The sequence below is a fragment of the Myxocyprinus asiaticus genome, chromosome 4 (assembly GCF_019703515.2).
Source record: "Myxocyprinus asiaticus isolate MX2 ecotype Aquarium Trade chromosome 4, UBuf_Myxa_2, whole genome shotgun sequence".
NCBI classification, from domain to species: Eukaryota; Metazoa; Chordata; class Actinopteri; order Cypriniformes; family Catostomidae; genus Myxocyprinus; species Myxocyprinus asiaticus.
The window spans coordinates 22,563,494-22,630,444 of NC_059347.1; the positions used below are offsets into that span (position 1 = coordinate 22,563,494).

The 66,951-nt window shown below is 38.2% G+C and overlaps 2 protein-coding genes and 1 pseudogene across 8 annotated transcripts in view; 1 reads left to right on the plus strand and 2 right to left on the minus strand.

Annotated features, from left to right (window-relative positions):
• The window catches only part of LOC127440097 (3-hydroxy-3-methylglutaryl-coenzyme A reductase-like), a 9,353-nt gene extending 6,686 nt beyond the window's left edge, over positions 1-2,667 (plus strand). For both annotated transcript variants that reach the window (XM_051696484.1, XM_051696485.1), the window contains 5 exons: positions 1-140; positions 322-462; positions 666-824; positions 958-1,112; positions 1,547-2,667. The exon at positions 1-140 is cut by the window's left edge and continues 31 nt beyond it. In XM_051696484.1, the coding sequence (XP_051552444.1) occupies positions 1-140; positions 322-462; positions 666-824; positions 958-1,112; positions 1,547-1,601 (650 nt within the window). In that variant the 3' untranslated portion in view covers positions 1,602-2,667. The remainder of the gene's footprint in view (positions 141-321; positions 463-665; positions 825-957; positions 1,113-1,546) is intronic.
• A 2,891-nt stretch (positions 2,668-5,558) lies between these two features.
• Positions 5,559-52,109, minus strand: LOC127439697 (ceramide transfer protein). Of its 6 annotated transcripts, none has more exons than XM_051695952.1 (18): positions 51,631-52,108; positions 50,059-50,193; positions 44,665-44,781; positions 34,498-34,605; positions 26,545-26,683; positions 25,964-26,065; positions 23,855-24,012; positions 16,538-16,630; positions 16,353-16,439; positions 15,759-15,842; positions 15,394-15,471; positions 14,763-14,858; positions 11,688-11,820; positions 11,348-11,418; positions 11,106-11,234; positions 10,823-10,952; positions 6,760-6,897; positions 5,559-6,210 (listed from the first exon to the last, which is right to left on the minus strand). In XM_051695952.1, the coding sequence occupies exons 1-17, from the start codon at positions 51,682-51,684 to the stop codon at positions 6,770-6,772; spliced, it is 1,842 nt and encodes a 613-aa protein (XP_051551912.1). In that variant the 5' UTR covers positions 51,685-52,108; the 3' UTR covers positions 5,559-6,210; positions 6,760-6,769. The 6 variants fall into 6 exon arrangements, with proteins under 6 accessions (XP_051551912.1, XP_051551911.1, XP_051551910.1 ...); XM_051695951.1 differs by having other exon boundaries at positions 25,964-26,044; positions 51,626-52,108; XM_051695950.1 differs by having other exon boundaries at positions 51,626-52,108.
• A 1,707-nt stretch (positions 52,110-53,816) lies between these two features.
• Positions 53,817-58,613, minus strand: LOC127439719 (arylsulfatase K-like; annotated as a pseudogene).
• Between the last annotated feature and the right edge of the window lie 8,338 nt (positions 58,614-66,951).

Consider the following 66,951-nt stretch of genomic DNA (forward strand, 5'->3'; position numbering starts at 1 on the left):
AGGAATTTCCAGAGCTCCAAGTCTTGGCTGTTAGTGGAAACTATTGTACTGACAAGAAACCAGCCGCCATCAACTGGATTGAGGGCAGGGGCAAGTCTGTGGTGTGTGAAACCACCATACCAGCCAAAGTTGTCAAAGAGGTAAATAATCTCTCATTCTATGCTATAGTATATATTGTCCACAGTAGTTGCATGGTGGAATGGTTTTCATAAGAATATTAACCGTTTCTTTAGCTAAACAAAGTTTAAATATCGTAATTGCAATGATGACACATTTGGCGATGAGTCATGGAAAGTCTGACAAAAGTTTCTTTGTGAGCAGGTTTTAAAGACGACAACTGAGGCTCTGGTAGATGTAAACATCAGTAAGAACTTGGTTGGATCTGCTATGGCCGGAAGCATCGGGGGTTATAATGCTCACGCCGCCAACATCGTAACTGCTATCTATATTGCATGTGGACAGGTGATAGATGTTAATAATACATTATGATTTCCATAAAGGATTATGAGATGTTGTTGTATGGATCACATACTGAACAGATGAGATGTTAGAATTTCATGCAATGGAAGAAATTTATAACAAGCTGGTACATTTCAAAAAGCAATTGTGCAAACTGAATTGATGTTTAAAATGTAATTTTAACAGAATATTTTTCACCTTGACAGGACCCAGCTCAGACAGTGGGCAGCTCCAATTGTATGACTTTGATGGAAGCCTCAGGCCCCACAGGAGAGGATCTCTATATCAGCTGTACTATGCCCTCCATTGAGCTGGGCACTGTGGGAGGGGGCACTAACCTTTCTCCCCAGCAAGCTTGTTTACAGGTATTTACATTGCATTGTCAAAATTGTACAAAAATTGCTTTAAAAGATTTAAATGCTTTATGAATGTTTTTTAGTCTGCTTTTTGGATATACAGTTTTGCCATTTTGTTTTATTCTCTCTTTTTGTCTGTCAGATGTTAGGTGTGCTGGGTGCCTGCCAGGAGTGCCCGGGTGAGAATGCCCGACAGCTTGCCAAGGTGGTGTGTGCTACTGTGCTTGCAGGGGAGCTGTCACTCATGTCTGCACTTGCTGCTGGACATCTTGTTAAAAGTCACATGACGCACAACAGGTAAGAATTGCATGACCTGGGCTGTATTACAGACACATCCCAACTCTAGAATCCTGTCGTATCTGTTAGTAACCATGGAAATTTCAGTTAGGATCTTATTTATCTTTAGTTCACCCAAAAATGAAAATTCTGTCATCATTTATTCACCTTCATGTTGTTGCAAACCCATATGACTGACTTTCTTTCATGGAACACAACAGGAGATGTTAAGCTCAATGGTCTCAGTCACCGTTCACTTTCATTGCATGGAAAAAAAGATGTAATGAAAGTGAATGGTGACTGAGACCAGAGGGGTAAACAATGACTCCATTTTCATTTTTGGGTGGACTATCTCTTTAACAGGTAATAAGTAAAAAAAAAAGTTTCTGTAAAAAGATAAACAAAAATATAATCTGCATTCACCTGTATAACTGTTTTTTATCGCTTGTTTATAGATCAAAAGTGAATTTGCAAGAAGCTCCTGGAACATGCACTAAGCAAGCATCTTGAGACTGTTTGAAGATTCAGAAGCACCATAAAGAAAGAGGATCTCACCTTCAAGGGGCAAATTATTATTAATTTAGATTATTTTCCAGGACAGCAAAGAAATAGAGAATTATGACTGTTCATGGTTCCCCTGTTCTGCTAAAGAAGAACTTCAGGCATGTTTACGGTGAAACTGTTGACAATAAAAGACTGGAGCCAAGACCAGCTCTGTTCAAAAGTCAAAAGCCAGTATTTCTAAATCATTTTTGGAGTATCATTCCTGTTTTTTTTTTGTGTTTTTTTTAAAGCCAAATATTGCACAAAAAAAAAAAAAAAAAAAAGCAAACCTGGTCTTAGAACTACTGCAATACTTGCATCTGACATAACATTGTATATCATAAAATCAATGCATTTCTTTCCACTTTTAAGGCCTGCTGGATGTGTTAAAGCAAAGTTATATATTTTTCACCTCTGATTATTTAATGATGATGGCAAAGGAGAGTATTTTTGCATGCCAACTTGCTGGAAACAGCAACAAGAAACAGGGAAAATGTAGTCTAAATTGCACTTATAAAAATAAATGGTTTAGGACAGTACCAATACAGAGAGGAGTTTACAGTACTATGATTCACTAGTTGGTACACAAGTAGAATATTACAGAACAACTACAAAATTGCCAAACGCAGCCCTCTGCAGTCATCCCCAAGGTTCTTGTGTCAGAATAAACAATAATATTTTCCCATGACACAAGAATGAATTGACAGTGACTTATGTAACATGTCTGAAAGGACAAAATATATTTCATAAAGGTGCTACGATCTACCACGTCATGTTTTAGTACACTGTTCATTTAGATATTTCTTTTGTGTTGAAAGACCTGAGTTTAGGCAACAGTACACAACTTCATGCATTGTTCAGTTTTGCTGTTCATGTCATGGAAAAGAACTGAATGCCTGTTTTTGTTTAGCCATAAGGAAATTGAAAGGACGCTAGCTATATTTATCAAAGGCACAATTCAAATTATTAGATACAAAATGAACAGCAAGTTTTGTACTATATATTTTTTTATAATAAAAACATTTGTGATGCATTGTTTTGTGTCTGTATTGGTCATATACTTTCATTCCTGTTTTACAACTTGGGTAATTTTAGTGTATTAAATTGAGAAAATGTAATTATAAACATTAAGTTAAATTTTAAAAAATAAAACCCTAAAAAAATAAAATAAATAATAATAAAAAATAAATTAAAAAAATCCTGAAGCAATGCACTTTCTTGATAAAAAAAAGGTATTTTTTTGAGCCATTGTATGCATTTTTACTACTTATTTTAGTGTGTTATTAAAAATGTGTTCCACTCTAAGGAATAAGAGATCACAAATCCATAAGCCACCTAGGGACACTGACTAAGAACCAAACAAGACATAAAATTAATCATTGAATCATTTTACAATTTGACATCTTTACTCATCAAAGAATGTGCTTCTATTCTAGCACATTCCAATAACATTTTTATTTTATTGAATATTCAAATATCACAAATGTGCTTGAACATAGCTCTGTTTTGAGACCTGTAGGTGGTGAGATGTTTGAGGAGTTCTCCTGAGGCAACGTCATAAGGCTCTTGCCTCACCAGAGTGTGTGCTGGCCAATCAGCTCGCCCTGCATCACATCTCACCAGGACACTCACTGCTGATTGGCTTAACCTCAGAAAGGCCCCAGACAGACCTGCAGGGATGAAACAGGCTTTACACACATACTGGTTAATCTCTAATCCTAACTGTGTTAGTCCTCCCCTCAGCCTTATCTTTCATTGTTACCCTATCTCGTGCACATGGTGTCATATCAGCCCATGGGTTTGTCAGTCAGCAGTATGATCGAAAGCGCTCCAGCTAGATACACTGTACATTTATTGTGTATTTTGTACTTAGAATAAAACCCACCATTAGTGAGAAATAAAAAATATAGGCAAGTAGAAGAAAGTGGAAAAAATGTAGGTTTTGCCCTTGTTTCACAAAATTTGGTTTCATTAATAAGGCAGCTGTACTACATACATGTAAAAAAAAAAAAAAAATTATAATAAATAAATAATAAATTACAAAACAAATTATTCAAAAATCTTTCAACATTTGTAGGTCAATCTCTAATTCAAGTCAATAATTACATATTATTTCTGCCACTCTTGTTCTTACATTCATGACTAAAGTCTTTTACATTCCAATTTAGACTCAATAAAAGTGCTCCAGCAATATTGCTGCAGCAAATCTGGGGTGGAAGGCAGGTGAGGGACCCCGTTTGATACCCAGCAAACACATTCAGTCGGAATTTCTAAATGTAAGTATTTATATAGAAAGGCTACTATAAAAGACTGTTAAGTGCAAGCAATGCAATAAACATCAAGCCAACACAACATGACAGCGAGATGTAGAATATTAAAATAATTATTTCAAACATTAAAATGATTTTGTATGCGTTTCATCTGAAAAAATTATGACTTGAAAAGCCTTTATCAAGTCTAGTACGGACCATATATATTTCTGTATAATGTGAGTTAGACAACAGTAGGTGACACTAATGAAACTATTAAACAATGTGAAATGTTGAAACAGTGATAACTTTGTATTGATGCTTAGATGGAGTAAAGGCAGTAATACTGCACAACAAATGTATGGGTGGCAGAGACCAACAGGTAATAATGCTGAGATAAACAAATTAATTGAGGAAAAGTGGAATGACGTTGAAACTGCTGCTGTTCAAACTCCGAGCATTTGTTCAACACAGTGCAACCAGTTTTTTTATTTTTTTTTATTCTGGAAAATAATAATAATAAAATAATAATAATAATAATTATATATATATATATATATATATATATATATATATATATATATATATATATGTATAGATAGATAGATAGATAGATATAGATATATGGATATATATATACATACATACATACTGCATTTATGTGTGTGTGTGTTCTGGCTATTTTATGGTGGTTTTGGAGCAGTGGATTCTTCCTTGCTGAGCAGCCCTTCAGGTTATGTCGATATAGGTCGATATCGTTTTACTGTGGATATAGATACTTGTCTACCCGTTTCCTCCAGCATCTTCACAAGGTCCTTTGCTGTTGTTCTGGGATTGATTTGCACTTTTCACATCAAACTATGTTTATCTCTATGAGACAGAATGCGTCTCCTTCCTGAGCGGTATGATGGCTGTGTGGTCCCATGGTGTTTATACTTGCGTACTTTTGTTTGTACAGATAAATGTGGCACCTTCAGGCGTTTGGAAATTGCTCCCAAGGATGAACCAGACTTGTGGAGGTCCACAATTTTTTTTCTGAGGTTTCTTTTGATTTTCCCATGATGTCAAGCAAAGAGGCACTGAGTTTGAAGGTAGGCCTTAAAATACATCCACAGGTACACCTCCTATCAGAAGCTAATTGATTAATTACCTAAAGGCTTGACATCATTTTCTGGAATTGTCCAAGCTGCTTAAAGGCACAGTTAACTTAGTGTATGTAAACTTCTGACCCACTGGAATTGTGATATAGTCAATTAAATGTGAATCAATCTGTCTGTAAACAGTTGTTGGAAAAATTACTCATGTCATGCACAAAGTAGATGTCCTAAACGACTTGCCAAAACTATAGTTTGCTAATATTGAATCTGTGGAGTGATTAAAAAAATTTGTTTTAATGACTTCAACCTAAGTGTATGTAAACTTCTGACTTCAACTGTATATATATATGAAATATATACACCGATCAGCCACAACATTAAAACCACCTGCCTAATATTGTGCAGGTCCCCCTCGTGCTGCCTAAACAGCGCCAACCCGCATCTCAAAATATGTATATAATGATATATATAATGATACTGTACAAGGGACTGCCCATGGGCCTATCAAAATACCCTCTACTTTTCCATATTATTAATGTATTATACAGGCCCCAGTTCCCATTATTGATACACTTTGCTAAAAGTCAATTTTTTTTAATTACAATAATCAAAATGTGTAATGGCATCACATGTAAATAATGTTAAACATTCAGACACTAACTGTACAAAAAGCTCTTAAGACAGAAGTTTGACATCCTCTTGATCATCAGACAGGAAAAAGTCTTCCTAAGACAAAAAGACTATTAGACAAGGCCAGTAAGAAACCACACGTACAGCCGAGAAGACACTGTGATTAGATCAAGGCAAAGTTTATAGTATATATATATATATATATATATATATATATATATATATATATATATATATATATATATTTCCATCAATACCATAGCCATACCTAAATCAGGTTCAGCTTTGATAAAATATTTACAAAAATGCAAAACACTTTCACAAAACCTGAGACATAGCTCATTAAAGAAAAATAGTTAAAGCCTTTTAAAGATGAACAAACTGTGTTGGACTGGTGGCTTGGTGTGCTCCATAAAGGGGTGCATCTCTGCACTTTTTTTACTTTTGTTTATTCTGTATGAATAATGTGCACTGATTGAAAAAAAGTTTCTTGTTAATAGTGTCGAAGAGCAGTTGGGCAGAGCAGCTCCCTCTGGTTTAATTAATGTTTCAATATGCCAAATAAGGTGTTTCTTCAGGAGAGGACTATCAAAAGGCAGCCTGGGAATGCAGATTAAACAGAGTAAAGGAAGAGAAAACAAAAGATCACTTATAAAATGTACAATGCTTTATGATTTACAGATTGAAAATAAGTTTTATTTTTAAAGGTGCACTCAGCTATTTTTCCTCTTCAAAAAAATTTTTTTTTACTTCTAAAGAAATGAATAGTAATTTTGAAACATATGTAAAAAATCATGACCACACACATGGGATGAAGACTCCAGTCATGTCAGTAACTTTATATAGCTGTTTTATTCTAAATGGAGATGGTCCTCTCATGGAGGCTGCCATGTTGAAATCACATGACCGTCCACACACTACTGCCCTGTTATTGGACACTTTCACTAATGGATCAAATTAATGAAGGCTGAATAGTGAATTTCTTCAATAGCAACCTGATGAAATGAAAACGTTTGTGTTTGAATGATGGTGCATACATGTCGCTAGGGGTCAGTGTAAGTCCCAGACAACTACTATGTTGACCAGCACAACGTTAACAAAAAATGACTGAGTGCACCTTGTCTGGTGTCTGGTCAAGCCAAGAGTCACCTGGTGTGTTTCAGAAGAGAATAGCCTCGCTGCTGGTCTTCTCTTGAACATATGTGGTGAAGCGTTTAAGGAATTTGGGGTATTCTCTCTTGGCAACGGCTCGCAAGACTGATGCAGGGGCCCAACCGCCAGGGTTTACTTAGAACCAAATAAACACAGCATTAATGTGACATTTAAATAAGTGATTGAAAAAAAAAAAAACAGGTTTCAACTACAAACTATAATGCAATGCTAGAGTTCTGCTACCTACCCCAAAGTCAATGAAACCCTACAAATTTTGGACCCTAGGTTTTATAGTTACTATTTTATTTAATAGTTGCCTAACAAAAACGGCAATAATAATTCAACGAATAGGGAGAAAAAATTCATAGATATGATTTAAATATGAAGGCAAGTGTAGAAATAAATGGCATGTACACATTACAAAACTCTTTTGTTTTTATATATATATATATATATATACAGGTGCATCTCAAATTAGAATGTCGTGGAAAAGTTCATTTATTTCAGTAATTCAACTCAAATTGTGAAACTCGTGTATTAAATAAATTCAATGCACACAGACTGAAGTAGTTTAAGTCTTTGGTTCTTTTAATTGTGATGATTTTGGCTCACATTTAAATTAGAATATGGTGACATGCCAATCAGCTAATCAACTCAAAACACCTGCAAAGATATCCTGAGCCTTCAAAATGGTCTCTCAGTTTGGTTCACTAGGCTACACAATCATGGGGAAGACTGCTGATCTGACAGTTGTCCAGAGAACAATCACTGACACCCTTCACAAGGAGGGTAAGCCACAAACATTCATTGCCAAAGAAGCTGGCTGTTCACAGAGTGCTGTATCCAAGCATGTTAACAGAAAGTTGAGTGGAAGGAAAAAGTGTGGAAGAAAAAGATGCACAACCAACCAAGAGAACCGCAGCCTTATGAGGATTGTCAAGCAAAATCGATTCAAGAATTTGGGTGAACTTCACAAGGAATGGACTGAGGCTGGGGTCAAGGCATCAAGAGCCACCACACACAGACGTGTCAAGGAATTTGGCTACAGTTGTCGTATTCCTCTTGTTAAGCCACTCCTGAACCACAGACAACGTCAGAGGCGTCTTACCTGGGCTAAGGAGAAGAAGAACTGGACTGTTGCCCAGTGGTCCAAAGTCCTCTTTTCAGATGAGAGCAAGTTTTGTATTTCATTTGGAAACCAAGGTCCTAGAGTCTGGAGGAAGGGTGGAGAAGCTCATAGCCCAAGTTGCTTGAAGTCCAGTGTTAAGTTTCCACAGTCTGTGATGATTTGGGGTGCAATGTCATCTGCTGGTGTTGGTCCATTGTGTTTTTTGAAAACCAAAATCACTGCACCCGTTTACCAAGAAATTTTGGAGCACTTCATGCTTCCTTCTGCTGACCAGCTTTTTAAAGATGCTGATTTCATTTTCCAGCAGGATTTGGCACCTGCCCACACTGCCAAAAGCACCAAAAGTTGGTTAAATGACCATGGTGTTGGTGTGCTTGACTGGCCAGCAAACTCACCAGACCTGAACCCCATAGAGAATCTATGGGGTATTGTCAAGAGGAAATTGAGAAACAAGAGACCAAAAAATGCAGATGAGCTGAAGGCCACTGTCAAAGAAACCTGGGCTTCCATACCACCTCAGCAGTGCCACAAACTGATCACCTCCATGCCACGCCGAATTGAGGCAGTAATTAAAGCAAAAGGAGCCCCTACCAAGTATTGAGTACATATACAGTAAATGAACATACTTTCCAGAAGGCCAACAATTCACTAAAAATGTTTTTTTTATTGGTCTTATGATGTATTCTAATTTGTTGAGATAGTGAATTGGTGGGTTTTTGTTAAATGTGAGCCAAAATCATCACAATTAAAAGAACCAAAGACTTAAACTACTTCAGTCTGTGTGCATTGAATTTATTTAATACACGAGTTTCACAATTTGAGTTGAATTACTGAAATAAATGAACTTTTCCACGACATTCTAATTTATTGAGATTCACCTGTGTATATATATATATATTTGCAACGTGAATGATCATTTCATAACTGTCAATCTGTAGAAGTAGCAGGTGTTTAGAATAAATGTTAGGACAAAAACTTCATGCTCATAATTTTGAATGAATACATAGCATTCAGTCAGGCGGTCAAATACAGTCTAGACACACAAATATTTCAACGTTTCAGAAGCTCAAATCAGATCCAAAATTCTGCCTTTGCAGATAGTTACAAATCCACACAGCTGCCGTGCGACACTGTCGTTTGTCAAACTGTCATTTGTCGGAAGTGAAAAGGCGGCTTCAGTCCAGTAAGATGAAAGAAAATTATCTGCAAAAATGTAATGAGTACTTTTCAAGTTTAAAATAAAATAAAATTGTAAGGAGTAAAAAATACTATTTCTTCTTTGGAAATGTAATTAAGTAAAAGTACAAGTATTCCGTTTAAATTGCACTCGAGTAAAGTACAAATCCCCAAAAATAATACTAAAGTATAATACTTAAGTATTTTTACTGAATTACTTTACACCCCTGCATACACATGGACATAGCTTTTCAGAGCAGTGAGAATCTACAAGCGTCTGGGTCCACTCGCTTGGAGAGGAAATAAAAGGAGAGCAAGCATTTTCATGTTGGGGTCAGGTTCGGTCTTAGGGTCTTGCTCACGGGGCAGGTTCAGGCTGTGCAGACCTCTATGTCAGTGTTTCCCAACCACTGTGCCGTGTAAGATTGTCAGGTGTGCTGTGGAAAATTATCAGATTCCACAAAATCAATCAGAGCTCAGGACTGAGACTAATTTTTCAACCATTTTTCCAAACAGTTCGATTAAACTGCAAGAGGTCGCATTGATGCGAATACAAAGTTGGCTGACTCTCTGACTGTGCTCTGTCGTTTTTTGTACCGTATGAGAAATATCAAACGGCAAATGTTCCAAATGCGAAAGGAAACAGCTTTACCCGGATCAGTCAGCGCTGCTCAATGGACAGATCAGCGCAGAGATGTGCATTTACACGTGGACCGGTCTCGAGCGCTCAGCCGCGCAGATCATCATAAACAGAGCTGCGAGAAGCACGGGCTGGGTCACGAATTCAGCATTGATTATTTGTTTAAAACCTCTATGAAAGCCCATAATGTGTCAATGATAAACTAGTTAAAAATTGTATTAAATGGCCCCAACATTCTAAACAGCATTGAAAAGGAATAAAGTAGAAATCTGCACAGTGAACAGACAGAAATTGTAAGGTATCAATCCACACATCACAGATATTAAAAAAAACATTTACCATGAACTTATTTCAATATAGTAGTGAGAGAATACAATTTAATTTCTGGATGTGTTTTTCGTATGAAAAATATCATAATTTGTTTTATGGTTACTGCTAATCATGGTTTTACTTTTACTTTTGGTTAATATGATCTTATTGCAAATGCCACAGTTAAAACTTTGGATACAGTGGAACTTTCCTTCTGTGTAAAATCTTTTCTAATGTCCTCTGATTGTAGAAAAAGGCTTTGTTTGTCTTCAGATGACTGTATTTTAATCATCAAGATCCTGATAAAAAGAAAGAAATCGTGAAAGAAAACAAATTTTCTTTCAGTTGGACCGGTGCGACCAACTCAGTTGCTGGTGCGACCATTTGTAGAATTTAACACCGGTGCTACCACTCTTAAATGTTAGTCTGGAGCCATGTAAATAAACAGATAAATAAAAAATTATTTGCTGTGGCATTGCAAGAATTAATTTGCAAGAACAAATCTAAAAATAAAAAAGATGCAAATCTGTTGTTTTATTCATTACCCAATTAGCACTCTTGCCACCGGTGATCTCATTACCGTACCTACGTGACTTGTGTTTTTTGCATAGCCGAATTTCAAACATTACGAGTAAACGCAACTAAAATGGACAGAAAACATGGAAGTTCTTGAAAAGCAAAACTATCAACGTTGGTTATGTGGGACGTTGGGATAGAGGTGTGCCATGGGATTTGTTTAATTGTAAAAAGTGTGCGGTGGCAAAAACAATTTTAGGAAACACTGCTCTATGTACTGACACACTTACCATTGGCTACATATGTGATTTTACAGAGGATGTTGTCTCGGGTGATCTCTTTGTCGCCCTCTGGTGGACTGATTAGTGTTTGACAGATCATGGCCACATTGATTTTGGCACGAATGCATCTAGTAGAGGGCTGGTGAAAACGTGATGAAAAAAAAAAAACATTAGTACAGTGTGTGTTTATATTTTACAGCACTGGTCTCTGTACTTTTAGTAATATAATTAGCATATTTGATTTCAAATTGCATCAAGTGGGAAAAGACACTGTTGCAGTCCAGGTACTTACTGGGTAGCTGTCATGATCCACTGAGAAGTTGCACACCAGCCAGGTGTCTGGATCGTTCTCATTGGTCGAGAGAAATTTATGAATAACTGATACATAAAGCACATCCCGCTGAGAGGCCGGCCAAACCCTCTACAAGTGAGAAACAAAAGAACCAAATCTAAAATTCTTTCAATGCAGTTGTAAAAAAAAAGACCACATTTAAGAAAATATTTCCTTCTTGATTAAAAAGTGCACGGTTTTACCTTATGTGTCTGATGGATGATAACTGCTTTATCAGAGAGCACCTCCACTACTTTAAAGCTTTCAACAGTTGCTGCAAAACAATGAAAAGACCATCATTAAAGAGATGCACTCAGATGAACGCATCTCTGCATGTTTTGCATTAACCACCTTTTAACATAAAGACACATAGTTTCTTATGATTTAAATACAGTACATACAGGGTGTGATATTACAATGAGTACTATTAAGTATTACTGCTTAAAAATTGTGGCACATTCTTTTAATTTTAGATGATCACATCAGAAAGAGTCCAATTTTGATTGGAACAAAAGGCTGAGGCATGTGGTAAAGTGAACATACTCTCCCAGTCATTCCGAAAAGTTGTGTCCCAAAAGTAGTGGCAGACCTCGTGACCTGTGACCCCTCTGACAGCATGAGTGGCTTTGAGAGGATCAAGCACAATGCCGTTCTCCTCAGCCTCTCTCCTATACACCTGCAAAACCAAAGCTCCAGTCTTAAGAGAAACTAATGTGTGCATTTTCGGAAGCTGACTGTGTCTCAGTGGTCACAGAACAGCAAATCTCAAACACAAACAAGGTCTGGAATGACAGCAACGTCCTGTTGAAAACAGAGACATTTCACCTGTGTTGCTTGGGTTAAAAGGGATCGTATATGCTTTTGTTGTATGGAAAAGACCAGCTAAGTCATTCTTCTAAATAGCATGTGAATGTGTGATGCTGTTGGGATAAATTATGCAGTATATACTATACACTTATGTATAGACTCAGCCATGTAGTGTGTGCGTATCATCCATAAATGGAACACTTAACAGTTTTTTACTAAACAGAAGCATTCGCCCTTTATCAGCTGATGGAAGTGACGTTTCAACGCACATGATGTCTGTTTTGACAGTTGAAGTAGTACATCATCCGGATACTCGCAGTACACTTCTTACTGATGCCTTTTAAGTTTTAACATACTACTTGCACTAAATGCCATAAAATAGTCAAGTGTGTGGTTTAGGATGCACCTTAAAGGGTTAGTTCACCCAAAAATACAATTCTCTCATGATTTACTTACCTTTAAGCCTTTCCAGATGTGTATGACTTTCCTTCTTCAGCAGAACCGAAATGGAGGTTTTTATAAGCAGATTTCAACTCAGTTTGTCCATAAAATGCAAGTAAACAGTTGCCATCAGGCTGCTGGCTGTTTAATGGTCCAAAAGACCTTAATGTCTTCTGAACCGAATCGATATGTTTGCGTAAAAAATAAATCGATAATTTAAACTTTATTAACTTTTAAAAATCACTTTCTGCCAGCAGTAGTCGCATCAGGTTACCGTCGCGTGAAGCGCAATGGTGCGTTCGCACGAGAAGTCGGAAGTGCGCACTTTGTTTACAACAGAGGAATGAACGTCATGCGAGAGTTAGTTCATTTCAAACAGCAATCCAGCGCTGGCTGGAAGCAACAATTTAAAGTTAAAAATGTTTTTTTATCAATTTGTTTCTTACACAAACCTATTGATTTGCTTCAGAAGACAATTAATCAACCGGAGTCGTGTGGATTACTTTTATGCTGCCTATATATGTCTTTTGGACCGTCAAACAGCCAGCAGCCTGATGGCTCCCATTTACTTGCATTGTATGGACAAACAGAGATTAAGCGGGCTTATAAAAATCTTCATTTCGGTTCTGCTGAAGAAGGAGAGACATACAAATCTGGGATAGCTTAATGGCAAGTAAATCATGAGAGAATTTTCATTTTTGGGTGAACTAACCCTTTAGGAGCACTTTTAGATGCGCACTCGGGTTCGTTTGACGTCAAAGTTCGGTTCGTTTGGATGATGTGAATGCTGTTTTCGAACTCAGGTGCACACTAGCACCAGTACGTTTTGTTGCTGATATGACCGCATTCACCCCAAATCGCGGAAGTGAACCACTGTTGATTGTGTTTAAATTGTGCCTTTGCATGCACCAGCAATTATCATGGTATAATGCATTTTTCATACCTGCTTGTCTGTCAAATAAATCGCCTTAAAAGAACAGCTGACATTCTTCATGTCACATTCAATGCATCTGCGAAAGACAAACGCTAGTGTCGTTTTGTGCATGGAAAGTTTTGGTGCTTAATCCAAAGAGACAAACTTTAATACTTAAAGGGACGGTTCACCCAAAAATGGAAATTCTCTCATCATTTACTCACCCTCAAGACATCCCAGATGTGTATGACTTTCTTCTGCAAAACATAAACGAAGGTAGGTCCTTCGAAGGAGCTCTGTAGGTCCATACAATGCAAGCGAATGGTGATCAGACACTTGTAGCTCCAAAAATCACATAAAGGAAAGATAGAAGTAATCCATAAGACTCTGGTGGTTTAATCCATATCTTTAGAAGCAATATATTAGGTGTGGGTGTGAAAAAGATCCAAATTTGAGTTTTTTACTCTAAACCTCTACGTTCACTTTCACATCTGAAAGATAAAGCGGAGATTTAGAGTAAAAAAGGACTTAAATATTGTTCTGTTTCTCACCCTCACCTATTATATTGCTTCTGAAGATATGGATTAAACCACCAGAGTCTTATGGATTACTTCTATCTTTCCTTTATGTGATTTTTGGAGCTACAAGTGTCTGATCACCGTTCACTTACATTGTATGGACCTACAGAGCTCCTTCGAAGGACCTACCTTCGTTTATGTTCTGCAGAAGAAAGTCATACACATCTGGGATGGCATAAGGGTGATTAAATAATGAGAACATTTTCATTTTTGGGTGAACTATCCCTAATTTAACACAGAGAAGCAGATATCTTCTCAAGTTGCTATCTAGTTACAGTGGTAAACAGCTGCCACTTGCACTCACACAGATGACTCAATCAGACCATGGTTCGGAAAAATAATATGGTGTAAACAGAGACCAGTGGTGGAGGGGGAGGAAACTAACCAGGGTTCGGACCAAGCAATCAAACAAAGTGTGAAAGCAACCTAAGATTTTTGACAGTTGGAGTTTAAAATCGCTAACATTTTGAGACAGACTCTAAACACTCGGTCAATGTAAGTTTACGGGACTTTTTGGGATATTAGATTGTTCGCTGTGGGAAAACTGTTAGTCCGATCAGTTAGAAAAGACAGAGACAGTAAGTTAGAACAGACTGAAGGACTGTGTTGAGTTTGATAGATGTAGCTTAAAAGCTTTAGGAGTTTGTGTTAAGAAAAAGTTAGGGATTTTGGAAAAACTCCAAACCAAGTTGGTAGAATAACAGTATGTTGGCTTTGTCTAAACTAAAGATCTAAAAGAATCTTTTGCATTTCTCTTCTGCTCTGTGGCAGAACTGAATCAGAAATGGTTTAAGATGTAGAAATGAGTTATGAATCATAGGTGAAACCAGCCTAAAGAGTCAATAACAAAAATCTATTTACTCAGAATATGAATCTCACCCTCATATCGCCTTCCTCAACGACCAGCTGCCAGTTTGCATCTCCACCCACATCCTGTAAGGAATATGTCATGTGACTTTGCACCATCTCCTCCACCTGTGAAAGGGCAAATAAGAATATATATCAATATAAAATATATAAAAATACACAAGCAAGGGCACAAAAAAATTAATGTTCATATGTGCATGAGCAATGTATTCAAAACAAATAATACCTTTACATAGAGATAATATACAGTCAGAAGGTCATTATTGCAAAATCACAATGTCTTGTATCACACTGAAGGGGTTTATTTTTGCGATAATGACCTTCTGACTGTACATTTTCTTGCTTATTACCAAATGAATAAGTAAATAGGCATGAATAGAGTTATAGAGTTTAAACTGGTTTATTATGTGAAAAGAAAGAGGCCACGGAGTGATATATGAAGCTAGCACAGCTATGTAGGAAATCACAACAGTCAAATGTAAATGACCACTGAACACTGCGATTGACCAATCAGAATCACATATTCCATACAGCTGCGTAATAAGAGGTGAGAGCAAACCAAATATTTGTGCCATGTGTTTGAGTAAATAATACAGCTATGCCTGAAATTCATCCATACTAGTGTAGTAGCATTATTCTCTACCTGAGCACTGAATCTGTGCACGTCATCAGAGGCACTTATGAGGTCAATGGAGGACGAGGAGGAAGAATGACTGCGAGGCTGAACCCAAAAGAAAGAAAACCAGAGGGAAACAAGTAAAGAGAGAGGAAAACAGCAAGTCAACATCTCATCATCACCCAGAGAATAAAGAGACTGCCACTGTAAATCAAATTCTAGCCGGAAGAACAAAGACAATATCAAAGATTTCACAGATAATATTCCCTGTCAGAAATGACAGAACAGCATAATAATCAGTCATCATGCAGTAAAAGTGCTTTGAAGGAGTGAGTGTACTGTGTGTGTGGGTATGTGTTTTTGTGTGGGTGAGTCAGAGAGGTCTGCCGTACCTTAGTCAAGTATTTCTGAGTACTGATGGAAGAATAGGTGTCTGGGGTGAGAGCGATCTGCTGAGATACCCTGCTCCTTTCTGCCTGGGATGGCAAAAAGATGACAGCAACAATTATATATGGACATAGACCTACAATGCAACTGAAATAACTAAAAATATGCTGCATATCTAGTTTATGGACTACAGATGGACACTGCAACAAGCTGGTTGAGAGAAATGTCAAAAGTGTGCAGAGCTTTTATCAAGGCAAAGGGTGGCTACTTTTAAGAAACTAAAATATACAATATATTCGTTTAACATTTTCCCAAACTTTGACTGGTAGTGTATGTAGACCACTTAGCATTCCCAGTTTTTCCACATAACTGCAAACACAAACATAATCACTTTGTACATATCTAAATTCAACAAAAAGAGTCATCGGGCAGCCCATTTCAAGGAAATGGAGCATTACATCTAATGGAGTACAACAAAACTACATGATCTGTCACTGTGTCTATGAGTGCCAGTACATAAAACAGATGTTTTAAATGTCATTTGTAGGATGTATAACAGCCCATCTATTTAAAATAAGTAAATTATGTTGAATCAGTACCTGCTCCTCGATCTGGTCATGTTTATCCAACGCAGCTTCCACAGCATCGAAGAACTCCTCTTCATTGATGAGACTGTTTGGTCCCTCCTGCACAGATACAATTAACACAGAGAAAATGTTAAGTCTGAAATTAATGCATGTTGGGCCACTTATGGAGAGGTGCAGGAAAAGACTTGTGGGATTACTTCATAGTCTGGTCCTCCATAAAGAGGCTTCTTCTTTAGCTCTGTCAATGCAGCTTTGTAGGCATCCTCAGCCCGTCGTCTTCTCTCAATTTCCTTACAAGGAAAAATGTAGGCTGCTTTTTAGTTTAACTATATCCAAGATACATCAAAAGGAACTCAGCACTTCTGGAACTCTCTGCAAACAAGCTTGCTTAAAAAGTATCCAGTGCAAAAAAAGAAAAAAAAAGAAAAGAAAACCACTTGCACAACTGAATGGTTGCAGGCCAGTGTGTAGGACAATGTTCCACACACTGCTGTATTTCAGAACATTTCATTACATTTATTTAAACAGCAACATAGGTCCTTCTGGTTTAAGACCTTCTACAGGCATAAAAGAAACTCTGGAATGTGAGGGTGTGTCTGTGACTTACTCTCTCCTGTCAGTGAAAAAGGTAAGAAATATATACAGTAAGAAATACTTTTTTGGCATCCAAAGGGAGAATCTGTGTCCTGTTTACACCAGCAGAGACAGACTGCCAATTACACCTAGTATTAATTAGGGCTGCCAATTGTTAAAATGAAATCAAATTAATTACATGGTATGCCGATACATTAATTAATTTAATTACATATATAAATATCTGCTGAGAAAGGCTCTCAAATAATAATAATATAATATGTAATTAAATAATTAGTTATATTTAAATAGTTATAAATATAAAATATATTATCCATATAATGCACTATATTATTGTGGCATATGAGGGAAGGAAAGATTTCTAAATTGCACTCTTTTATACTGATCATAACTCGTTAATATTCCTTTCTAGAATCCACAACTCCAACCAACGCCTAATTCAAAGGGCTTTGATCATAAAATGTTCAGTTCATAGAGTTTTTTCAGTTTCTGAAACTCTGACTAGTCCTTTATATTTAAAGCAGACAGGTGTAAGGGTGTCCTGCCCTTTTGTTTGAACATAGTTTGTCCCTGTTTTTGGTTACAGTAGTTAGGGGAGTATTTTGGTATTCTTTATTTTTCATGTACTTTCAGGGAATGTACTTGCTTTAATTTCTAGATTATTTGTCTATTTTTGGGCCAGGGATCTTCCTCCCTGCTGTTTTAATATATTTACCTACAACAATAAAAATATTGTTGAATTTATACTCTGGTGTTCTCCATTATTTGGTCTGACAGTTGAGCGGGAGTTGTTCCCTTAATCTTACTGCGTCCTACCCCTAAAAGACGTAATAATACAAAAAGTGGCTTTAGAAGGCAATATATAGTTTATATATATTATGGACAACAACACAGTTGACAGCAATCCATTTTGCAACTAAATTCATCAAACTGTCAGAGATTTATTATAAAGGCTTTTCTAAGGAAGCGTCAATGTACACATGCATCAGACAGATGTTTTTGGAGCATCTCACTTTGCTTGCATCACGTCCAAATTTTTAGGTCACTGTGTCAAGTGCATGTAAAGTAATTTGAAACTTAGAAAAACACATCTCGAGACCCCTGCATTTGGAATTGCACTCCGTCCAGATGTGTATGAGCGTAAGAACGCATCCTAATCTTGTGCTGTTGCAAGTCTCCCCTTAATGCTCCCTTCTAAAAACACATGACACTTCAAGCTTGAACTGCTCTGATGGTAGGAAAATTCCTTATTACAGTCTGTGGACATGATTAATTGCGTTATTTCTAACATAATTAATCACAATTAACAGCCCTGGTATTAATATACGTTTCAAATACATTTCCTGTGACCATGTGTGATCAAATTTTTTTTGCAGTGAAGGGTCTATGATTTCATCACTCCATACATCACCTACTAGATCAGTGTGTCACTGCAAAATTAAATAAATAATAAAAGTCCTTCTGGTTTAAGACCTTCTACAGGCATAAAAGAAACTCTGGAATGTGCAGCAGTGTGTGGGACTTACTCTCTCCTGTCAGTGAAAAAGGTATATACAGTAAGAAATACTTTTTTGGCATCCAAAGGGAGAATCTGTGTGCTGTTTACACCAGCAGAGGCAGACTCCCATTTACACCTAGTATTAATTAGGGCTGCCAAAAATTCCCCATTACAGTCTGTGGACATGATTAATTGCGTTATTTCTAACATAATTAATCACACTTACTTAACATGTTAAATTGACAGCCCTGGTATTAATATACATTTCAAATACATTTCCTGCAACTCGTTAGGCCAATGTACATGCATAATGCCCTACGGGACAGAGTATGTACAGTCTCTTAGCCTCATCTGACTCAAGGGTAGGAGAAAACACTTGCAGGGTAAAAATCTGGGCCCTGAAGGGGGTTGCGAGCACTATGGACATAAAACACCCTCTGGGCTTGAGAATGGCCTTTGACAGGCCTGGTCTGATCTCTAACAAGAGTTGTTAACCGAAAGGCCTGAAGGTCACCATCACATCTGACTAATGCCAAAGTGAGTATCAGCACAGTCTTTAAAGAGAGTATGCATAATCTTACCACCTCTAGCGGCTCAAACTGGGAACCCGTAAACACATTTAACACCATTTAAGTCCCACAACGGAAAGGAAGCGGGTTGAAAATGGACTTAGCCACCTTGCACCATGCAGAATTCTGCTGACCAGAGGGTGTTTGCCTACTTACAGTACAAGCCCTCAGAAGTCATGAGTGGTCGCTATTTTAGTTTGTGTGTGGATGGAGTGAGTCCTGCATCTAAACGCTCTCGCAAGGAGAAGACTATCGTCCGCACAGGGCAATGTGTTGGATTCTCATGTCGGGAAGAACACCAATCAAGAAAAGCCGCCATTTCAAGGCATACAGCCACCTCATTGAGGGGGCCCTGGCCTGTAGTATACCATTAATGGAGCTTGTTCCCATGGAGTCCCAGAGGCAACAATGCGTGGTCTCTGGGAAGGCAAACAAGTCTGGCTTGGCCTAACCGAATACTTTACAATCCTCTGAACTGATTGATGGTAGAGTCCCCCATCCTGGCACCCTGACGTGAGAGTAAATCTGCTCCGCTGTTCAGGTGGTTATGCATTGCACATATCGATAGGAGGCATGACTTGCTCCAGAGGAGAATTTGTTTCAGCACTGGGTGTGGCCTTATTCTTGCCGATTTATATACAGCAAAGTTTTATGTGCCACAAAGTTTGTGCATCTTTCCAGGTGCCAAACAGTGATGCGTCATTGAAGAAGGCGAGGATAACCATATCGCCAAGCGTAATGAGGGACCCTGAGCCATCACTGGAGAGGTCTCAACCTTGCGGGTTGACGGCGGCAGAAGCAGCAGCCACCAAACCCAGCGCTCGCTGGTACTGATGCAATGGCAGGGTTCTCACCAGCTTTAACTCTGTCAAGTGTATGAGAATGAACTAAACGCGTTCGTCATTCAGGTTCCGACATGGTTATCGGGTTGAGTTGAATTCTTACGATAGGAAACCTGCTGACTAGGCACCAACATGCATTTTTGACCAGTTGACCTTGAGGCCTCAGTGTCTGAGCAACAGGTCTCTGTGCTTGCACGCTTGTACCTCTGAATGAGATAGCAGCAAACAATTATCGAGATAATGCGGGTGGGGTGGTTGCCACTTTAACACATTTTGTAAATGTGCGAGGGGCCATGGGACAACCCAAAAGGTAGGACCTTGAACTGGAATGAAATCCCCTTGAAGGTGAATCTCAAGAATGGCCTGTAACAAGGGGTTATCTGCACATATGTATCTTTTAAATCGGCTGGCACAAACAACTCCAGTGGATGGACATGAGACAAAATTTGTCTCGGAGTAATCACTTTGAATGGAGACTTATAAGTGTCACACACCGGTACTTTCTTTATCTATACAGCGTTCTTACTGAATGGGTGAACCACTTAATACTAAGAAAAGAAGGGGGTCTGGGTAGCTCAGCAAGTAAAGACACCGACTACCACGCCTGGAATCGCAAGTTCGAATCAAGGGCATGCTGAGTGACTCCAGTCAGGCTTCCTAAGCAACCAATAGGCCCGGTTGCTAGGGTGGGTAAAGTCATATTGGGTTAACCTCCTCGTGGTCGCTATAATGTGGTTCTTGCTCTCGGTGGAGCGCGTGCTGAGTTGTGCGTGGACATGGTTGAGAGGGTTACTTTTGAAATGTATTCCACTACAGATTACAGAATACATGCTGTAAAATGTAATTTGTAACGTATTCTGTTAGATTACTCAAGGTCAGTAATGTATTCTAAATACTTTGGATTACTTCTTCAGCACTGGTAGATTTTTTCACTTGTTTTGACTATAAAAACTCTGCCAGAACAGTAAGACAAAATACACGTTAAAAATACATTCTCTGAAAAACCTAAATATCTTATGCAGTGTTGTTTCTAAAACAAGATCAATCAAACTTTTTTTTTGACCTTGTTTTAAGGATTTTTAGATATTTTCAAAGGAAAACAATAACAAAATTATCAAGAATATGATTTTTGCCCTAATATCAAAGGTCTTACTATCCCATTACATGTACTCCCCAACCCTGTGTTTGGATGCCGTGGAGAAAAGCGTGAAGCCTCCACGCGCGCTACGTCTCCGTGGTAATTCACTCACGTGATAAGATGTGTGGATTGACGGTCTCAGATGCGGAAGCAACTGAGATTCATCCTCCACCACCCGGATTGAAGCGAGTCACTACGCCACCACGAGGACTTAGAGAACATTGGGAATTGGGCATTCCCAGAATTGGGGAGAAAAAAATATAAAAATACTAAGAAAAGAGGCATGCAAGGCTTGAGCCTGTGACTAACCCCCCTAACATCTCAGCAATCTATATCCCATCCTCTAGCGTCTCATTCAAAAGGTCCCTTGGGATCCCCAGAGGAGCAAGCAAGAGGAGAGTGACATAAGTTTTGTGTTCACAGTGAACACAATCAGTCTCAAAAATGAGCACTCAATGAGCTATCAGGAAACAGCAATCTGCCCGTCAGACAGAGGGATATATCGCTCGTTTGCTTGTGGAAATATCTGCAAAAAAGACGTCACCAAGCAAAATGCTCTTTTAGTTACTTTCACTGAAAGAAAGCACACAACTTCACACAATGCAAATAATACAATAACGCAGAAGTGTTATAAGGATACGCTTTTCTTGCAGGGGGCACACAGGAAGGAATTCAACTGTCTGACCAGGTGCAAATTAGAACAGCAGAGAGTTGGTTTAGGGTTCCAGAGCATGAGAGATACCTACATGACACTGAAAGAGGAAAATTCTGACGGTGTGGCGCTGGGCTTCACCTTATATGCTTGTGATGGCATGGGCATGGGGCAGAGTGCAAAGCATCACCAGCCAATCAAGTTGCCGTGATGATATAGGGTTTCAAGGTCAACGAGGCTGGGAGGAGCTTCAAACAGCTTCAGCTACTGACGCAGCGTTGAAGTTACCTTACTAAAGGGGAACTCATGGCTTCGTGCAATGGTTGATTGACAGGTGAGTAGTATTTTTTCTCGTTGTCCAGGACACATCATGACTCAGAGTTTACACTACAAATGTGATCACGTGTTTCTGACTACCTCCAAATGGGGTTTGGTGATGGGATAATTAAACGCTTTGGATTCAGTTAACACCTGTATTTAGCACTGTCCACTTGAGTGATCAGATAACCCAAGACAGATGTTAATACCAGGTGTTAATGGGACCTGGAGCATTCAGTCCCTGGTCCAAATAAAATATAATGAGACAGGTCCTCTCACATGTCTAGTTTCCAGTTTCATGCTACAGCTAAAGCAACCACACAAGTTTAAAATCTCTATCCCACTACAGATCCCAAATGAAGGTACTTTTCTTTGTCTTGCCTCTTTTGCAGGTCATTCATTTCATCCAGAAAAAAAGCCTACACTCCTCTTGCTCTAGACTTGCCTGAAATTCAAACTCGCCTAAATAAATCAGAGATCTTTTCTACCTTAAAAGCTTCACAACTTGAATTACTCAAATGAATAATGCCCACAGCCAGATTCAGCAACAACAGCCATTAAAACTTAGCCTAAAAGCATATGCACTGGAAATAACTTTTTGAATAAGACTGTTTCATTTGGCTACTAAAGACCACATCTTATACTATAGTTGGGCAATGTGGATCAGTAATATTGGTGCATACAGTTCTGTAAGTTTTCCAGATCTGTTCTGAAACTGCAAGGTGCTATTTTGCTATAAGCATTGAAAGATCTGTTTTTTGAGATGTCACAAGAGACAATTACTGACAACACCCTGCTTATATGTAAGGAGATAACAACTGTCAACAGAGGTAGCTTGTCTCCACTAATCCAGCACAATAAAATGCCAATGACACAGCTCAGGTGAAAATGACAATGCATGCACTCAGACAAGAAAAAAAAAGTCAAACTATAAAATGCATGACAGAAAAGGGAAGTCTATAAAAACACATTTGTAAACTGGCTCTTTTGGACATTAAAACTGAAAATAGCAGCAAAGAACCAGTGAACTGAACTCAAGCTTTTCAAACCTACAGTGTAGAAGCTGCTGTGGGTACACAGAGGAATCCAGTTTTCATTAGCACTCTGAAGAGACCCAGCCACCCAGTTCTGCCATGGCTTCAGGGCAGAAACATGGTACACTGTAGTCATCCTCTAAAATCCAATCACTAACAGCACAACAGAATCCTCAGAAATGGGCACCTTAAGTCCCTTTGGAGAATGTTTTATTCCTGGTTAAAGGTCTGCCAGGTCCTCTTGATTTACAGTAAACATAATCACACCTGTCTATTTTCTCTCTGGTGGCTGGAATTTAAGGAGCTGCTTCCTGGCTTATAACTTAGCAGGGGCCGGACTATACATGGAAACTGGTCGGGCAAGTGTGAGCAGAGCTTTACACCTAGATGCTAATGATGTGTACACGTGGCATTGATGTGCTCCCACATAAAGTGGACCTGAATGTTAGGAATGCAAAGCTTCCTAAGATTAGATTTGCTTTTATTTTAACTGAGGTGTCTTTGTGACTCATCTTGTAATTAAGGTGTGATGTGGGAAGTGTATGCATATGCAAATATGTGCAGTGGTGAGATGAAATTTTCCACAGAACTGCTTAAAGGGACAGTTCTCCCAAATTTATAAATTCTGCAATCATTTATTTATCCTCATGTTATTCCAAACCCATAAGACTTTCTTCTGTGGAACACATTCACCACTCATTTTCATTGCATCATTATATACAATGAAAGTGAATAGTGACAGAGGGTAACATTTGAGATCCACGGGGGAAAGAAAGTCATATGGGTTTCAGAACAACATTAGGGTGAGTATATGTTAACACAACTTTCACTTTAGGTGAACTACCCATTTAATTACAGCTGTTCACTACCTTATCGAGTCGTCTCTGCCAGCTCTCCTCTCGTTTGACCATTATTTCGATGCAGTGGGACAGTGTGGAGAGGATTCCTGCAGTAGTGGCTTTGAATGTGATAGCCTCACCCTTGAAATCAATGCCTATGGGATCTTTGAGGCTGTCCATAGGAAATACTGAGGGAAAACAAGCAAAAGCAGTGTATAACAGCAGCAATAATAAAACTTAGCTCTACTTGTGAGGGAACTTAATTAAATCTAAATTAGTTAGTAACAGTTTCAATCATGAATATTTCATATGTAATGACTGTTTCATATTTATGGTGCTGATGTACTTGAGTGTACAGTTTAATATATTCTGATGCAATGTGTTGGATGTGTGTTATTTGTAAACCCTGAAATTTAGCTTTAAGTTGTGGAGCTTGCTCATTCTCTTCCGACTGAGTTTCAAATATGACCGTGTATTCGAGGGCCTGTATGATGTTAACCAATCAGAACAGTAGCTGTTTACACTGAAGTTTAAAGGAGACCTATTATGCCCCTTTTTACAAGATGTAATATAAGTCTCAGGTTTCCCCAGAATGTGTCTGTGAAGTTTCAGCTCAAAATAACCCACGGATCATTTATTATACCATGCTGTAAATGCCTCTTTTTGGGTGGAATCAAAAACACGCTGTTTTCATGTGTGTCTCTTTAAATGCAAATGAGCTGCTGCTCCCCGCCCCCTTTCCGGAAGAGGGCTGTGCCTTTACAGCTTGTGCTTCGGATACTATAGCAACAACAAATCAGAACCAATATGACTGACACCAAAATAGTGGAGTGTTTTTTAGCCATTTAGCAACGATGGATGAGCAACACAAAAATATACTGTAATAACGTTAGCTATGCACTATAACGAGACGTGACATTTTAGGGGGTTGTCTTGCATCATGCGATTTGCAAACATTCACAAAATATAAACTGCGATACTTACATCTTCAGGATATAAAGCTGGAACACAAACAGTTGGTACTGATCCATGCTTGAGAATCAAATATTTAGAAAATCCTGCTTTATACTGACCCTCATTCACAAAGCAGTCCGGTGTAAAATGATTTGCACAAACATACACAGATTTTGGTATGTTTTGGGGCACATTTTCTTCAAAAACAAAACTTGTCCACTGCGTCTTCAGTGGCTCTGATGCCGGGAGTACATGAAGACTCTTATGTTCACTTTTACAGCCAACAACAGAACACTTATGACACTTACGAAACTGAGACATTATTCTTCTCACCGTAGCAGCTCCAGCACAGAAAAAAAATGGCGGACTGTGTGTCGATCACTCAGGGGAGGATCTATGATAATAGGGTGGAGTCCGTCACCAGTCGTGGGTGTGGCCTGCTCCAAAGTGACGTCACTTTAGAGCGGATATGAAAACCAGTCATTTTGAGATACTGTTTTTGATTAATAGAAATATAAGAAAGAGGAGTGGGTGGACTTTTAACATTGTAGGGTGGTTGTGTACACACACTGCCGACTCACATTTATGTTCAAACACCATGTAAAAGTGAATTTTGCATAATAGGTCCCCTTTAAAGGAGACGCTGTGGCCATGATGGAGTGTTTCAGAAACAGGGTGGAAAAATGATCATCTATTACTAAACTATGACAGTTTTAGTGCTAAAAACTTTACTAACATTATCAGTGAACCTCAGGGAAGATAATTAAATTATAGCAAAAATAGCATTTCATGACCCCTTTAACGGATAGAATGTAGCTTTCAGTTCAAGACAGAAATAAACCATTTGCCACTGCAATCAATAACTATCAGGGACGTAATGGCTTCTTCCCACCATTATAAGAGAAGAAAAAAAACAAAACGTATTTGTTACACACACATTTTGGTGCTACTACTAATTGTGTTTTGCACAGTTTGTAGCTTGTTGCATGGAGTATACTTAGTACGTTATTTCTAATGTTGTATCTAAAGATGTATGATGATCATCAAAAGGGAATTGCCAATGTACTTAAAGGACATCAGTGAGAATCAGACTACATTCATGCAGGCTCACTGGCATTTGAATGCCATCAAGATACAAATTAAGCATAAAGTAGACACAGAGATGTAAATAAAACAAGGCCTCACATTTCTCTTTGCTGCTGTTGTTATTAAGCAGGTAGTCCCCATCTGGCCGTGAAGTGGGAAAATCCTCCTCCTCATCAGATACTGCAGGAAAAACAGCAGCCTCTTACCAGAACAATAAACAAATTAAAAGAAATTCAAACAATTTTAAAGATTTTTTTTTTTTTAAAGGGATAGTCCATCCAAAATTAATATTCTGCTATCATTTACTATACTTACTCTTATGTTGTTCAAAACCTAGGTGACTTTGGAAATTTGTTTGCTGTTAGTCAGAAATGGCCTCACTGCATCTTTATTCCATACAATGAAAGTCTAATGGTGCCTAAGTGTAATGGTGCCTAATGGTGACTAAGTCTGTCAGTACCTAACATTCTGACTAATAGCTCCTTTAATGTTCCATGGAAATAATATGAGTTGGAACAACATAAGGATGAGTAAATTACAGAATTGTTACTTTTGAGTAAACTATACCTTCAAGTAAACAATATAAAATAGAGACTATCAATGGTAAGGCTTCTCCTGACTAAAGCCAAATTGGTCCCTCTACAAAATAAAATGACCTGTCAAAAATAAAATTCCCTCACCTTTGTCCCTATGGAGGTCATCTTTGCTCTCAATGTCTGCGCCATTGTCAAAATACTTCTGAAGTGTGTCCACCTGTCTGCAGAGAATGTCCCGGAAGGTCTCCATCTCCGCTAGCTTTTCCCGCAGGCTGTAACCCTTCTGTAATGGTTTGCCAATGCATTAAAAGAATATTTATTGAGTTTAGCCATCCGTAGCTCGCAAATCTCATTGCCGCTTTAACACAATTAAATATCATTGGTCCTTGTGACTGACGGTGACACTACATATTTGAATGCTTGGAATTGCACAAAAGCATCAATGAGCTTTGAGAGCTACGGTGGAGGGGACAATATGGACACGTATTTTACTTTTACAGTACTTTTTTTGGTCATTTTTAAAGTCTAAAGGTGCTGTAAGAGATTTTTCATGGAAAAGTATGCAAAAGATGTTCCTACTCCCTTAAAGATATTAATGAAATAAGTGTCGTGAGGTATTTCACCGGTCTCTGTGATAGCTGTAGACTTTGTAAACAGACAACAAAAATGTGTCCGTGAATCACGGACATTGATGCTTTTCACCCGTCAATCATTTTGCTTGTTCTCATCGCGTTGTCTTTCAAGTGGATCATTGAGGCCATGATTCATAATGTTTGTCAGTTGAGGGCGCGATTGTGCCACTGTTGAATTTGACAGCAATAGGAACAATGCTGCTCTTTTGCTCGGTTTTGGTCTCAAAATGATCTTTTGAGGGGTCGGTTTTGGAATGAGGGGGTCAGTCAAGTGAAAGCTTCAGAATGCTAAAAATCGCTTACAGCACCTTTAACAGCCCCAGTACTCATTCACATTCATTGTATGGAACTTAACTTTCATCAAGCAGTAGTAAATACTTCTCACAATTAAGGGTGGGTAAAAATATTGTTTTTCCGTTTAATTGCGATCTTCATCTGAACAATCTCGATATCGATTCTTAAATCCCAAGATTGATCTTTCACTCAATGCGCAATCCTCCACTACAATGAGAGGAAATCACTTGTATTTGCAACCAAATTTCACGCTATGAGACTAAAGTGAATATATTTGGCAGCTGGCTGGTAAATGTTTACATTGCACTCACCAGTAATTGTGTAGTTTAGTCGTGAAGTGTTCAGTAACGAGATCCTTTCACAGTGTGTTGAAAGTATAAGTTATTCCGCCATTAAATGTCTCTTTTAATACCCTTTCTGTTCTTTACAGTCAGTTGCTGATCAAAAACAACTACAACAAAAAAAAAAACATTTAATTCTAATCATGCATTGCACAGATGAGGTAAAGCCATTCGTCCTCTCTGGTTAACATGTGCACATTTAAAGGCATTGTTTAAAGAAATGCTGTTTTTGTTAGAGACAGTACCGGTTTTAGCATGTGTTCAACAAATCAATGTAAATACTTGTATTTAACAAAAATACACAATACACATTTTTGTTACATAAATATGTAACAAAAATAATCTATGAAAAACTACTATCATATTTATTGATTGAATACATTTATTTGTTCATTTTTAAAAAGCCAAAATTTGACCAAAATGAAGAAAAAGTAATAAAATAGAGGGTCACGTGACGCCATGCAAGAAGCAGACGTGTGAGCGACGAGCTCTGCGCACTTTGCTATATTTTTAATTATTTTCATGTTATAATCTGGTGAAATTTGATACACCCAGTTACACATTTGCTCTTTGAGGCAAAACATGGCAAAGACGTCAAAATCCTCGGGCTCTGGAGACATTAAAAGACACTTACGTGTTCAGGATGAAAGCCCCGACAGGCCTACAGACCGGGGACTCGATTTGGATGGCGCGGCGGGAGAGGAGATCCAGCGTCAGTTGTCCAACATAGTGATGTTGACGAAGGTTCTTGCTGACTTGGAGGATCTCGCTGTAATACGTCGATCGATTACGGCGATGGAAATAAAATTCTCTGATTTAGTTACAAGAGTGTCTGATGTTCAGAGACGAATTGATTGTCTGGAATTTTCAGAGAGGGAATTAACCGCTAATCCGCCCACGACCAAAGTTGATTTGGAACATCTCCTTGAAAAGCTTGAAGATCTTGAGAATAGAAGCCGCAGGAATAACGTTTGAATTGTTGGAATTCCTGAGCATGAGGAGGGTAGAGATATGGTGAAATTCCTAGACGAGCTTTTCCCGAGTCTGCTCGACATAACAGGCCACAAGCTGGAAATCGAGCAAGCTCACGGAGTGCCAGCTCACAGATTTGCTGAGGGAGACAGGCCCCGATCGATTCTGGCCAGATTTATGAGATCATCCGATAAAGACCTTGTGTTGCGCCAGGCGAGGAGCAAAGGGAAGCTTTCTTGGAAGAACCATAATATTTTCTTGTTCCCGGACTTTGCGAGTTCGACAAGAGAGAAATGCGATCGGTTCAAGGAATGTAAGAAACTCTTACATCAGCGAAAGATCACTTTTGCTCTGATGTTTCCGGCCAAACTGAGAATAGAAACGAAGGACGGTCGCAAAGTATTTACATGTCCCAATCAGGCAATGTCTTTTATTGAATCAATAGGTGAGTAAACCACTGGGTGTTTCTCATGTGAGTGGGTCGACTCGCTGTACTTACTCTGGCTTTTGAGGAAGCTGGGCGTCATTTTGGTTTCTTTTTTACTTTTTGCGTTGGCTCCGTCGAGCGGCTGGAGCCTGTTTTGTGAATAACACTTGTCCTTAAAGAAACTTTTGCTTTGACGAAAGACTACATTTGCATTGAACTTCCCGGCCAGTTTGAGAGTGGACACTACGGATGACCGCAAAATATCTACATGCTCACACAAAGGATGTCTTTTATAAAGTTGACGGATTGTGTAAGTCATGGTATATACTTTTATGCGGCCTCCAAGTGAATTGACTCGACCATCCGGGGAACCGGGATGCCGGTTTTGTTTCTTTTGGTATTGGTTCCGCCTAGCGACTGGAGCTTGTTCTATTGAATAACACTCCTTTGGACAGCTGTGGATTAATCGGTTCGTTCTTTGTGCTTATTCCTCCTGCTGGCTGGAGTTTGTTTTGTTGAGTATTTTTACGGGACATTGGAATGATCACGCCATCCGCTGAACTCAGATTAGCTGGCTCACTGAACATTCATTTGTCTGTCTGAGGAATCTGAATGGTTTTATATCAGTTGGAATTTGTTTTGTGGAAGATCACACCTTTAAAACAGTTCTGTGAATGAATCTACACGTTCTTTGTGTTCATTCTTCCTATTGGCTGGGGTTTATTTTACAAAGTATTTTCTGTTATGTAATTTTGCCTCACAAATTTGTGAGGCAAAATTGAGCAATCTGATGGCAAACTTCTCATGGGGGCTCGTGGGCATTCATGGACCCTTTGAGTTTAGAGGGATTGTCGCCGGTTGGCACTTTTGTGTACGGGGTTAATGCGCACGTTTTTCTTTTTTCTGTTTGTTTTGTTCGGGGGAAGTTCGGGGTTTGATTGTTTCACTAATGGGGAATGTGGTCTGTATAATTTTGTTTTTGAAACACAATTGATTTTTTCTACTATATCAAAATGTCAAATGTTAATATGAGTGGATTGTCTCTCTCCACATGGAATGTGGATGGGTTGGGGCACCCCATAAAAAGAAGGAAGGTTATTACTTTTCTTAAACGTAAGAAATATGATATAATGTTTCTTCAAGAAACACATCTCTCCCCGCAGGAAGCTGAAAAAATTGGGAAGATATGGGGTGGACATGTTTTTTTTTTAGTGCTGGCTCAAGTAAGAGCAAGGGAGTCATTATATTGATTAATAAACATCTACGATTCAAATGTCTCAAACAGACTAAAGATAAATTAGGGAGAGTCATTATTGTTTTAGCTGAAATTCAAGGGCAAAGGTTGATTTTGTCTAATATTTACTCACCTAACGCTGATGATCAGGGCTTTTTCATAGATCTTGAAGGGATGTTGCAAGCCGCGGACACCCCTCATGATATAATTTTGGGAGGAGACTTTAATCTTTTGATGAACTCAGTCCTTGATCATAGTGAAGCAAAAGTGTGTAAACCCCCTAGAGCAACATTGACGCTTCACAGGATGTGTACAAATCTTGGTCTTATGGATATTTGGAGACTTTTGAACCCATCTGGTAGGGACTATACATTTTTTTCATCAGTACATAAGATTTATTCTAGAATAGATTTTTTTTTTTATTTCCAAATCCCTCATTTCATCTGTTGTTGATTGCTCAACTGGAAATATCTTAGTCTCAGATCACGCCCTGGTGAGTTTAGAGGTGCTGCCATATACAGAGAAAAAGAAATCATATAGTTGGCACCTTTATGTGTCCCTTTTGCAAAATCCTGATTTCCAACAAATGTTAAAGACTGAAATCAATGTTTATATGGAGACCAACTGGTCCTCAGTATCTTCTGTGGGCGTGGCTTGGGAGGCACTTAAAGCAGTTCTTAGGGGTCGGATCATACAGTATGCCTCATTCATCAAAAAATCCAAAGCACAAGAACTTGTGGAGTTGGAAGGAAATATTAAAAGTGTCGAGGCAGAGCTGAAGCGCCGCATGTCATCTGATGGCCTCAGAGAATTGACCCAATTTAAATATAGATATAATACTATTTTGTCACGGAAAGTGGAGTTTTGGTTATTCAGGGCAAGACAGTCGTACTTTGAGTCGGGGGACAAAGCAGGAAAACTTTTGGCTAGATATATAAAGCAGAGAGAGTCTTTTCCTACCATTCCCTCAGTGAAATCTGATGGTGGTAAAATATTTACCTTGGCCACTGATATTAATAATGCTTTTAATTCCATGTCTTCGTCTACTGATGATGATATTAGGAACTTTGCAGAACCATTAGATCTCCCTAAACTGATGACTGAGCAAAAAAATTATCTTGATTCTGAGATAACTTTGGAGTAATTAAGGCCTTGCCTACAGGCAAGGCTCCGGGGCCTGATGGCTTTTTCAAATCTTATGCTACAGAACTGGCTCCACTTTTGTTAGAATTTATACGGAATCATTAAAGAAAGGAAAGCTTCCTCCAACCATGACACAAGCCCAGATCAGTCTGATTCTTAAAAAGGACAAAGATCCAAGCGAGTGTAAAAGTTACCGCCCAGTTTCCCTGATCCAGTTAGATGTAAAAATTTTGTCCAAAATTCTGGCTAATCGATTAAATAAAGTTATGACATCACTTATACATATAGATCAGGTGGGGTGTATTCGGGGCTGCAGCTCTTCTGATAATATTAGGCGTCTCATCAATATCATGTGGTCAGTAGCGAATGATCAATCTCCAGTCGCTGCCATCTCACTTGATGCCGAAAAGGCATTTGATATGGTAGAATGGGATAATCTTTTTAAGATTTTGGAAATGTATGGGTTCGGGAGTACATTTAATGGTTGGATTAAGTTACTTTATAGACACCCTGTAGCAGCGGTGCAAACAAACAGGTTAATTTCAGATTATTTTACTCTGAATAGGTAAAATATTTTCCCCATTATTGTTCTGTCTTGCCCTGGAACCATTAGCAGCCGCGATAAGAAAGGAGGGTGATTTTCCAGGGGTGATTGCGGGAGGAGTGGCTTATAAGCTTCTGCTTTACACAAATTATATTTTATTATTCGTCTCCAACCCCACTAGATCTATGCCTTGCCTCCACAGAATTATTAACTCCTTTTCCAAATTCTCAGGATACAAAGTCAATTGGTCTAAATCCGAAGCTTTGGCTTTGACAGTGTACTGTCCAGTAACGGCCTTCCAGCCGGGTGCCTTCCAGTGACCTAAACAGGGAATTAAGTATTTGGGAATTTTATTCCCAGCAAATTTGTCTGATTTAGTCAGAGTTAATTTTGATCCCTTAATAAAAAGGTTTTCGAATGATGTGGACAGGTGGGCTTCATTACACTTATCGATGATTGGGAAGGTTAATGTTATTAAAATGAATTGTATTCCAAAATTCAACTACCTGCTACAGTCTCTCCCTGGAGATGTCCCCCTCTCTTATTTCAAGCAATTTGTTAGCATAGCGAAGTCCTTCATTCGGAATGGTAAGCGTCCCAGTTTAAATTTCAATAAGTTACATAGGCCGATTGACAAAGGTGGGTTAGGCCTACCCAAGATTTTGTTTTATTCGGTCAGACATTTGACTCATTGGTCGCTTCCACCTGAGAGAGCCCCTCCCTGCTTTCGCCACTGCAAAGCCTTTCGATTAAACTAGCCGGAGAGGTTAAGTCGCACCCCGTTATTTTGCATTTGCACTCGATATGGACGAAAGTGTCCAGAGTGTTTAATTCTGATATTTATTTAAACGTAGCCTCGAGCATATGGCTGAACCCTAAACTATGTATTAATAAGTCCCCTTTCTGTTGGTCAGATTGGATTGTGAGGGGGGTTAATACACTTGGTGACCTATATGAGAGTGGAGTATTGAGATCTTTTGAAAATTTGATTCAACATTTTGGGATTCCCAGATCTCAATTTTATAAGTATATACAGCTGCGCCACCTGCTCTGCACTATTTTTGGGAGTAGCATACACCCCCCTAAAGCGGCAGATACTCTGGGAGCGGTGATTACTGCTTTTGGAAAAGGTCATGAGGCATCAGTGTATTACTCCCTGCTAATTCAGAGTCTGGGGGACGGATCTTTAAATTCTCTCAAAAGATTATGGGAGGACAGATTTAAATTTGTTATTGGAGGAGGGAGTGTGGGCTAGGATTCTAAAAAACATCAAGTCTGCATCTAGAGATGCAAGGGTTCGCCTTATGCAATTTAAGATTTTACATAGATTTTATTGGACCCCCTCTATATTGTATAGTCTTGGTCTTAAGGACACACCCATCTGCTGGCGATGCCATTCTGAAGATGGAGACACCACCCATGTTTTTTGGGGGTGTCATAAGATCCAAGAATTTTGGCTGAAGGTGCAAAGTTTTGTGTGTGATGTGTTGGGCACTCAGTTCTTGTTCTGCCCAAGACTCTGTATTTTGGGAGATAGGGAGGTCATGGATTTGGAGGATAAGTACATGAAGGACTGGGTTTTGACCAGTGTGATGATTGGTAGGCAGGTTATTTTGAGGAGTTGGAAGTCGGATAGAGCACCCTCGTTCCTGGAGTGGTGCGCGGAGATGGGGAGGGTGGCTGCCTTCGACGAGGGGTCAAGCATAAGGATGGAGGTTAGGGATTCTTACAATAAGAAATGGGGCAATTACTTAGCATTTTTGGGGGAATCTCGAGGAGGGGCGGTGGAGGGAGTAATTTAGAGTTTTTTTTATTTATTTTTTTATTATACTTGATTATTGTATTTTATTTTATTTTTGGTTGTTGTTTTAGTTTTGTTTTTTTTTTCTGTGTGTGTGTGTGTCTATATTCTATTGACCACAGGGGTGTTCATGGAAGGGTCAGTGCGGGGTGGGAGTTTGGTAGGGAATATAGTGGGGGTTTAATGTTTAAAGTGTTTGATTCAATATATATATATATGTTGTTGTATTTTTTGTGTTAATTTATGAATCAATAAAAATGTTAATAAAAAAAAAGAAAATAAAATAAAATATCATTAGTAAAATGTATATTTTCCCAATGAACCTAGTTAAAACATCCCCTGTATAATTAACAGCATTAGCTGGGAGATAATTTATTTTATATGTAAGCAAAAGGGACATTATAACTGAAATAATCCCATATGAATCGATATTGAATCAAAATCGAATCGAGGGCTTGTGAATTGAAATTGAATTGGGAAATCTGTATCAATACCCAGCTTTACTCACAATAGTACATTTCACTAAACAAAAATATTTTAGATGCAGCAGCCAAAAGTCCATAGATCATGAGTAATGAACAAAGGTGAATTACTTGGCTCCGTGGAGCTCTGAATTCAGCTGTTGGGATTAATTATCAGTGTACCTACTAGTCTAACTGGTACAAGCAGTGTTTGAGTTCTGGATATGGTGGCAGAGGCTGAGGCTCACCTTGAAGGAGGATGTAGAGGTGGTAGAGAGGCCGCTGGTGGCAGAGGTGAGGGATAGCAGGGAGCCATGGCGGCGTAGACTGCTCTCCGAGCCGTAGCCTGACTCAGCCTGCAAACAACACACACAAACCATAAATAAAGAGAAGCACTTAGGTAACTTATTTCTCGCACCACTATTTTGAGAAATCGCTCAAGTGAAAAGATGTCGGAAGATACCAATGGCTGTTTTACTAAATGGAAATATCTCCATTACTATGAGTTTATGACAAATGCAGATAAGACGACAAATGCAGATACGAAGCACAAGTACCTACTAAAGCACTCAACATGGCATCATAGAAACAGTTGAAGTCAGATGTTTACATACACCTTAGCCAAATACATTTTAACTCAGTTTTTCACAAATCCTGACATTTAATAATAGAAAACATTCTGTCTTAGGTCAGTTAGGATCACTACTTTATTTTAAGAATGTGAAACATTTTGTGGGTCAAACATTTTGGGTAGCCTTCCACAAGCTTCTCACAATAAGTTGCTGGAATTTTGGCCCATTCCTCCAGACAGAACTGGTGTAACTGAGTCAGGTTTGTAGGCCTCCTTGCTCGCACACGCTTTTTTAGTTCTGCCCACTAATTTTCTATCGGATTGAGGTCAGGGCTTTGTCATGGCCACTCCAATACCTTGACTTTGTCATTGTCCATTTGGAAGACACATTTGCGACTTTGCTTTAACTTCCTGGCTGATGTCTTGAGATGTTGCTTTAATATATCCACATAATTTTCCTTCCTCATGATGCCATCTATTTTGTGAAGTGCACCAGTACCTCCAGCAGCAAAGCACCTCCACAACATGATACTGCCACCCCCATGCTTCATGGTTGGGATGGTGTTCTTCGGCTTGCAAGCCTCACCCTTTTCCTCCAAACATAACAATGCTCATTATGGCCAATGGTTCAATTTTTGTTTCATCAGACCAGAGGACATTTCTCCAAAAAGTAAGATCTTTGTTCCCATGTGCACTTGCAAACTGTAGTCTGGCTTTTTTATGGCAGTTTTGGAGCAGTGCCTTCTTCCTTGCTGAGCAGCCATTCAGGTTATGTCGATATAGGACTCATTTTACTGTGGATATAGATACTTGTCTACCTGTTTCCTCCAGCATCTTCACAAGGTCCTTTGCTGTTGCTCTGGGATTGATTTGCACTTTTCGCACCAAACCAGGTTCATCTCTAGGAGACAGAATGCGTCTCCATCCTGAGCGGTATGATGGCTGCGTGGTCCCATGGTTTTTATACTTGCGTACTATTGTTTGTACAGATGAACGTGGTACCTTCAGGCGTTTGGGAATTGCTCCCAAGGATGAACCAGACTTGTTGAGGTCCACAACTTCTTTTCTGAGGTCTTGTCTGATTTCTTTTGATTTCCCCATGATGTCAAGCAAGGAGGCACTGAGTTTGAAGATAGGCCTTAAAATACATCCACAGGTACACCTCTAATTCAGTACACCTCCTATCAGAAGCTAACTGGCTAATTGTCTAAAGGCTTGACATCATTTTCTGGAATTTTCCAAGCTGCTTAAAGGGATAGTTAACTTAGTGTATGTAAACTTCTGACCCACTGGAATTGTGATATAGTCAATTAAAAGTGAAACAATCTGTCTGTAAACAATTGCATTGTGTCATGCACAAAGTAGATATGGGTTTTAGAAAAGTAATTAGTAATGAGTAATTTAATTTCTTTTCAGACTGAGTCATTAGTACAGTAGTCTAATTACAATGTAGAAGATGTAATTAGTAGTTGGTAATTAATTACTTTTTTGGAGTAACTTATGCAACACTGCCATTAACAATCTCAGTGTTATGTAACACTCATGTGTGCAAATGCAAACAGTCTTTGTCCACACATACACCCTTCTCTTTGAATGACATATTATACAAGGCATGTGAAAACAAAACTGCTGTCGTAGCATTTGAAAGTTCTGTTCTGCCCTGTCATGCCACCTCACGAAGTAACAGAAACTGCATATATCAGGCATAACTGCATATTATCACGCATAACTGCATATATATCAGGCTAAACTGCATAATATCAGGAATTTCTCAACGAGGCAGACAACTGCAAATTATTACACAACACACATAACAGCCCAGATGATCCACCTCCATCAAGACAACATCACTGAGAAGTGTGGTACCAAGTGAAGCCAACTTTTTAGAAACATACACAAATCCAGGTATAGACTGAAAATGCACGACACATGCAATTGTGCACCATTCTCAAGTTAATAAACGTTTTTTAAAATCTGATTTAAATAGTTGTACAATGCAAAGTTGGATCGTAAACAAAAGCAACCGCTCTCCATGTGTAATTTCATTCAGTCAGTGGACACTGTATCTGGTGAGCATTTGTTTCAGTCCTCTCATGAGTGCACTGTAAAACTGCAGACACCTGGGTTGTGGCAGATTTATATTTATATCAAGTGCCTTAACTAATGGCCAGGGACAAAATGGACAGGTTGTTAAATGAAAACTAGAAAGGAGCATGCCATGTATAAAACTGCATTTGACGAGAAACATATTTCTAGATAAGAACCTGCTTCAGTCTTGCTCCATTCAAATTAATGAATGATGAATACAATTATCAGAACTGAGAAATTCTCCAGCAATGGCAAAACATGACAAATGGGTGTGAAAAGGGCTGGATGGGGATAGAGTGAATGATACGAGGCAACATGCTGACACGTTAAAGTGCTAAAGCCCACCATTCGCCCGTTCCAGCAGCCAAAGCAGGACAGGGCACTGGAGCAGTCCAGAATGCTTGGCCCCATCATGACCAGTGTGCTCTCCAAACACTCCCAGAATTCCCAGACCAGTTTTTTCTCTGTACACTCACAGAATTCCCATATTTCTGTCCAAGCACTAGACAAATTTCCAGATTCGACTTTCAGGCGGTCCCAAAATTCCCAATTCTCTCTCCAAACACTTCTAGAATTCCCAATGTTCTTTTTGGACACTCGCAGAATTCCCAGATGTCTCTCTCCGGACACTCCCAGAATTACCAGCTCTCTGACTGCAGACCATTCACTGGCACATGGATAAGCAGGCATGGAGGAGGAGATGAAAGTTTATTTCCTTTCTCACAGATTTAAAGCAGCGATAAAGCCATTAGCGTTCACAATGATGTGAAGAAATTATATGAGGTGGGTTTCTGAGGCAATACAAAGGCAGAGAGATTTGATGTTGGGTATGCAAAGAATGTGGAGGGATTGTGAGAGAAGAGTGTACGAAAGAGAGAGAGAGAGAGAGAGAGAGAGAGAGAGTCTTTTGCAAACAGTGAAACTCCCACAACTGCAACATGCTTCATTCACCCCTCAATGAGCACACACAAACTTGTTATAAAACCAACATCTTTCAGAAAGCACTCACTCACACATTGGCACTATCTAATCTAGTACAAGACTGAGCTTGTGTTTGAGAGATACAGTAGAATGTTAGACCTCTCCTTAGTGATGTTTCCTCAGATGCTGTAGGGCATGTACTCTTGTTTCTATGTCCCATATGCTGTATTCCACGACTCAGCACTCATCTTAAAATGGAACAATACATTACTGCACCAAGACCATGTGGGGTTAAACCCTGGTTTAAATCCAACATCTTTATTTCTGTTAGAAGTCTTTTGCTGTAGCCGGTTGAGTGCAGTGCTTTCAAAGCAGCTGATGCCTTTTCAGATGACTGAAAATACTCATGCATTATTCATTAAGCTGGACAATTGTGAGCAGAAAAAGCCCATCCACCCCAGCCTGCATCACCCACACACACAAGTACACATACAAGCTCACCTCTGTAAAAGGCGAGTCGCGGTAAACAACGCTGACCTGAGCATCACCAGCCTCTCTATTGCACTCTTCGGTTGTGGAAATTGGTGCTTCAAGCTACTGCTTTTAGATTTCATGCCACACGGAGCAGAATCAAAGGCGGATTGCAACAGATTCATCAGGTCAGTTTGTTGCTTAGATAAGAGATTGCTGATGGAGAGGGGTGGGGATGGACATAGGCAAGGATACAGCTAATGCATTATATGTGGTACTATTAAAGGGATAGTGCACCCAACTGAGATTATAGGCAAAATGACAGCCTCAGACACCATTCACTCTTACTGCATCTTAGTTCAATACAATAAAAGTGAATTGTGACTGAGGCTGTAATTCTACCTAACATTTCCTGGAATGAATCCTGGAATTTCCTGGAATGTTTCTTCCATGGAAGAAAGAAAGTAATCTGGTTTTGGAACAACATGATGGTGAGTAAATTATGACAGAACTTTCATTTTGGGTGAACTTTACCTTTTATGAGCTAATGCAAGGACTTTCCTCACAATATAAGTAATATAGAACCATTGTTTTTTTATAATAAGGGTCTTTTTTCTGTGACACTTCTGTTGCAGGAGTAAGTGTAAACCAGATAGCATCTATGCAGAATCACACTAACTCAAATGAAAGTAGCTGATGAGGGGTCAAAACTGCCCAGAAAAGCCAAAGAACTGCAACACAGAGACAACAGCAACTCTATGAGAGAGATTTTAAAGGGTTAGTTCACCCAAAAATGAAAATTCTCTCATCATTTACTCACCCTTATGCCGTCCCTGGTGTGTATGACTTTCTTTCTTCAGCAGAACACATTTGAAGAAAAACAGAAAAATATCTCAGTTCAGTAGGTCCTTAAAATGCAAGTGGATGGTGATCCGACTTTTGAAGCTCCAAAAAGAACAGACAGTCAGCATAAACGTCATCCAAACAACTCCAGCGGTTAAAATGAATGTCTTCAAAGTGACATGATCGCTTTGGTGTGAAAAGATAAATATTTAAGTACTTTTTAACTATAAAGCATCACATCCGGTCAGCAGCAGGATTCGAATGTGACGTAATTGCGTTGGCATGTTCACGCGAGAACTGACGCACGTGTGACACACCCAGAAGAACAGCGCTGTTTACAATCTAGTAGAAGGAACGCTGTTCAGGAGCTTTGTTAGTTTTGGTTTAGATCTGTATTTGTATCTGTTTGTTTTTCACAATGGTGCATTTGTGTGCTTATCCTGGATGTCTCAACCGAGAGAACAACGTGAGATTACATCCGTAACATGCCAACACGAATACGTCACACAAGAGACTGCATGAACTCAGCCCTCTCGTGACGTGAAAGCGCATACTGCTGCTGACCGGAAGCGATGGTTTATAGTTAAAAGTACTTTAAAATTGATCTTTTTCGCACCAAAAGCGATCGTGTTGCTTTAGAAAACATTCATTTAACTGCTGGAGTCGTATGGAGGACGTTTATGCTGCCTGTCTGATTTTTGGTGCTTCAAAAGTCTGATCCAATTGTATTTTAAGGACCTACTGAGCAAAAATAACGCATCTTGCTTGGTGTCATAATGCTCTTTCAGAGGCTGAGTTCGAAATGGCATTGCCTATTCTACTCTTATACTTGTTATACCGTATATAGCAGAAAGAGTAAGAGCAGTATGGTAGAATGCCAGACACATGACTGCAAATCCACTCTTCACCAACAGATGGCATAAGTGGCCATGAGTGTACAACTGCCAATGAACATTTATAATCAAGAACAAATAGTTTCCCCAACACTGCATTAAAGGGATAGTTCACCCAAAAATCTAAATTCTCTCATCCTTTACTCACCCTCATGCCATCCCAGATATGTATGACTTTCTTCAGCAGAACACAAAAAATATTATTATTATTTTTTAAATATCTCAGCTCTGTAGGTCCATGTAATACAAGTGAACGGTGATCAGACCCTTATCGCTCCAAAAATCACGTAATGGAAACATAGAAGTAATCCATAAGACTCCAGTGGTTTAATCCAGATCTTCAGAAGCGATATATTAGGTGTGGGTGAGAAAGAAATACGTCCTTTTTTCACCCTAAATCTTCACTTTAACTTTCACTTTCAAATGTGAAAGTGAAATTAAACAGGCATCACATGTGTCTTTCAGATGTAAAAGTGAAGATTTAGAGTAAAAAAGGACTTATTTGTTTCTCATCCACTCCTATTATTTTGCTTCTGAAGATATGGATTAAACCTGAGATATTAAAAAAAAAAAATGAAAAAAAAAAAAGAAATCGTTGTGTTCTGCAGAAGAAAGACTCAAGGACTTACTTGGTAATTCAACAACCAAACTTGCTTTCCAGTTCTCATAACTCAAAGCTTCAGTTCATGTCTTTATGACCTTCAAAACAATCAAAAAGCATAACATTTTCATCCTCACTCCAATCCAGGACACACCAAAATGAAACAAAATTTTACATTTTGAAACTTTTCAGCAACTGTTCTGCTTTGCCTAAAAAGTCCACACTCACCCAATGACTGTCAGAAAAACACAACTATCAACATACACACCCTTTCCTGGACCCAAACACCAGCTGTGTAGAAACAGCAGAACTCTACACTCCTTTTATTGAGTTTAGCTCCACTCACACATGTGAGAGCCATTCAGATCAGCACATTCCTCAGGACCCTCCCTTTGTTAATCTCTCTCAAGACATGATACGTCACCGCAAACCACTGGCAGACTTCACATGCACAATAAACCACTCATTTCTGCTCACCCAAAAGAATTATAACCAACATTGTGTCACTCACATTGCTATAAAAGGCCTCCACAGATAGATCATGGTACTTTCAAATGACAACACAAGGAAATGAGAGTCAAAAAAAGAGAGCATGCAGGACACATTCCACAGCACAGTGCTGCCAACACCCTCCGTCCCTCAACAAAGGGAATAAAACACTGGATCAGGTTCTGCCACCTAAGCTTGATCACTCACTTTCTTGAACTACAGAAAAATATTCAATTCAAATTAGGGCTGTTAATCGATTTTAAAATTTTAATCTAATTAATTACATGATGTGCAGATTAATTAATTGCAATTCAATCACATTCCAATAATTACTAAGAAAGGCCTGCAAATAAAGGTAATTTAGAATAATTAAAAAATATAATATATAGGCCTAATAAATATAATAATTCAGATAATTCACATACTATACATTACACCATATTGTGGCAACAGACAAGTTCGTTGTTCGTTTTATGTCCATTTTATTGAACAGAACTCTATTAATGGTCTACATCCCTCTACTCTATTTTTAAAAGTTGGTCTATTTATTAATGCCGGAGTCGGATGCTTTTTGGAGCGTCTCACTTTGGTTGCATCGCGCGTCTCGCTAGTTTTTAGAGTCTTTGGTCATAAGCGCTGTGTTCTTAGGACGCTGGGTTGAAGTTAAACATACTTTGAAACTTTGAAAAACCTGTATCGAGATCCCTGCATTCTGTTGTGCTAGCACCAGCTGTCATTGAGCGTAAAAGCACTTCTGTGAAAGGCTAAGCTGCCTGCTTTTTGGTTTGACTAGGTGTGTTGCCCATACTGCATCAGGGTGATACATCAAGCTTGAACTGCTTCAATCATAGGAACAATCATACAGTTTTTAAATGAAGATTGTTATTTACTGAAGAAAAAAGTTATCCAATACCAACTGGGCCTGTGTGTTACTAAATCCCCAAATCTATGAAGCGGCATTCATAACGGGGGTCAGCTGGACTACACACATTCAGGCCTGATCACTGCCAGCCCTGTTCAATCAAATCAACACCTAAATAGATCTTTTTCAGTAGCATGAAGTTGGCTAAAAGGTCTCACCCAGTAGCACACTATGCCAAGGTCAAACGAAATTCCAGAAATGATTAGGAAAAAGGTGATTGAAATACATTACAAAGCTATTTCAAAAGGATCTCAAACTTCAAAGAACCACAGTGAGAGCCATTATCTCCAAATGGAGAACACTTAGCACAGTAGTGAACCTTCCCAGATGTGACGATCTTCCAAAAATTCCTCCAAGAGCACAGCGACGACTCATCCAGGAAGTCACAAAAAAGGCAAGGACAAAATCCAAGGAACTGCAGGCCTCTGTTGCAAGGTCACTGTTCATGACTCCACTATCAGAAAGACACTGGTCAAAAATGGCATCCATGGAAGAGTGGCGAGGCGAAAACCACTGCTAATCCGGAAGAACATTAAGGCTTGTTTGAATTTTGCCAAAACACACCTTGATGATCCTCAAACCTTTTGGGAGAATGTTCTGTGGACTGATGAGTCGAAAGTGGACCTGTTTGGAAGACGGGGTCCCGTTACATCTGGCGTAAATCAATCACAGAATTCCACAAAAAGAGCACCATACCTATGGTCAAGTATGTTGGTGGTAGTGTGATGGTGTGGAGATGCTTTGCTGCTTCAGGGCCAGGATGACTTGCAATAATTGAGGGAAACATGAATTCTGCTCTCTACCAGAAAATCCTAAAGGAGAACATCCGGTCAACAGTCTGTGAGTTGAAGCTCAAGCACAACTGGATTATGCAGCAAGACAATGATCCAAGCATAGGAGTAAGTCCACCTCTGAATGGCTCAAAAGAAGCAAAAGTAAAGTGACCACTCCAACCTCACATGCTTGAAAACTGCAATGTTGACAGCTTTGTCGATTATAAACAGGAGTGATAGTGTTAGTGCATCGCTCGCTTACAGAGACACAGAATAACGCCATTTGCATTTTGGATTAACAGGTTTATGAAGGTTTATACATGTGTAACATCGTAAGTTCAGTAAAAATGCGCTTCCCTGCGCGCTCTCACACTAAACTCAAGCGTCAGCTGCTAAATGACGGATGCACGAGAGAGAGAGTGTGAGACGAGAGAGAGAGAGAGAGAGAGAGAGAGATGATTTTGACTCAAGCATATTCTGCTGTTTTAAGCATCTCCTCTATTCATGCCCCAAAATTTAAGACCTCAGCAAACAACATTTAAGACTTCTTGTAATTTAAGACTTAAGACTTTTTAAGGACCCGCAGAAACCCTGTATACACTGGCGGCCAAAAGTTTGGAATAATGTACAGATTTTGCTCTTATGGAAAGAAATTGGTACTTTTCACCAAAGTGGCATTCAACTGATCACAATGTATAGTCAGGACATTAATAACATGAAAAATTACTATGTCTATTTCTCAAACTAGAGACTCTGATGTACTTATCCTCTTGTTTAGTTGTACATCTGGCCTTCCACATCTCTTTCTGTCCTTGTTAGAGCCAGTTGTCCTTTGTCTTTGAAGACTGTAGTGTATACCTTTGTATGAAATCTTCAGTTTTTTGGCAGTTTCAAGCATTGTATAGCCTTCATTCCTCAAAACAATGATTGACAGTTGGGTTTCTAGAGAAAGCTGTTTCTTTTTTGCCATTTTTGACCTAATATTGACCTTAAGACATGCCAGTCTATTGCATACTGTGGCAACTCAAAAACAAACACAAAGACAATGTTAAGCTTCATTTAATGAACCAAATAGCTTTCAACTGTGTTTGATATAATGGCAAGTGATTTTCTAGTACCAAATTAGCAATTTAGCATGATTACTCAAGGATAAGGTGTTGGATTGATGGCTGCTGGAAATGGGGCCTGTCTAGATTTGATCAAAAATTACTTTTTTCAAATAGTGATGGTGCTGTCAAAAATTTTGTGATCAGCTGAAATTTTTGAAATTGATGACTTGGACCAAATAATAAAGAAAAGCAGCCAATAATTGCCCAACATAGATGTGAACTCCTTCAATACTGTTTAAAAAGCATCCCAGGGTGATACCTCAAGAAGTTGGTTGAGAAAATGTCAAGAGTACATGTCTGCAAATTCTAGGCAAAGGGTGACTACTTTGAAGATGCTAAAATATAACACAGTTTTGATTTATTTTAGATTTTGTTTAGTCACAACATAATTCCCATAGTTCTATTTATGTTATTCCATAGTTTTGATGACTTTACTATTATTCTAAAATGTGAAAAAAATTATAATAAAGAATGAGTAAGTGTTTCAAAACTTTTGACCGGTAGTGTGTATGTGTATATATATATATATATATATATATATATATATATAAATTAAAGACAGAGAATGTCACTTGTGCAAAGGTTTTCATCAGTTTTTAGAAATTAAACATAATAGAATGAATCTGTTATAATGTCAAATTGAATTAATGAGTTAAATGCAAAAACTGCCATTTTTGATCGAAAGAAACGTTGACAGTTCTTATAGAAAGCAGTGGGTCTAGTAAGGAGCTCACCTTGTGAAGTTCAATGGTATCAATCCACTGCTGCCGGAGTAAAGGATGTTCAGCCCTCAGGTACCAGATACTGTCATTCACACTGATGTCAAAGCGGCATTCATCAAACTCATGGGGCTGAAAGAGGATTAAAAATAATCCAATAAATCATCAGAGCTGGAAAAAGAACAACAGATAACAATGAACATTTGCATCTATTGAGTAGGTGGCATGCTTTAAGAAAGCAGATTGTACATGAAGCATATTTCTGTTACCGCGAGTATTTTTAAACTGTTGAAATTGTATAATTTGCCCTCCCCATCTCTATGGTAGGACGTATTAACGGCATTAAAATGATAACACTGCCCAGGTTAATATATATTTTCAGGCCATTCCTTCTCTCATCCCTAATGCCTATTTCAAAGCTTTGAATGCTATGGTATCACAGTTTGTTTGGGGTGGCAAACAACCCAGGATCTCCAGAAAACACTTTTGTAAAAACAAAAAGGAGGGTGGATTTGGTCTTCCTCAGTTTAAATCATTATTTAGCTGCTCACCTGGGCTGCAAGGTCTCGTGGCACATCAACACGAAAACAAATGCTTTTATATGCTTAAATATGCAGCCTGGTCTCATGAAATTTATGTGAACATGATAACATTATAGCAATTCAAAATTGATGTGCTGTATATCATGTTTGGCTGCAGGTTTTCAGTGAAATGGTGTTTGTGATGAGGAGGGCGGGGCCGGGCCGTGACTATGCATGCCCGGCCCCCAATCGGGTTAATCGGCCGAGGAGAGGGATAAGTGCAGTGGAATGCAGCAGTTTGGGAGAGAGAGAGCCACATGCAGCTGCCATGGGTGCATTTAGGTTGTGTCTTTTTGTTTAAGTTCCTATTAAAATATTACTTTGATTGTTCAGCTGGTTCCCGCCTCCTCCTTTCCCATTTTAACCTTGTTACAGTGTTGTATTCAGACGCTGTTTTAAGGTGAATTTTAGATATTTAAAAAAAAGCATACCTCCCAGCTATCCTTGTTGGAATAAGTGTATATATGTAGGTGAGTCTGTAATAAAAGCATTAAAATGTATTGTTTTTCAAAAGATGTGTTTGAGTAAAAGTGTGTCGATATTATCAAATAGCATGGTGTGTGCAATAGAGAGAGAAAACTATTTTTATTATTCTATTCATTGCTATAACTGCATGTTTGCCCTACATTACAAAAAATAACTTGGCTTAGGTGGTTGGGAAAAATAAGATTTTAATTTGTGTGATTCAAAAGTACTGATTAAACTAGATCCATAAAGTTTGTCGAGAGAAACTATTATGTCGGTCTGACAAAACATTGTCTGAAAGTTTAAAATACTTTAAATTGGACATTTTTACAGGTTTCACAGTAAGAAAGAAAGAAGAGCAGATTAAAGTGTTTGTGTGCATGTTTTGACAGCTGAAATTTGAAATTACGAACATTTAAAAACAGACTTAACTCATTTAAACATTCTGTCAATGTAATGTGTCTAGAGGATACTTTCAATAAAGGCTTAAATGAGGCCTTAGCAGGGCTTTTCGATGGAAGAATAATAATGGTAGTCAAGTTGTGGGGTCGTTCAAAACAGAATTTCCCCCAAAACAATTACAAAACGAACACTATATTTGAAGCTCTCACAATGGAGGGTAAAGTCTTTGAATGAAATAGGGTACAGGGATGATCACTTCTGAATGGAACGCACCCCATCATTCAGATGCATTAAAAAAGATATAGCAGAGTGAGCCAGAACTGCCTGAACTCTCTGCCGAATTTCACCAAACCCATGCATTACTGTATTTGTTAAATTCATCAATATTAATAAGTGTTTGATGAATTTAAAATATTTAATAACTTATAATAACTAAAAGAAAACTGGCCCTGGGGTCCATGCAAGTCATAATCTGCCCGTCTAAAGCCATACACAAAGGGTCCGGTGTCTACCTCCTATGGCCTTTTACAAGATCTGGATGTTACAACAACTGACTCCATCAGGATGGCTTGAGGAGAGGAACTGGGGATGGAAATTTCAGAGGAGATAGGGGAAGCCTGTTTGGACAATATTCATCGTAGCTCAATCAATGCAAGGCACAATTTGATTCAGTTTAAAGTGGTACACAGGCTACACTTCTCCATGGATAAATTACATACGATTTTTCCGGAAGTATCATCACTGTGCAGCAAATGCATTGTTGAGAAGGGGTCACTGTCTCATCAGTTTTTCTTGTGTCAAAAAGTGCAGTCATTCTGGGGCCTAATATTTGGGTTTATGTCAAAAGCATTCAACAGGGAGTTTGCAGTAGACCCTCTTACAGTTCTGTTTGGGGTTGTAAACCCAGAAAGCTCGTATAGCAGACTTGAGGCATAAGCGGTTTCACTACGAATGTACAATATTAGGCAGGAAATTGATATTGCAACATTGGAAGTCTGAGGTAATACCCACATTTGAAATGTGGCTCAGAGAACCGGGTAACGTTTTACATCTTGAAAAGATTCTTTTTATAATTTCTAAGAAATTAGAAATTATAAAAAAGATCTGGGAGCCTTTTTTAACTTCATGGGTTAGCTTGTGCTTGATAGGCACCATTTGTGCAATTTTTATTTTCTCTCTTTTCTTTTACTAATACACTGTGAAATTTGGGCCGGCTACATACTGTATGTATAAGTCACTCAAGTCAACAATACACTTGTTTCTTTTCTTCTTTTTGTTATTACTTTGAGGTTACTGTTCCACTTTCAATGTAACGGAATTGTAATTGCTCATGTCCACCAACAGTTTGTGTTATATGTGTTGTCTGTTTACTAAAAACAATGTAAAAAATAAATAAACATTGTAAAATTTGGTGCATTCTATTTTTATAAAGTAATATATTTTTTTTACAATTTAAAAGTGCAGTCAGTCATTTTTTGCTATGACTTGGATTTGAATTGACACAGCTTTATTAAAAAACGCAAAAGCTTTCAGTTACCAATGCCATTGTAGAAATTCACTCTTCACAGTCAGCCATTATTAATTTAATCCATGAGTGAAAGTGTCAAATAACAGGGTGGTTACAGAGATTAAGCGAGTAGTATTCGCCTGCTCGTGTGATCCTAACATGTCAGCCACCATAAGGGGTTTCAGATGCAGCTTCTATGTTGTAAAGATGGCTTAAGGAATAGTTCACCCAAAAATCAAATTTCTGTCATCACTGAATTACCTTCATCATGTTGTTTCAATGTGTATGCCTTTCTTTTTTCTATGGAACACAAAATGACATTTTAGGCAGAATGATGGCCTCTCAGTCACCATTCCCTTTCTTTGCATTTTTTTCCGTGAAAGTGAATGGAGATTGAATGGTGACTGATGTCCATCACTAACACTCTACCTAAGATATACTTTTGTGTTCCATGGAAGAAGTCAAATGGGTGAGTAAATGACAGAATTATCATTTGTGGGTGAGTTATCCCTTTATGTTTTATAGGTTTTTTCCCATGCTTTTGACAACATGCTGTTGTTAAACGAGCATTTTTAGTGATCTGTAGAACAGAGAAAGTGCATTGATCCAGGTCAGAGCAGAGTGAATGTTCTTCATCAATGTTTGGGGAATATCTCATGGAATCATCTGCTCATCTGTTTTCCGGCCTGACCTTAAAGCCTCCTCCACACACACACACCCACACACACACACACACAGACACACACAGACACACACAGACACACACACACACTGATATCAACCAAACATGTGAGCAGCACAGACATTCCAGAGGGGACTGACTCTGGTTCAAAAACTTCCAGGGTTTCTGGCCTTGATTCACAAGGATTTCTGTACAGATAAGACCATGTGTGTACACTGAATATTGGAGGAACATTTACAGATTCTCTTTGGCCAAAAGACAAAAACTGGAGTCTGAAATATTCAAGTTAATTCTCTTTTTTGAAGGAGAATCTACTCTATGTATGGTAAGCATCTCTATCTTCATTGATCTCTATCTATCACCTGTTTCAGAGACTCTGAACTAAACCTTAGGGACAGTTTACACTGAATGCCTTTTGCATCCATTCACATTGTTTGCTTTGCAAGAACACATCTGATCTTAATGGCCCCTAACTGTTCATGACCTTCAACTGCAGCTTATTAGACCAGGTTCATTGTACAGGTATTCAGATTGAAGTTAGATTCAGCACAACATCCCTTAGAAACCACAAATCTGATATTCTGTCCATGAGCATCATGCATCTCAGGGTTTTGGCAGTACTATAAAAACAGGTTTCCGTTATTGGAACAAGCAATGCAAGATCTGCTCCCAGTTCACCTTTTTTACCACAATAATATATTTGATACGCCCCCTCACAGGAAGTTCCTGCAGTTCTCCCTGATCTTATCCTCAAGATTACTTTATATCACTCAATACTAGAACAATGTAGCAATAGTGCTTAAACTTAAAGACATATTCTGCTACAATAAAGCTAGACATTTCCTTGCAATCTTACAGCCAGTTACCAAATCTTCTGCAATTCTCCAATACTAAGTTTGGATAACTTTCCTTTAAATAACTGACAAACAATTGGGACATAGGCTAGTTCATTTTTTGCATGCTTTTATAAAGTTTGGTACTCCATGGTACTTTTTAGGTGCTGCATTTGTCTGTAACTTGATACAGTGCATAGAGCAATTTAAAGAGCATAGTCAAATTGTGCCCGAGTTCCACTAGTATATGCAAAGCAGAATTTGACGTACCTTGGGTTGAATCTAAAATTTGATTTTTTTTAATTTTATTTTTTTCTTAAAATGAACAATTAAGGAACGGATATTAAGAATTTATTAACTGACAGTGACAAAGGTGAAAATTCATCTCTTTGTAAAAAAAAAAAAAAAAAAAAAAAAAAACAAAACAAAACCTTTGATATGCTATGTCTGTTCTATAAACTAAAAATGGTGTACCCTTGTTCTTTCTATTCAACCAAATGTTCTGCTTTGTCTAACTTTCCTTAAAACAATCAGGCTATTCAGGAGAAACCCCCAAAACAAGTATGACTGCTTCCCACTGACAACAGCAGACAGATTAACACTGCATGGCAAGCAGGAAACATCACTGCTCAAATATTTCAGCGCCTAACATCAACATGGCTTTGATAATGCCATGAAGGTGATTATTAATTTACTTGCCACAACAGTAGACAACTGCTAAAACAACACTGTGCTGAATTAATAAGTGGATAGGACACCAGTAGCCCAAAATATTGTGTGTAATGTTGTGTTTGCGATGTGGCATCTGCTACAATCATATTTGCATGTGTTGTGTTCTGTTTTTTCCTCTATGCCAATGTGAAATAATACATGCTTATTTCTGGATAATCTTTCAGAATAGAAATAAAGGGGAGAAGAGTAATCCCAGATCAGCCTTACCGTGATGACAGCCTTGCTGAGACAGATGGACCCTCTGCAGCCGTACTCCTTCTCATCGGCAGATCTGTAGTAACTGAGAATATTTCCCTTCAGCACGACCCAGCGGTCCTGCCATCCATGAATGTAGTTAGTCCACTGCAGAAAAACAAACAATTATTTATTTACCGCCACACTTAAAATATATGAATATCACTTAATTTGATTACATTTCAAAACCAAGTGGCAAAAAGTAGCTTAAATGACAAAAAAAAAAAAAAAAAAAAAGGAATAGTTTACCCAAAAATTTGAATTCTCTCATCATTTTCAAAAAGCACATAAAGGCAGCATAAAAGTAATCCATATGTCTCCAGTGGTTAAATTCATGTCTTAAGAAGTGATATGATAGGTGTAGATGAGAAACAGATCAATATTTATGCCCTTTTTTTGTATAAATTCTCCTCCCTGCCCAGAAGCGCGATATGCACGAAGAATGCGAACCACAAAAAAAAAAACAAAAGAAGAACTCTTAGGACAGGAGCATGCTTAGGAGTGCTGGTGAGAGTGGACATTTTTGGTAAAAAATAAATAAATAAAACTTAAATATTGATCTGTTTCTCACACCTATCATATCGTTTCTGTAGACATGGATTTAACCACTGGAGTCGCATGCATTATTTTTATGCTGCCTTAAATGTGCTTTTTGGAGCTTCAAAGTTCTGGTCACCATTCACTTGTATTATATGGACCTACAGAGCTGAGATATTCTTCTAAAAATCTTTGTTTGTGTTCTGCAGAAGAAAGAAAGTCACATCTGGGATGGCATGAGGGTGAGAAAATGATGAGAGAATTTTCATTTTTGGGTGAACTATCCCTTTAAGACGAAGTATTTGAACAGAGTTTGATCTGGTTGTCAAACTCAGTGGAACAGGTCCACATTTAATGCGATAACTTCTCCATACATTCACTATAAATGAGCACCAGTGGGTTAATAGCAAAAAAGCCCAAAAAATCATATTTGTTTTGAGAATTTGATTCTGAGAACAACTATAGTGTCATGTGTTTTTTTGACATTATCTTATCTAATACAATAAAAACCATTAAGTGTCCAATATACTTTGTGGACTGTTTATCATCCAGGCTATTCAAGACTGACTCTTAAGTAATTGCAACATAAAGATTATTACACATTCCTGAAGGTCCAAAACTTCAAAGTTCAACTCTTATGGTGACTTTAGTTTAACTTAACTGTCTGCAAACCAACATAACTGATTTTTTCAACATAAAACAGGCTTTTCCACTGATGCAAGACAAGCCATTACAAATCTAGGGACTTCCTCTTGCAAACTTGTGTTGCTGAAACCTATTAACTCGCTGAAACATAAGAGAATAACATAAGAAACATAAAAGGAAGAACATAAGTGTAGTCTTATCCAGTTGAAGTGTCACTCATCTGTTACTGATTGTTTGTGGGCGTCACAAAACTTTCAAGTTGCGACGTCTACATTAAGGCAAACGAAAGTGTCTCACTTGCTGTTTTACCCAACTGAATGTTGTTAAAGTTAATGCTTTAGCAGTAATCTTGTATTACCTTACTAAGAGTGCCGCCGAGCTCGTCCAGCAGCTCGGACTCCAGATCCAAATCCTCATCTGAACCCGACGAGCTGCAGTCCGACATCAGGACAGATGATAATGGGAAAAGTCCTGTTTTTAATTTGAATTTGAATAGATCGCGTTACAAGTTAAAGCAATAGATCACCAAGAGTGGCTCTGAAATCACTTGATGTCCGATGTAAACAGAGGCCAGGTGTTCAAGCCCATCCTACTCCAGTTGGAAAGTCCTCGTCCTGTCTAATCTAAACTAATGACGACATCCTGCGATCAGCTGAACTAAGTTTGTGTCTTCAGCTCTGCACTTCGATCCTCAGTCCAAGAGATTCATGTGAGCAGTGTTGTTATAGATGAAAAATAACAAAACGTCATGCTTATCGCAAAGATTCACTCGTGTTTGACATACAGTGTCAACATTCGCCTGTAACACGCGCGCGCGCGTCCTCTGGGTTTTAAAGTTCTGGCTTTTTAATATCACCCCCTCTCGGTAGTACAGTATTACATAAACTATAGATTTTTTTCTCACCTACACTTGTTGGTTACCTTAAAGGTGCACTGAGTATTTTTTTTTCCTCATTAAAAAAATTTACCATCAAAGAAATGAATAGTAATTTTGAAATATATGTATAAAATCATGCACACTCACATGAGATGAAGACTCTAGTCATATCAGTAATCTTATAAAAGCTGTTTTATTCTACATGGAGGGGGTCCCCTCATGGGGGCTGCCATGTTATGATCACATGACCAGCTGAATCCTACTCAATCTCAGTAACCGCCCTGTTATTGGTCATGTTCACACATGGATTCATTTAATCATGGCTGACTGTGAATAAAGAATGTCTACAATGGCATTGGTGACTTAAAACAGTTGCGTTTGAATGATGCTGCATCCATGCCGCTGGGTGTCAGTGTCCAAGAGGACGTCCTTAAAAATTAATGAGTACAATTTAAAATGATCTTTTGAAACCTGTCAAAAATAATCTTAAATCATGTTAGCAAGCATACCAAAAATTACCACAGTATAACCATGGCCTTTTTTGGCATGGTATCATGGTGATACCGGGTTTTTATTGGACAAATAGGCTATGCCAATGCATAGGTTGATTTTTATTAAAATTAAGAGATTTCAACATTTTTGTAATGAAAGTCAAGTCACATTAAAACTGTCTTGGAAACTTTTTTCTTAACATGCCTTCATTTATTTTTGGTACTTTTTACTTTTATGTAGGCCTGGAAAGTCCATTATAAAAATCTGTATTACATTTAAAACTATGATAATCTAAACAAAGAGTGAAATAAACATTCTTGATAGTTATTGTGTGAATTATTTATATGCATTTTTCAAAAATTATGACTGTTCCGGTCCCACAGTTATGGTGCCATTTACACCACACCAAATGATTTTGCCCCTAATAAAGTTTAAAAAAAAATAATTATTATTATTTAATGTACTTGTCAACAAAGTTGACAAAAGTGTCAGTGACGAGGATGCTTGAGATGAAATATGAGACATGTGATGTGTGAAGAAAACAAAGAAAATAAGGTAAATACAATTTGTGAGCAGAATATTTTAGTTAATAATTAAGATGTAATTTTGCCAAATTATACAAAAAGTGTGACAATATTATTTGTGCAGGATACATGAAATGTTAGCTATGACATGTAATATGGTGGAAATTACACTGAAAGGAATTTTCATGACTTTCAGGAAAAAAAGTTATAAGAAATCTCTTGTGATGCATGTGTGCACACTGCTGGAAATTGTTAGTTGAAAAATTAATTAAACTAGTAAAAGTGTGAAATTTTTTTTAAAGGGAGTTTACTTTCTAGAACTTCACAGAGCTAAAAGTGGCCCATCAGCATAAAACATGGTATATCAATCTGATAACATAACTGTACCATGGCATTACCACAGTACTTTTTTGGTCAGGGTAGTGGCTTTAGATGATTACCTTTGTATAGTTTCCATATCAATAATATTAAATACTTCGTAAATGGCTGCTCTTTCAGCAAAATAATTCAATGCAATTGTTAACCTCATATATTTGACATTCAGTAGTAGGTCAAATTATGTTTCAAGCACATTAGCAAGCCTCGACTTATGTTGACCATACAAACAATGTTCTTTTGTTCCAAACAGGAGCTGAAAAAACTTTTCCTTGTGACAGTTATAATCTGGATATTTGTTCACCCCCAGCAAGCCACTCCTCAATATCTCTCTCATTAGTCTTGGGGTCTTTTTGCCAGTCAGTATGCCATCGCAGGTTGGCTATGACCTGGGAGTATTTCCATTCTAGAAACTGTTGCTTATTGTAGAGGTGAACAGCTTGTGAGACCTTGGGGTAGTCCACAATTGTGCGTAACATCTTGTCCAGGTGCAGACATGTGTCAGGGAAATGCGATGCAACATTCTTCAATTCTGATTCATCTTTGGACAAATCTACAGTATGTGGAGAGTAACATTAAAACCATTATGTGATTATTTTTTTTCTTCTATAGGGGATCACCGATTTTTGAAAACAATGGGGTTTTTTTTTATTTAAAAGACTTTGAAGGAACACTAAAAACTGGGTGAACAGTCAAGCCTATGTGATGTACTTCCACTCAGCTACCCTCAGTATATATGTAGAGGCATTAGCATTGCAACCACGATATTCACTGAGAACCCAGCCAGGGTGAGGCTCAGCTGACTGAACGCTGACCCTGGACACCAGAGGAACCAGCGAGTGACCACTGAGATCCCCTGGCTGTGGAATATCAGCAAGACCTAACAACAATACATGACAAAGAACAAATGGAAACATTTTGATTCATGAATAAATACACATGATATTATGTGAATACGCAAACGTGTTGCATACTAGTAAAACAGCAAAATAATAAAAAAAATGGGTGAATCATATGAAACCTGCACAAGTATATTCGATGTAATATATATATATATATATATATATATATATACAGTACTGTGCAAAAGTTTTAGGCACTTGTGAAAATTGTTGCATAGTGAGGATGTCTTCAAACATAATGACATAAATAGTTTTAATTTATCACTTAATGTCATACAAAGTCCAGTAAACATAAAAAAGCTAAATCAATATTTGATGTGACCACCTTTGCCTTTAAAACAGCACCAGTTCTCCTAGGTACACCTAGACACAGTTTTTCTCGGTTGTTGGCAGAGAGGATGTTCCAAGCTTCTTGGAGAATTCGCAACAGTTCTTCTATCTATTTAGTTTGTCTCAATTGCTTCTGTGTCTTCATGTAATCTCAGACTGACACGATGTTCAGTGGGGGGCTTTGTGGGGGCCATGACATCTGTTGCAGGGCTCCCTGTTCTTCTATTCTAATCTTTTCTATTTGCAAAAGTAAGGTTTGTGAGTCTAACATTTATATTTCCTATTGACACACTAAAGTTGAAGATATAAATAACCATCTTAAGACAAATGCTTTTGTGAAACATCTTATGTGCCTAAGACGTTTGCAGAGTACTGTATGTATATATATATATATATATATACAGGTGCATCTCAATAAATTAGAATGTCGTGGAAAAGTTCATTTATTTCAGTAATTCAGCTCAAATTGTGAAACTCGTGTATTAAATAAATTAAATGCACACAGACTGAAGTAGTTTAAGTCTTTGGTTCTTTTAATTGTGACGATTTTGGCTCACATTTAACAAAAACCCACCAATTCACCATCTCAAAAAATTAGAATACATCATAAGACCAATAAAAAAAACATTTTTGTGAATTGTTGGCCTTCTGGAAAGTATGTTCATTTACTGTATATGTACTCAATACTTGGTAGGGGCTCCTTTTGCTTTAATTACTGCCTCAATTCAGCGTGGCATGGAGGTGATCAGTTTGTGGCACTGCTGTGGTGGTATGGAAGCCCAGGTTTCTTTGACAGTGGCCTTCAGCTCATCTGCATTTTTTGGTCTCTTGTTTCTCATTTTCCTCTTGACAATACCCCATAGATTCTCTATGGGGTTCAGGTCTGGTGAGTTTGCTGGCCAGTCAAGCACACCAACACCATGGTCATTTAACCAACTTTTGGTGCTTTTGGCAGTGTGGGCAGGTGCCAAATCCTGCTGGAAAATGAAATCAGCATCTTTAAAAAGCTGGTCAGCAGAAGGAAGCATGAAGTGCTCCAAAATTTCTTGGTAAACGGGTGCAGTGACTTTGGTTTTCAAAAAACACAATGGACCAACACCAGCAGATGACATTGCACCTCAAATCATCACAGACTGTGGAAATGTAACACTGGACTTCAAGCAACTTGGGCTATGAGCTTCTCCACTCTTCCTCCAGACTCTAGGACCTTGGTTTCCAAATGAAATACAAAACTTGCTCTCATCTGAAAAGAGGACTTTGGACCACTGGGCAACAGTCCAGTTCTTCTTCTCCTTAGCCCAGTTAAGACGCCTCTGACGTTGTCTGTGGTTCAGGAGTGGCTTAACAAGAGGAATACGACAACTGTAGCCAAATTCCTTGACATGTCTGTGTGTGGTGGCTCTTGATGCCTTGACCCCAGCCTCAGTCCATTCCTTGTGAAGTTCACCCAAATTCTTGAATCGATTTTGCTTGACAATCATAAGGCTGCGGTTCTCTCGGTTGGTTGTGCATCTTTTTCTTCCACACTTTTTCCTTCCACTCAACTTTCTGTTAACATGCTTGGATACAGCACTCTGTGAACAGCCAGCTACTTTGGCAATGAATGTTTGTGGCTTACCCTCCTTGTGAAGGGTGTCAGTGATTGTTCTCTGGACAACTGTCAGATCAGCAGTCTTCCCCATGATTGTGTAGCCTAGTGAACCAAACAGAGAGACCATTTTGAAGGCTCAGGAAACCTTTGCAAGTGTTTTGAGTTGATTAGCTGATTGGCATGTCACCATATTCTAATTTTTTGAGATAGTGAATTGGTGGGTTTTTGTTAAATGTGAGCCAAAATCATCACAATTAAAAGAACCAAAGACTTAAACTACTTCAGTCTGTGTGCATTGAATTTATTTAATACACGAGTTTCACAATTTGAGTTGAATTACTGAAATAAATGAACTTTTCCACAACATTCTAATTTATTGAGATGCACTGTATATGAGATATATACTGTATCTATCTATATACTGTCTATATATATATTTATATATATACTGTATATATAAATATTTTTTGCACTCCCCCGGTTTTTATCATTGCTATACGAAACAAAAAAATATATAATTTTTATTAATGTAATGTGTATAAAAAATAAAGTATTATAGTAGTAATTGTAAAGTGTATATCTTGCATGTACACATCATAAATCATTTATGGTTATTTAAGTTCAATAAAAATCATTGTGTCCTGACAGGATGATTTCATTTCCCAAGTATGGAACATGCTTAATTGTTATGAAAATTATGTCAAAAAGTAAACAAAATCTTAATAATTAAAAAAAAGCTTTCCAAAAACTTTCTTCATGCAAAACGCAATTTCTTATTATTTTCTTTTGATATAACCTAGACATGTTTTCATGAGGTTCACCTAAATTCCATGTCATACTTTATTTTGTTTTAACCGTTTACAACCATATACTGTAGATGCTTCTAAAAATATATCGTAATTCTACTACTAATAATACAGCACCCTTTTCCCAGCCTTACCAAGTACAGTGGGATATATGTCTACTAGTGAGACAGGTAGGCTGACTTCTAAACCAGACTTTACTTCAGGGCCCATTATAAGCAGAGGGATGTGAGAGCTGCCCTCATACATCTTGTAGAACTGCCTGTGCTCCATAGCTAGATCCCTGTGATCAGCAGCGAATAATACAACTGTGCTGTTCAATAAGCCAGTGTCTCAGAGAGCAGCAACCACCTCACCTAAGAAAGAATGACACGATGTGTCATAACATCAAACCCATTTTGATAAAACAGCACTTGAACAGCTGGCGACCAGGTTTGCTCACCTAACATGCTGTCTGTTTCAGCACACATAGCATAGTAAAAGGCTTGCTCTGTGAATTTGCCACTACAGTTTTTGGTGAAGGTAGAAAAGTAATCCACAGGGTGCATATCTTCAGACCGCAACCACTTCCGCACAGACACTTGCTCGTAAGAAACCTTTTAGGGAAAACACAATCAGTGTTGCGGTGGGTCAGATAAGCCTTATACAACTGCACTCTCGAAACAAGACAAGATAAGCTTACCACTAGGGAACTGTCCCTGTAATTAGTATACTATGCCATAGCAATAATAACTAGCCAATAATTAAACTCAATTTACAAGCATAATAAAAGTGCAGAATATCTTGTTTGCTTAGAATTACCATGATGAAATGGCATTTGCAACCCTTTTTACTTTTGTAATGTGTATTTCTAAGTAAAACGGGATATTCAATGAGGGGGAAAAACTAAGATGGGACTTGATTTTAAGCATCTGGAATTGACTGGATCATAAAAAGTGGGTGTTTCATATCAGAATGAAGTTAAAAACAATGACTAAAATGCTATTTGCTCACATGGCTTTACTTTAACTGTTTTTTCAGGGGTTAAAAGGGGTCTTCATATTTTGAAGACATTCTTTTTTTTTTTTTACTGACTTACACTTATGAATCATACACAATAAAACCTGGAATGTGTATTAAAAGATTAAATTGAGTAAATTTTGATTTAATGTTGACTTGTATTTACAATATTGAGGTGTACTCACAAAAATGTTATTGTATTAGCAAGTGTCACTCTCAGTGTCTGATCAAGCAGAAATGTTATTCTGATGAACAATTATCATCAAAAACCAGACAAAAATGTTTATATATGATTACAGGATGTGGCATGGGGGCGTGGTCATGTGTCTGTCTGCGGGAGAGGGAGAGCGGAAAGGCCAGTCACCTGGGCTGTAATTACTCTAACACCTGTCTCTCATTATAGTGATGGTGGAGGAAGACCTGATAAGGCACGCCAGAGCGGGACAGAGTCATGCCGACAGGCTTTCCTTAATGTAAAGTCTGCACTTTGTGGGTGCTCTTGCGGGAGGTGGAAAGGAGGGGGCGGTGCTCTCGCAGGAGGTGGAGAGGGGGCGGTGCTCTCGCAGGAGGTGGGGGGTGGTGCTCTCGTGGGAGGTGGAGGGGGCCGGTGCTCTCAGGAGGTGGAGAGGGTGGGGGTGCGGTGCTCTCGTGGGAGGTGGGGGGCGGTGCTCTCGTGGGAGGTGGGGGGGGGCCGGTGCTCTCGTTGGAGGTGGAGGGAGGGCAGTGCTCCACGGGAGGTGGGGGGCGGTGCTCTCGCGGGAGGTGGAAAGGGGGGCAGTGCTCTTGCGGGAGGTGGAGGGGGGGCAGTGCTCTCGCGGGAGGTGGAGGGTGGGTGTGCTCTCAGGAGGTGGAGAGGGTGGGGGGGCGGTGCTCTCATGGGAGGTGGAGGGAGGGAGGGAGGTGCTCTCACAGGAGGTGGAGGGAGGGCGGTGCTCTTGCAGGAGGTGGGGGGGGTCGGCCGGTGGCTGGTGCTGTTTACTAGACGCAAGCTCTCCTTCAAGGAGACAAAGTACAGTACCATCAAGAAGGAGTGTCTTGCAATTAAGTGGGCTGTTCTTACCCTCCGCTACTACCTGCTGGGGTGGGCCTTCACCCTCTGTTCCGATCACGCTCCTCTGCAGTGGTTCCACCGCATGATCCACAGACCGGGGGGCGCAGATGGTTGTGACTGACTTTCTCTCCAGAAATGGGGGGGAATGGGCAGGCCGGTTGTTGTCCCGTCCTGAGTCAGTGGTGGGGGTAATGTGGCATGGGGCTTGGTCATGTGTCTGTCTGCGGGAGAGGGAGAGTGGTAAGGCCAGTCACCTGGGCTGTAATTACTCTAACACCTGTCTCTCATTATAGTGATGGTGGAGGGAGACCTGATAAGGCACACCAGAGTGTCAGAGGGGAAGAGAGAGTGGCAAGGAACTGATGTTTGAAGGACTGGCAGCGATAGACAGAGACTGCACCTTATAGTTCCATGAGCCCTATTTGAGTTGGCCACTGAAAGCCATTTTTTCTGTTTAATCTGATTATGTGGAGGAAATAAACACTCACCTCAATTGTTTGCTGTCTCCTGACTCCTCCATTGCCCACAAACAAAGATGCTTTACTCAGGACTATTAACAACTGCTTCAAGAGCTACAGTGGCCACAAAAACTATTTCACACCACTTAAGCCACACAAAATGTATGAATTTGTGTTAGATAACGATTAAAAAAACAAGAATCATTAAAGAAAATGATGATTGACCTTTTCTCAGAATTAACTTTTTTGTATATAAACCATTTTGTTTTTTTCTTTTAATCAGCTTGTCCCAAGTAATTTTTAGTGGATGTACTGTGTAAAGTCAGTCATCCTTAAATTCACGCAGATGCATTAGCATTAAAGACATAGTTCACACAAAAATAAAAATTCTCTCCTCTTTTACTCAATATTTCATCAGATCAATATTTAGAAACATATTTAAGTCCTTTTTGTACTATAAATTCTCCTTCCTGCCCAGTAGGTGGCAATATGCACGAAGAATGTGAGTCGCCAAAACCAAAAGATGAATGTAAAAGTAAAAGAGGAGATTTATATTTAAAAAAGGATGTAAATATTGATCTGTTTCTGACCTAAATCTATCATATGGCTTCAGAAGACATGTATTAAACCAAGCATTACAAAGTTTTGGTCATCATTCACTTGCATTGCATTGACCTGCAGAGCTGAAATATTCTTCTAATTCTTCTCATTTGTGTGTGTGTGTGTGTGTTCAGCAGAAGATTTTACTGTTTCAGAAGGAAATTGGTACTTTAATTCACCAAAGTGGCATTCAACTGATCAAAAAGTATATTCAGAAAATTACTGATGTAAAAACAGCACCATCACTATTTTAAAAAAGTCATTTTAATGCTAAATTGCTAATTTGGTACTAGAAAATCACTTGCCATTATATCAAACACTGCTGGAAGCTATTTGGTTCGTTGAATGAAGCTTAACATTGTCTTTGTGTTTGTTTTTGAGTTGCCACAGTATGCAATAGACTGGCATGTCTTAAGGTCAATATTAGGTCACAAATGGCGAAAAAGAAACAGCTTTCTCTAGAAACTCGTCAGTCAATCATTGTTTTGAGGAATGAAGACTATACAATGCTTGAAATTGCCAAAAAAAAAAAAAACTGAAGATTTCTTACAAAGGTGTACTCTACAGTCTTCAAAGACAAAGGACAACTGGCTCTAACAAGGACAGAAAGAGATGTGGAAGGTCAGATGTACAACTAAACAAGAGGATAAGTACATCAGAGTTTCTAGTTTGAGAAATAGACGCCTCACATGTCCTCAGCTGACAGCTTCATTGAATTCTACCCGCTCAACACCAGTTTCATGTACAACAGTAAAGAGAAGACTCAGGGGTGCAGGACTTATGGGAAGAATTGCAAAGAAAAAGCCACTTTTGAAACAGAAAAACAAAAAGTTTAGAGTGGACAAAGAAACACAGACACTGGACAACAGATAATTGTAAAAGAGGGTTATGGGTCTTCACCCCATTGAGCTTTTGTGGGATCAGCTAGACTGTAAGGTGCGTGAGAAGTCCCTGACAAGACAGCCACATCTATGGCAAGTGCTACAGGAAGTGTGGGGTGAAATGTCACCTGAGTATCTGAACAAACTGACAAGGATCTGCAAATCTGTCATTGCTGCACGTGGAGGATTTTTTGATGAGAACTCTTTGAAGTAGTTTAAGAAGTTCTGAACATTTTTGTCAAATTGTAATAATAATTTTTCACATTATTAATGTCCTGACTATACATTGTGATCAGTTCAATGCCACTTTATTGAATAAAAGTACCAATTTCTTTCCATAAGAGCAAAATCTGTACATTATTCCAAACTTTTGGCTGCTAGCATAACCTCTCCCCCCAATAGATGTATAATATGGAATAATCAACATTTGATCAAGAATAAGTCCATGTATAAAAAGGATTGGTTTGATAAAGGTATGGTTTTTATTTTGGATATGATGGTGAGATTTATTCTTATAGAGAATTTGTTGAAATTTCAGGAGTGAATACATCACCTAGAGTTTATTCTAGTGTAGTTAAATGAATTTCACCAAAATTGTTGCATTTAGTCAGATCTCAACATAGTTATAATTTTCTAAATTGTGAAATACCTAAATTATCTATTGGAGGTATGGAACTTGATAATACTAAATGTAGCAATTTATGGATTAGGAGGAACCTTATTAAGCTAGTTGTCAAGCTAAAGCTCTTCTCAAATGGAAATTGGAATAGCCTCTTCTCTCTGTTAGTAATATTTGGGCTGGTATAAACAGGTTATTGTTGCCTAACAAGATGAAAGAGATTTATTTAAAAATTTTACATAAGAACTATCCTTGTAATGTTTTTTTTATCACAATTTAAATTGGACATCTCTTCTCACTGTACATTTTGTAACTCTAATATAGAAACTGTACCACATTTGTTTGTTTTTTATTTTTCAGGTTATAACTCTTTTGTTTTAAAATTTTGATACTGGGGAGAATATGATGGATAACATGTTAAAAGTGTTAACTATATGTGGTAATTTTCATATACAATATAAGCTCACTAATTTAAGACCCAACTTCAGGCTATTTTGTATTGATTTAAAATTATTTTACGACTCCCTATGCTCATCATCTAACAAGAAAGCAATCAAACCCTCTGTTTTGTTGAGAAGATTGGTTGAAGAATAAGAAAGATAAATCAAGAGTGTATTATTAATATTATTATTATTATTATTTATTTTTATTTTTGTTTTTAATTAAAATTATATTCTTATATTACTGTATTATAATTTATTAATGAGCTTTTATTTTTTACTGAGTTATTTTGTAATTATGTGTTGGCTTTACTATGTAAATCCCCTGTACAATGCTTAATTTAAAAATAAAAGCATTAAAAAAATTTCTCATCCTTTCCTTTTCTGCAAACAATCGAATACATACCGCTAGCTACTGGACACCATGTAAGTGGTCGGGTCAAATTTCACCCCAAAATTCATATAACTGTACAAATAGTGTACAACGGAAAGTAAAAGGCACTTTTTAATTTTATTTTATCCCAAAACGCTAAATAGCAACAGAAACTACCACAGCACTAATCACCTGTTTGTCACTATGCACTGCAAAATGTTCCTGATCCACAAGGCCATCGTGTGCATAAATTTAGCAAATTTATGTAGCTAATGAGAATCCCTAAAATAATCACATTTATTTCGAGACAAAATACGTATTTGTCATTTTCAGTTTTGTTAAAGGTGTTTAAATAAAAAGTTACTGTCCAATAAGTGAAAGGATAGTTTTTGGGGTAAAAAGTCCCCATGTTGCAAGGGCTAAAGAAGGCTCCCCAAAACACACAGTTTTTCTTAAGTGGGACGAACAGATTTGTTATGAAAGAATGTTCAGTGTTAGCTCACAATGACTGATTCACACAATCACAATGAAGATTCATTTGATTATAGAATACCTGAGATGTAATGAAATGCCAAATGTAATTAAAATTAATAGGAAATTGGGCACCCTTTTCTAAAGTTATTTTGAATAAGCATTATCTTAATTTGTTACACAAAAAGTATCTTACTGTCCCAAAGTATTTGCACAAGTTGACAAATTTGACTCTATACGTATTGCTCCTTTATCTGCACTATAAACCCCCAGAGGCCTTTTATCCAACAACAAAAACAAAAAAAATTCTTGATCAAAACAACCTTCCATTATTATGTATTTTCACACAAATCATGTTGCTCTATCAATATTCAATAAAAAGAAATATATTCTTTCAATCTCAATATATTCTTTACAACCAGAAAAAAAGCATTTTCCTTAAGGGGTGCCTTTAGCCCTGTTATACCCTATAAATAACTGCATCAAGCGTTAACATGTTTTACAAATAACATTTTAATGTAGATAAACATATAAAGGTTAATTTTTAAAATCTAAAAACTTGAATCTAAATTTTAAATCTAAACCTATCCTGGATGTGAATGGGCAAAATTCTTATTTAGGCAATAAAAAAAGTTAAAGACAAACTTTGATGTATTATTACTTTAGACACCACAATAGAAAGATACATAAAACGCAATGTTAAATCCACAAAATCTATAGTATACAGCAGTAAAAATTGACAGAGGTTTCTTGCATTAAAAACAAAATCTAGTTTTCCATGACCATTTTCCACCCTCTCTGACACTTAGAATGGATCCTTGTTACATAATTTGATAAAACATTTTATGAAATATTATCAGATTCCTTTTCTAAACGTTTTACTTTAGTATCACTATACTTTGTGTTATCTTACTGTACTCTGGCATTAACTTCCAAACCCAGAAATATGAAAAGTGTCTACGAGTCAGTCATTACTGTCCATGCCCATTCAGTTGTTTTAAAAAGTCTCAAATACATAGAAAAGTTGGTAATGGTAACACTTAGCTGCACTATATAAGATTATTTTTTTTTTTGGTTAAAAATGAACAAATTGTCATTATTGATTGAGTACATATACAATCAATGTTCAAATCAATGTCCTTACCTCAATTCACTACGGTAAGCCTATAAAAATTATTTGTATTTTGAACTGTCGGGTTTGATTTGGCGCAAAATTGCTGGCTTATGACGTTCATCTTTGCGTCATTACGTCATATCCGCACTCACAGGAAAGAAGTAACAGTGTCGTGATAAATTGAGCCCTCCCGGTAAATCGAGTCCCCATGGGGGTAACCATTTGAAATGCCTGAGCAAAAGCCTATCATGTTATCGTGATAGCATGTCATTGAAGTCTAGGCTAACTGAAAAACACAAACAATGACACATCTTTGTCTCATGTTCCGGCTGGAGAAACTAACTATGCTGTTCAGCTCAGTTCAGTAACGCTCCCACAGTTCAGGACAGCATCATTGCAGTCTAGATGGATGTTTAGCTGTTATCCGTTTGGCAGAAGTTGTTTACTATGGAGGACAAGGACTGCCGTTATTAAAAATAAATAAATATATAAACATATTTGCAAATAAATGTAAAAAATGAAAAAAATAAGAGAGAGTGACATGGCTATTTATTTGGAATTATCACTGCCAGATCAACATGTTATTAACCTGTTGTAACCAAACTACTGTTATTACTGTTATTAACTACTATTGTAACCCTCTACTCTACAGTAGGTGTCTACTGGTGTGGAAGAGAAAATCCACTCAATGCGTGCCATGTAAAATACTTTTGCCACCCTCGCCGAGCAGCCTAGTTTGGTTTTACCTATTCGGCAAGCTCTTATCACCAACATCTGCACGTTTGCATTAAATATGATAGTGGATCATTTCATGTGCACACCCTGCTTTTGACAATGTAAAAATATCTGTTATCAGATCTGTTGGGGTCGCAGTTTTTGTTCAAATTGTCGGCCAACATTTTCATCAGAGTCCCGGCCATTTTTGAAATCCCTGCAGGGATTTTTTAAAGAGTTTGTACAGAGATATATATTTTGCTAAACAGTAGTGGTACAAGATTTTGATATAAGACCTCTAAGTCATTCATTCAATACAGATATTAATTTCCCATTAAACTCGCTCAACTCACAGCCAGGCACATTTTACAACCTCTTAATGCACACCCACACCCATCTGTGACTATGTTTCAATTGTATTTAATTTTGTCAACCACAAGATGTCACTGTGGCCTCCAAGCTCTACTCTGGAGCACTCTGAGTTCAACTGCTATGCCTCAGGGATAAAGCACACCCCCCTCATTACCATACTGACAAATAAATGTAGAAATAAATAAATGTGGAAATAAATAAATGTGGAAATATATACATGAATATATAAATATACGCAAAAATAAATAAATGTAGAAATAAATAATTAAGGGAATAAATAAATGTGGAAATAAATAAATATGGAAATAAATTAATACATTTATACATAAATATGGAAATAAAAGTACAAATGCTTATGTTAGATTTTAACATTTATGTATTTATTAGGGCTGTCGATTTAATATGTTAATTCAGTGTGATTAATTATATAAAAAATAATGCGTTAAAAAAATAAAACAAGTAATCATGTCCCCGGACCGTGACAAGGAATATTCCTACCATCTGAGCAATTCAAGCTTGAAGTACCACCTGTTTTCTCCAGGGGGTAGTAAGCGATACTTCAGCTGTTTGGGCAACACGGTTATACAGAGAACAAACCACACTCACTGACAGCAGATAACACAAGATGAAAACAAGTTCTTTTTCTAAGCTTCAAACTATGTCTAACTTGACACAGGGACCTAAAAATGGTATGTTGATGACGACACACACAAGAGGCTCCAAAACGTGTCCTTAGAAAAGCCCTCATAATAAATCTATCTCGGACTGATTGACGAATTCAATTGCTAAATGGATTGTGTGAACTGTAGGCCAATTACAGGCAGAAGATATAAGTTCAATAATATGGAAATAAACAAAATAATGCATACTGAAGCCACTTTTTGAAAAGTCTTTTTGGTAACACTTTACAATAGTGTTCTATTCGTTAATATTAGTTAATGCTTTAGGTATCATGAACAAACAGTTAACAATATTTTATTTACAGCATTTATTAATCTTTGATAATAAAAATACAATTGTTGATTGTAAGTTCATGTTAGTTCATAATGCATTTACTTATGTTAAAGGAGCAATATGTAAAATTTTCCCCCAATTTGGAATACCCAATTCCCAATGCGCTCTAAGTCCTCATGGTGGCGTAGTGACGAATCTCAGTTGCCTCCGCGTCTGAGACGTCAATCCACGCATCTTATCACGTGGCTTGTTGAGCGCATTACTGCGGAGATGTAGCGCATGTGGAGGCTTCATGATATTCATCCACGCACAACTCAGCACGTGCCTCACCGAGAGCGAGAACCACACATTATAGCGATCACGAGGAGGTTACCCCATGTGACTCTACCCTCCCTATCAATGGGCCAATTTGGTTGCTTAGGAGACCTGGCTGGAGTCACTCAGTCTTCACGCACAACTCAGCATGCGTCCCACCGAGAGCAAGAACCACACATTATAGTGACCACGAGGAGGTTACCCCATATGACTCTACCCTCCCTAGCAACAGGCCAATTTGGTTGCTTAGGAGACCTGGCTGGAGTCACTCAGCATGCCCTGGATTCAAACTTGCGACTCCAGGGGTGGTAGTCTGGATTAATACTCGCTGAGCTACCCAGGCCCCCGCAATACGTAACATTGACATCAAGTATTTAAAATGGGTACTGCAGTCCAGATTCAAAATATTGGAGAGAGTTGTCTCCCCCA

Bases quoted from the DNA above. Each gene is read 5' to 3' on its own strand.
- LOC127439697 (XM_051695950.1), bottom strand. From the start codon at position 51,712: ATGTCGGACTGCAGCTCGTCGGGTTCAGATGAGGATTTGGATCTGGAG. The intron at 26,066-26,544 runs GTGAGGGAATTT...TGTTCTGGTAAG, and splicing joins TGACCTCCATAGGGACAAAG to AGGCTGCTGTTTTTCCTGCA. The intron at 11,419-11,687 runs GTATGTTCACTT...ATTGTTTTGCAG, and splicing joins TTTTCGGAATGACTGGGAGA to CAACTGTTGAAAGCTTTAAA.